Source organism: Mus caroli, unplaced genomic scaffold, assembly GCF_978045245.1.
Source record: "Mus caroli unplaced genomic scaffold, Mus_caroli_1 scaffold_3, whole genome shotgun sequence".
In the NCBI taxonomy this organism is placed as follows: domain Eukaryota; kingdom Metazoa; phylum Chordata; class Mammalia; order Rodentia; family Muridae; genus Mus; species Mus caroli.
In genome coordinates this window covers 134,314,894-134,386,634 of record NW_028227258.1, presented here as the reverse complement: position 1 = coordinate 134,386,634, position 71,741 = coordinate 134,314,894, and the positions used below count along the sequence as shown (strand labels likewise).

The window sequence follows — 71,741 nt, the reverse complement described above, 5'->3', positions numbered from 1 at the left end:
TGGCAGCTCTCTTGGGACTTTACTGCTGTGAACAGATACCATGACCAAGGCAACTCTTATAAAGGACAACATTTAATGTGACTGGCTTACAGGTTCAGAGGTTCAGTGTACTATCATCATGGTGGGGAAACATGGTGGCAAGCAGGCAGACATGGCACTGAAGCTGGAGAAGGAGTCAAGAGTTCTATATCTTTATCTTCAGGAAGCAGGAAGTGAACTGGCTTGAACTACTGAGATCTCAAAGCCACACTAGTCATGTGCCTATTTAAAAAAAAAAAAAGCCACACCTACTTCAAGGCCACACTTCCTAATAGTGCCACATCTCATGGGCCCATGGGGGCCATTTTCTTTCAAACCACCACAGCAGGCAGACTCTCTTGTAGTCTAGGATAGCCTTAAGCCTCACAATGTATCTGAGGATGACCCTGAATTCATGATCTTCCTGCCTCTACTCCCCTTGTGCTGGGGTTTCTGGTCTCCGGCACTATGCCAGTTCATTTGGTATGGAGAATTCAACCCAGTGCCTCATGCATGCTTTGTAAACACTTTATCATAGAGTACCAGCAGCTTCTTTTTTATTGCTGTTATAAATATGGCTTTAGAAATAAGGACAGAAGGGATCCGTCCCATAATCAGCTTCTAAACGCTGACACCATTGCATACACTAGCAAGATTTTGCTGAAAGGACCCAAATATAGCTGTCTCTTGTGAGACGATGCCGGGGCCTAGCAAACACAGGAGTGGATGTTCACAGTCAGCTATTGGATGTATCACAGGGCTCCCAATGGAGAAGCTAGAGAAAGTACCCAAGGAGCTAAAGGGATCTGCAACCCTATTGTTGGAACAACATGATGTACTAACCAGAACCCCGGAGCTCTTGTCTCTAGCTGCATATGTATCGAAAGATGGCCTAGTCGGCCATCAATGGAAAGAGAGGCCCATTGGACTTGCAAACTTTATATGCCCCAATATAGGGGAATGCCAGGGCCAATAGAATGGGAAGGGGTGGGTAGGGAAGTGGGGGGCGCTATGGGGGACTTTTGGGATAGCATTGGAAATGTAATTGAGGAAAATATGTAATAAAAATATTAAAAATCAAAAAAAAAAGAAATAAGGACAGAAACTAGACACATCTGTGTATGTGTGAGGATAATACACGGGTACAGGTACACATACCTGCTCATGCCCTCATGGATGTCAGAAGTCAATGTTGAGTGCCTTATGTCTTACTATATTACTCTATACCTTAGACAGGGATTCTTCCCAGACCTGAAATTGACTAGTCTAGCTGCTCAACAAGGCCCCTGAAACCTGTGTCTCTCCATTGCCCAGTGCTGGGGACAGAGATGTTTGCCACCGTCCGGGCTTTTGCATGAGATTTTGGGAGCCTAATGCTTGCACAGAGCGCTTTACTCGTGAGTCTTGTCTCCAGCTCAATGAGATACATTTATTGGTGTTTCTGTCTCTGTTTACATGGTAAAGGGCTTTTACAGTTATGGATTCCTTAGTAGTCTGATGCTGTTGAAAATCCATTAATTTATACTTTATATTTTCATGAAGTTTATTATTAAATAGATAAATCAGTAAGAGTGTCATAAATAGCTTGGGAAAACTAATTGAAAAGCTTCAGTTAGCTGGTTAAAATTTTAGTTTGCTGGTCCTGTGGTATTCTGTACACTGGACTCTGAATTTCATGAGAGTTTGAATTGATGGAGCCCTTTACTTTGTTCACACGTAACACGACATAATGCAAAGCGCATTGTTGCTAGAATTTCTATACAGTGTGACGTCAGATGACAAACTTGTTAAAGAGGAAGCAGGCAGGGATATCGCTTAGTCAATCATGCTTTCCTGGCATGTCCAAGCCCTCGGTTTGATTCCCATCATCACAGAAAGTAATTTCAGCGCTTGGGATGTGGAGGCAAGAAGATTAGTTCAAGGTCATCTTCACTTACTTAACAACTTTGTGATCAGCCCGATGCCTGACGCTCTGCTTCAAAAGTATGTGTAGGAGGACTTGGGCCTCAGCACACACAAGGCTTCCCCTTGCACTGCCCCTGGTGATGGACAGTGGGTTATGTGTAGGAAGGATGTATCCACCACCAGGATGCAGCTCTGATGGCAAGCACAGGCTCGAATCTGGCAGATTAGAGCAGCTACTTGAACCTGGAGCTGTTTACTTTACCAGGGCGGGTGTCTAGTATTGATAACCACATCAACCTACTAAAAGGGTTGTGAGTTCAGACACTGTGATGTGGTCAGTGGGCGGTACTCGGAACCTGGGAGCGTAGGGTCCTTGTTTCCTCTGGAAGCATTTATGAGCAGGAACAGGTGGTTATGGAGGACACATGATGTCACAGAAACAGAACCATTCTCAACACCACCCAGAACTCACTTACCCTGGGCTGACTGTCCTTTACACAGTCTTTAAAAGCTGACCTACTCCATTTCATGACACCCCCTTCCTGGGCCCCACAGTGTATTCGGTGACATGTTTACTGGACTGAGTGATTCCACTTCAAATCAACTTAAGGGTTTTGTCACACCCTTTGAGCTACTGAAGATCCTCTGGGGAATTACAAAACTAGGGCTAAGATTTCCTTTAAAATATTAACAAAAAAAGTAAATAAATAAAGTATCTCTTCTTGAGTCAGAATCTCGATATCATCTATCAGAAAGTGGGCTTTATACAGAGGCTGTAAATAGAGTGTGCTCAGCCCCTCCCCCTCCTCTCGATTTTAGTCCTTCACCTTTCTCAGTCCTCCCTAAATTAACGCTGGAAATAAAAAGCTGCAACTGGAGCCCGAAACAATTGTCCTACTGTGTAGATAGGAACTTCTGGGAGAAAGAACAGGACCTGAGTCAGCAAAAAAGTACCGTGGGGAATCAGGTGTAGCTCTAGGGGTGGGCTGGGCTGAGGAGAAAGCAGGCCAGCTGTGGTTTGTGGAGATGCTGGACTTCGGTGAGAAAGGATACTGGTGTGTTAAACCCAGTTCATCCTCCTGACGTCCACAGGGAGTCAGCTTCACGGAACCCATCCTCAGCCCATCCTCATAGGATGCGTCTAACATAACCACCAGGTCTTTCATAGACGTCAACAGCCCTTACCTGACATAGTATCCTCACCACCTTGACTCCGAGTTTCTCCAGCAAGTGCCATTCTCACCCCTGGGCTGTTGTTAGTTATCTAGGAGAGTCTGAGGGAACTCTTACCTGTTTCAACTCTGGTACATCTGTTTGTATTCTTTTGTTAAATAAATATTTGTGTAGCTCTTCCCAGAAGCCATATATTGTGATGAACCCTGATGATAAAGAGAACAAAAGTGACACAGTCTGAGTTTGTGACGCTTGGGCTGCCGGGAAGGGAGATTAAGAACAAATAATAAACTATGTCACTCTAAATGACCACTGCAGAGGGAACATGAGGTTGGCAAGACAGGGGCATGAGATAAGGGGTGACCAGAGGGAACAGCAGGGAAGTCTCACAGCAGGGTTGGGCTCTGAGGCCTTGTAGGCATGGCATTGTCAGACTATGGGCTCCAACTGAAAGAATGAAAGGCCCGAGGAAGAATGGAAGTAGAGGTTGGAAGACCCAGAGATGGCTAACGACTATCTTCCTGTTTCTGTCAGTTCACAAACTGTATTATTTTGGGTGTTGTTGTTGTTGGTGGTGGTGGTGGTGGTGGCGTGTATGTTCAAGTGTGTGTGGATAGGCCAGGGATCAACTTGAATGCCATTCCTTAAGAGCCAGATCTTCTTTCTTGAGACAGTTTCTCACTGGCCGGGAGCTCACCAGTTAGCTGATCATTCTGGCTGGGCACATGGTTCTACGGATCTGCCTGCCCCCAGCTCTGGGATTGCAAGCACATCCCACCATACATGTTTTATATAAGGTCAACGTCAGCACGTCATCCACAGAGCACCTTCCCAGCTCCCACCTGCTGTTATTCTGACCATTCCTTTCAAGTCCTAATGGCCAAGCCTGAGAAGCTGTCCTCCAATAAGAACACTGCTTTCACTGGGCAGTGTGGCACACGCCTTTAATCCTAGTACTTGGGAGGCAGAGGCAGGCGGATTTCTGAATTGGAGGCCAGCCTTGTCTACAGAGTGAGTTCCAGGACAGCTAGGGCTACACAGAAAAACCTTGTCTTGAAAACAAAAACAAAAACAAAAACAAAACAAAAAACCCCAAAATACCAAAAAAAAAAAAAAAAGAAAAAGAAAAAAAAGAATACCCCTTTCTCAGAAGCCATCTTCCAATAAGAAATCCCTTTCTCAGTTGCCTGAAATGGTGGGACATCCCTGTAGTGACATTTCTTGGCATCCTCCTTGAAGTCTCACAGCAGAGTACATCTCTTATTCCTGACACCTGATAATCATTCCAGCTTGTCATCTCCCTGCATGCCTGGCCGGTCAGCCAACGGAAGCTCTTCACCTTTCTGTGCAAAGGTATCATGTTTTTTCCTGGGAAGTGTTTTTCTTCCCTCAAGTTCTTCTAGAGAACATTTCCAGCTCCTTGTCAAGGAAGAAAGGATCCTGCGTCCCTCCCAGAGATAAAGCTACACTCCACATATTACCACCTTGTGGGCATCCTAATCCCTTTAGGCATAAGTGTTTTATGATCCAGTGAGACTCAGTAAATCCCACACTGAGGGGAACCAGAACCACAATGTCTGCTTTGAAGCAGTTTAACTCAATGGCCTCTGAGCCAAGGACTGGTGGGAGACGCAACTTCTCAAAGAAGTCTATGTGATTGTTTCCTCATGCTTTCCTGGAGTTTGGCAATAAACCCTGGCTCAGGTATTCTCTTTGGGTTTTTGTAGCTTGATCTGAAGGAAGGGAAAATGGAGAGCTCTGCCTTCAGATTTCCTGAAGACCTGGAGTGTCCAAGCCAACCTCTCTGAATGCCTGAAAAACAGCTCGAGTCTTCAGAATCAGCTCTTTTGGTGCTCATTTGCCCAGAGAGCTGGCTGTAAATACCACTCTTTTTAACTATCTCACAAAAAAGGGATCATGACCGGGCAGTCAAAGCTGGCAGGGTGATTGTGCAGGGTACCAAATTTAAGACAAATATTTTATTATACCTATCTATATCTATATCTATATCTATATGTGTGTGATTATTATTATTATTTTATTTTTTTTAAATTTTTAATATTTTATTACATATTTTCCTCAATTACATTTCCAATGCTATCCCAAAAGTCCCCCATAGCGCCCCCCACTTCCCTACCCACCCATTCCCATTCTTTTGGCCCTGGCATTCCCCTATATTGGGGCATATAAAGTTTGCAAGTCCAATGGGCCTCTCTTTCCATTGATGGCCGACTAGGTCATCTTTCAATACATATGCAGCTAGAGACAAGAGCTCCGGGGTTCTGGTTAGTACATCATGTTGTTCCAACAATAGGGTTGCAGATCCCTTTAGCTCCTTGGGTACTTTCTCTAGCTTCTCCATTGGGAGCCCTGTGATACATCCAATAGCTGACTGTGAACATCCACTCCTGTGTTTGCTAGGCCCCGGCATCGTCTCACAAGAGACAGCTATATTTGGGTCCTTTCAGCAAAATCTTGCTAGTGTATGCAATGGTGTCAGCGTTTAGAAGCTGATTATGGGACGGATCCCTGGATACAGCAGTCTCTAAATGGTCCATCCTTTCATCACAGCTACGAACTTTGTCTCTGTAACTCCTTCCCTGGGTGTTTTGTTCCCAATTCTAAGAAGGTGCACAGTGTCCACACTTTGGTCTTCATTCTTCTTGAGTTTCATGCGTTTATCAAATTGTATCTTTTATCTTGGGTATCCTAAGTTTTGGGCTAATATCCACTTATCAATGAATACATATTGTGTGAGTTCTTTTGTGATTGTGTTACTTCACTCAAGATGATGCCCTCCAGGTCCATCCATTTGGCTAGGAATTTCATAAATTCATTCTTTTTAATAGCTGAGTAGTACTCCATTGTGTAAATGTACCATAATTTCTGTATCCATTCCTCTGTTGAGGGACATCTGGGTTCTTTCCAGCTTCTGGCTATTATAAATAGGGCTGCTATGAACATAGTGGAGCATGTGTCCTTTTTACCGGTTGGGACATCTTCTGGATATATGCCCAGGAGAGGTATTGCTGGATCCTCTGGTAGTACTATGTCCAATTTTCTGAGGAACCGCCAGACTGATTTCCAGAGTGGTTGTACAAGCTTGCAATCCCACCAACAATGGAGGAGTGTTCCTCTTTCTCCACATCCTCGCCAGCATCTGCTGTCACCTGAATTTTTGATCTTAGCCATTCTGACTGGTGTGAGGTGGAATCTCAGGGTTGTTTTGATTTGCATTTCCCTGATGATTAAGGATGTTGAACATTTTTTCAGGTGCTTCTCTGCCATTCGGTATTCCTCAGGTGAGAATTCTTTGTTCAGTTCTGAGCCCCATTTTTTAATGGGGTTATTTGACTTTCTGGAGTCCACCTTCTTGAGTTCTTTATATATATTGGATATTAGTCCCTTATCTGATTTAGGATAGGTGAAGATCCTTTCCCAATCTGTTGGTGGTTTTTTTGTCTTATTGATGGTGTCTTTAGCCTTGCAGAAGCTTTGTAGTTTCATGAGGTCCCACTTGTCAATTCTCGATCTTACAGCACAAGCCATTACTGTTCTATTCAGGAATTTTTCCCCTGTGCCCATATCTTCAAGGCTTTTCCCCACTTTCTCCTCTATAAGTTTCAGTGTCTCTGGTTTTATGTGAAGTTCCTTGATCCACTTAGACTTGACCTTAGTACAAGGAGATAGGAATGGATCGATTCGCATTCTTCTACATGTTAACAACCAGTTGTGCCAGCACCATTTGTTGAAAATGCTGTCTTTCTTCCACTGGATGTTTTTAGCTCCCTTGTCGAAGATCAAGTGACCGTAGGTGTGTGGGTTCATTTCTGGGTCTTCAATTCTATTCCATTGGTCTATTTGTCTGTCACTATACCAGTACCATGCAGTTTTTATCACAATTGCTCTGTAGTAGAGCTTTAGGTCCGGCATGGTGATTCCACCAGAGGTTCTTTTATCCTTGAGAAGAGTTTTTGCTATCCTAGGTTTTTTGTTATTCCAGATGAATTTGCAGATTGCACTTTCTAATTCGTTGAAGAATTGAGTTGGAATTTTGATGGGGATTGCATTGAATCTGTAGATTGCTTTTGGCAAGATAGCCATTTTTACAATGTTGATCCTGCCAATCCATGAGCATGGGAGATCTTTCCATCTTCTGAGATCTTCTATAATTTCTTTCTTCAGAGACTTGAAGTTTTTATTATACAGATCTTTCACTTCCTTAGTTAGAGTCATGCCAAGATATTTTATATTATTTGTGACTATTGAGAAGGGTGTTGTTTCCCTAATTTCTTTCTCAGCCTGTTTATTCTTTGTGTAGAGAAAGGCCATTGATTTGTTTGAGTTAATTTTATATCCAGCTACTTCACCGAAGCTGTTTATCAGGCTTAGGAGTTCTCTGGTGGAATTTTTAGGGTCACTTATATATACTATCATATCATCTGCAAAGAGTGATATTTTGACTTCATCTTTTCCAATTTGTATCCCTTTGATCTCCTTTTGTTGTCAAATTGCTCTGGCTAGGACTTCAAGTACAATATTGAATAGGTATGGAGAAAGTGGACAGCCTTGTCTAGTCCCTGATTTTAGAGGGATTGCTTCAAGCTTCTGACCATTTACTTTGATGTTGGCTACTGGTTTGCTGTAGATTGCTTTTATCATGTTTAGGTATGGGCCTTGAATTCCTGATCTTTCCAAGACTTTTATCATGAATGGGTGTTGGATCTTGTCAAATGCTTTTTCCGCATCTAACAAGATGACCATGTGGTTTTTTCTTTGAGTTTGTTTATATACTGGATTACGTTGATGGATTTCCATATATTGAACCATCCCTGCATCCCTGGGATGAAACCTACTTGGTCAGGATGGATGATTGTTTTGATGTGTTCTTGGATTCGGTTAGCAAGAACTTTATTGAGGATTTTTGCATCAATATTCATAAGGGATATTGGTCTGAAGTTTTCTATCTTTGTTGGGTCTTTTTGTGGTTTAGGTATCAGAGTAATTGTGGCTTCATAGAATGAGTTGGGTAGAGTACCTTCTGTTTCTATTTTGTGGAATAGTTTGTGAAGAACTGGGATTAGATCTTCTTTGAAGGTCTGATAGAACTCTGCACTAAACCCATCTGGTCCTGGGCTTTTTTTAGTTGGGAGACTATTAATGACTGCTTCTATTTCTTTGGGGGATATAGGGCTGTTTAGATCATTAACCTGATCTTGATTCAACTTTGGTACCTGGTATCTGTCTAGGAACTTCTCCATTTCATCCAGGTTCTCCAGTTTTGTTGAGTATAGCCTTTGGTAGAAGGATCTGATGGTGTTTTGGATGTCTTCAGGATCTGTTGTTATGTCTCCTTTTTCATTTCTGATTTTGTTAATTAGGATGCTTTCCCTGTGCCCTCTAGTGAGTCTGGCTAAGGGTTTATCTATCTTGTTGATTTTCTCAAAGAACCAGCTCCTTGATTGGTTGATTCTTTGAATAGTTTTTCTTGTTTCCACTTGGTTGATTTCGCCCCTGAGTTTGATTATTTCCTGCCGTCTACTCCTCTTGGGTGAATTTGCTTCCTTTTGTTCTAGTGCTTTTAGGTATGTTGTCAAGCTGCTAATGTGTGCTCTCTCTAGTTTCCTTTTGGAGGCACTCAGAGCTATGAGTTTTCCTCTTAGAAATGCTTTCATTGCGTCCCATAAGTTTGGGTATGTTGTGGCTTCATTTTCATTGAACTCTAAAAAGTCCTTAATTTCTGTCTTTATTCCTTCCTTGACCAAGGTATCATTGAGAAGAGTGTTGTTCAGTTTCCACGTGAAGGTTGGCTTTCTATTATTTATTTTGTTATTGAAGATCAGCCTTAGTCCATGGTGATCTGATAGGATGCATGGGACAATTTCAATATTTTTGTATCTGTTGAGGCCTGTTTTGTGACCAATTATGTGGTCAATTTTGGAGAAGGTACCATGAGGTGCTGAGAAGAAGGTATATCCTTTTGTTTTAGGATAGAATGTTCTGTAGATATCTGCCAGATCCATTTGATTCATAATTTCTCTTAGTTTCTCTGTGTCCCTGTTTAGTTTCTGTTTCCATGATCTGTCCATTGGTGAAAGTGGTGTGTTGAAGTCTCCCACTATTATTGTATGAGGTGCAATGTGTGCTTTGAGATTTACTAAAGTTTCTTTAATGAATGTGGCTGCCTTTGTATTTGGAGCATAGATATTCAGGATTGATAGTTCCTCTTGGAGGATTTTACCTTTGATGAGTATGAAGTGTCCCTCCCTGTCTTTTTTAATGACTTTGCGTTGGAAGTCAATCTTATCAGATATTAGAATGGCTACTCCAGCTTGTTTCTTCATACCATTTGCTTGGAAAATTGTTTTCCAGCCTTTCATTCTGAGGTAGTGTCTATCTTTTTCTCTGAGATGAGTTTCCTGTAAGCAGCCAAATGTTGGGTCTTGTTTGTGTAGCCACTTTGTTAGTCTATGTCTTTTTATCGGGGACTTGAGTCCATTGATATTAAGAGATATTAAGGAAAAGTAATTGTTGTTTCCTGTTATTTTTGTTGTTAAAGTTGGCATTCTGTTCTTGTGGCTGTCTTCTTTTAGGTTTGTTGAGGGATTACCTTCTTGTTGTTTCTAGGGCGTGGTTCCTGTCCTTGTATTGGTTTGTTTCTATTATTATCCTTTGAAGGGCTGGATTCGTGGAGAGATAATTGTGAATTTGGTTTTGTTGTGGTATACTTTGGTTTCTCCATCTATGTTAATTGAGATTTTGGCTGGGTATAGTAGCCTGGGCTGGAATTTGTGTTCTTTTAGTGTCTGTATAACATCCGTCCAGGATCTTCTGGCTTTCATAGTCTCTGGTGAAAAATCTGGTGTAATTCTGATAGGCTTGCCTTTATATGTTACTTGGCCTTTTTCTCTTACTGCTTTTAGTATTCTATCTTTATTTAGAGCATTTGTTGTTCTGATTATTATGTGTCGGGAGGTATTTCTTTTCTGGTCCAGTCTATTTGGAGTTCTGTAGGCTTCTTGTATGTTCATGGGCATCTCTTTCTTTAGATTTGGGAAGTTTTCTTCTATAATTTTGTTGAAGATGTTTGCTGGTCCTTTGAGTTGAAAATCTTCATTCTCATCCACTCCTATTATCCGTAGGTTTGGTCTTCTCATTGTGTCCTGTATTTCTTGGATGTTTTGAGTTAGGATCTTTTTGCATTTTACATTTTCCTTGATTGTTGTGCCGATGTTCTCTATGGAATCTTCTGCACCTGAGATTCTCTCTTCCATCTCTTGTATTCTGTTGCTGATGCTGGTATCTATGGTTCCAGATTTCTTTCCTAGGGTTTCTATCTCCAGTGTTGCCTCATTTTGGGCTTTCTTTATTGTGTCTACTTCCCTTTTTAGGTCTAGTATGGTTTTGTTCATTTCCATCATCTGTTTGGATGTGTTTTTCTGTTTTTCATTAAGGACTTCTACCTGTTTGATTAGGTTATCCTGTTTTTCTTTAAGGATTTGAAACTCTTTAGCTGTGTTCTCCTGCAATTCTTTAAGGGATTTTTGTGCTTCCTCTTTAATGTCTTCTACCTGTTTACCAGTGTTCCTTTGTATTTCTTTAAGTGTGTTATTAAAGTCCTTCTTGAAGTCCTCTACCATCATCAGGAGATATGCTTTTAGATCCGTGTCTAGCTTTTCCGGTGTGTTGGGGTGCCCTGGACTGGGCGAAGTGGGAGTGCTGGGTTCTGATGATGGTGAGTGGTCTTGGTTTCTGTTAGTAAGATTATTAAGTTTACCTTTCGCCATCTGGTAATCTCTGGGGTTAGTTGTTGTAGTTGTCACTGTTTAAAGATTGGAGCAGAAGCTGTGTTCCACTCACCAGCAGTCTCAAAATCCTGTGGCGGGGGTCGTGGTTAGCTGGCAGTACTCCGGTGCTGGTCCAGCTGGAAGAGGCCTGTGGTCCTACTCAGGCCGGTTTTCTGCTTCCCTAACTAATGCAGTCTCAGGTCCCGCGCGCAATTGGATTGGAGCAGAAGCTGTGTTCCACTCTCCAGAAGTCTTAAGATCCTGTGGCGGGTGTTGTGGGTAGCTGGCGAGTGTCAGCCGACCCTGCGCCCTGGCTACCCCGGTGCTTTTCTGACCGGAAGAGGCTTGTGGCCCTATGTAGGCCGGATTTCTCTCTCCCCAACCAGAGCAGTCTCAGGTCCCGCGTGATTGGACTGGAGCAGAAGCTGTGTTCCACTCACCAGCAGTCTCAAAATCCTGTGGCGGGGGTCGTGGGTAGCTGGCGGGTGTCAGCAGACCCTGTGCTCTAGCTACCCTGGTGCTGATCCGGCCGGATGAGACCTGTGGCCCTACTCTGGCCGGTTTCTGCTTCCCTAACTAATGCAGTCTCAGGTCCCGCGCGCAATTGGATTGGAGCAGAAGCTGTGTTCCACTCTCCAGAAGTCTTAAGATCCTGTGGCGGGTGTTGTGGGTAGCTCTATTATTATTTTATTATTATTACTTGAGACAAGGACTTATGTAGCTCAGGCTGGCTTCCAACTCACTATGTGGTCACCTATGACTTTGAACTTGTGACTTTCCTCCCTTACCCACTGAGTGCTGGGATTTCAGGTAGGCACCATCATTCCTGCGTTATGTGGTGCTGGAAATTCTGGGAGGTGAACTCAGGACATCATGCATGTGTGCATACTACACGAGTACTCTACACTTGGAGCTGTACCTCAGCCCGTTGCAGCTCTTTACCTTTTTTTTTCCTGGTGGCCATTTGAGGAGGGAGTGCAGAAAGAAGCCTACAGGGCTTACCAAAGACCTGCCCTTTAAAGCTTATTGAAACCTATTTCCACCGTGGGAAAATTGGTTGAAGAGCTTTCTCCATTGGGATTTCCTGTGGTCAGAACAATTTGAATGGCAGTGTTCAATGACTAGGTCAGAAAGTATCTCCAGAGAGCTGCTATACGTTCTCGGGGGGTGGGGATGAGAGCAGCAGGAACAGACCCTTACCAATTATCCTGCTCCTTAGTTTCCAGCGCTCTACCTTTCCCTGTAGAATATCTCTAGCTGTGGGACCTTAAAAAGATTTTGGTTCTCCTCATACTTATCTGTTAGGTTGTTTCTTCTTCTTCTTCTTCCAGAATGTTGAGTCCTCCCGGTGAAGTCTTACAGTCATTTCCCTTGAACCTGTAAGGACCTGGCTAACTGTGTGATGCAGGGAAAACCAACCCTTTGTGTAGTGTCTGGCTGCCTGAGAGATAAAGCTGCTCTTCCAGTTAAGGTCCTGGAAGACATCAGTAGGCTCCTTGTGTTTCAGGCGGTTTAAGTATTCAAGTGAGATTAGTGGTGAGGGGATTGCTGAAGAGGGGAGAGGGAGACCAGGAAAAGAGAAAAGAGGGGGAAGAGAGGGGAGAGAAGGGAAAGAGGGAAGAGAGAAGTGGAGAGCAAGGAAAGAAAGGTGGAGGGAAGGGAAGGAATAAGAAAAGGAAAGTCTAGGTTCTAGGGAATTGCAGTCTCCTGCAATAAAAAATTAGTGTGCTTGGATACTTAAGTGGTTTTGTTCTGTTTTAGACAATGTCTGGGGTAGCCTAGGCTGACCTTAAACTCCCTTTATATAGTCCAGGCTGGCCGTGAACTCCAATCCCCATGCCTATGCAAGACTGGAATTCTAAGCACAAGGGACCATGCCCTGCTGTAAAGCAGTGTTTAGAAGCTAAGACTGATTCAGAAACAAATGTGTAGGCTATATTTATTTTTCAGCAGCAGCAGCAGACTGAAACTCCCTTAAAGTCTTTTGGGGCCAGGCTTTTAAAATAAAAAGCACTGCTCTATCTAATGAAGCCATCTCCTGATCGCACTAGTTTTAGTCTTACATATGGCGCCTGTGTTGAGCTTTCTAAGTAATTAATAGAAAGAAACTCCAATCTATTGTCTGTGTTCGTGTGTACAGAAGCATGCATATCTTTAACAGGTGCGTGTGCACAAGCTGCTTTTGGTCATGGTGTTTACCACAGTAATAGAATTCCCAACTAGGGCAACTGTTATTTCCAGACCTAAGATCATGACGCTCAACAGCTAACTCAGACTCTTGAGTCACTTTTCTGGCAATGTCCCTGGGGAATCTCTCTGATTTAAAGATATTTCCTAGTTTCTGTCTGCCCCCAACATTGTTTTTAATGCACCACAGACAGTCAGACAGACTTTATAACATATGCGGCTGTTCTGCTGGTCTGTATTGAACTTGAAACTCATTTTGGTGCTAAGCATTTTACCTATATATTTCATAAATAATTTTGATGGTTGATGGATTTGTAATCAACTAAAAGACACGCCTTTGTGTGGGTCCATGAGGGTATTTATAAGACTGACTAACAGAGGGGCAAGACACTCTGACAGACTGGGCAGTCCTCTCCAGTGGTAGCCTAGATATGAGGGGGTCTGAGGAGGAAACAATGCTACTTTTGCCTGTCCACCTTCACTCCCTGCTGGGAAGTGCATCTATTCCTTGCAGGAAAGCATCACTGTGTGTGATGGTTTGTATCTGCTCCGCCCAGAGAGTGGCACTATTAAAAGGTTGAAATAGGTGTGTCATTGTGGGTGTGGGCTTAACACCCTCATCCTAGCTGCCTGGAAGCCAGTATTCTGCTAGCAGACTTCAGGTGAAGATGTAGAACTCTCAGTTCTTCCTGGACTATGCCTGCCAGGATGCTGCCCTGCTCCCACCTTGATGATAGTGGACTGATCCTCTGAACCTGTAAGCCAGCCCCAACTAAATGTTGTCCTTATAAGAGTTGCCTTGGTCATGGTGTCTGTTCACAGCAGTAAAACTCTAACTGAGACAGTGTGTGTGGAGCTGGAGCTGGTGGTGGGGGAGTGTGCATGATGTGTGCATGCCTTGCTATGAGTGTAGAGGCCTGAAGACAACTTTCAGGATCCAAGAGATGGAACTCCAGTCACCTGAGCAATGGCCCTTTCCCTGCTGAGCCATCTCTGTGGTCCAACACCCACTCATCTTCAAATGAGTTCCGTAGAAGATTCTCCAGTTTACCTGGAGACTACTTACTTACCTGTCTTCTCCTCTCTGCCTCCATCTCCCTTTCTAGCCACCATCCCACACTGACCCACCACAACCTCTCTTTGGTTGTTCTTAGAAACCTTTCTTGCCCATTCTGGTCCACAGCAGTTCGTCCCCTGCTTTTCCACTTAGTATTGAACTAGTCAGCCTTGTGGTGCCACTTATCTGGTCGAAGGCGTATGTCTTATCTGTCCAATTAGATTCAGAGCTCTTAAGAGCAAGCACTGTTATCTTTTGTTTTGCATTTCACTATTTCTTAGAATTGTATCTGATACAGTGAGCTTAGCACGAAGCTTTCTTTACACATGGTCGTCGCTGGTCAAAGGATGTCTGTTGACTGACTGCTAATTAAACAGCAGAGAATATATTTTGTTTGGCTGCTTTTTAGGGGATTTTTGTCTTTTTTCCTTGTGCGTGAATTGTACATGGCACTGTGTCCATTGGATATTCTCATGGAAGCTCATGTTGTACAACGAGAATGTCCCAACACTGTCCTCTTTCCTTTCCTTCACTGTTAGTCCCTCTCTGTTCCCACTAGAGGATTTCTTCCTTCTGCTTTGTAATTTTTATTTCTTCTTTTCTAATTTTTTTCTATGTTTTGAGATGGTATCTCACTGTGTAGCATTAACTTGCCTGGAACTCACCATGTAGACCAGGCTGGCCTCAAACTCAGTGATCTGCCCTCTTCTGCCTCTCAGGTATTCAAGTTGTACACCACCAGAGTGAGTATGTGCCTGTATAATTCTAGGAGCTGCACATGAAAGAGAACTGTCTTGTCTTTCCGAAACTAGTTTAATTCACTTAGTGTGATTATAACTTCTCTAATGCATCTCTGTGTGAATGATTTCATTACTTATTAAGATCTCCATAGATGTACGTATGTATTCACATTTTCTTTGTCTATCTTGTTGGACACCTGAGCTAGAGAACATGTCTTTTTAAGACCTTTTTGCTAGTTAAAGAATTACAGTTTACCCTGAAAGCACTAGTGAACTTCTCTACACAGAAGTTTTCAAGAGTCAGTTCTGCTGACTTTGGCTGGAAGGGAGGCCCACCTCAGCTCTTGAAGGAAGCCTCACATGTAATAGAAACAAAACAAAACAAAACAAAACCACATCGCTATACTTTCAGTTTCTCATTGGAAGGACCGAGGGAGTCTAGATGTCTGCAGGGGTGGTACACACTACACTCTCACATGCCCCCTCTTTCTTTCGAAGTGTCCTGCTTCTGTTTCTCTTCAGAGGTGCCATTTTTTTCATGGTGGTCAGAGCCCTACTTCAGACTAATTGCCCTTTCTTTCTTACTCTTATCCAGGGCACACTGTTCAGCTTAGAGCTTAGGGTTTGTTGCTCATTTCTGGGTGATTTTGTTGGTTTGTTTTGTTTTCTAGACGGGTCTGAAACCAGCCTGTGACAACGAGCAGGAACGCAGCCACGTAATCTTTGCAGAGTGCTTTCCAGTCTCTCACCAGTTGCCTGTGCAACAGTCTTGCTCCTGTGCACTGCTTATCTTCTGAGTCTCCAGATGGAGGAAGGGGCACTCGGGTTAAGTAGCCTGCTGAAGATGTAATCGTATATACTAATAGTGCTCCAGTACGAATGCTCCCCAACTCCCAAGTGAAAAATTCTCTCCCTCATTCCTTGCTGACTTCAGAAGAAGGCAGAGTCCCAGCTCTGCACCCCCAGCACTGTGCCGGAGCTGCTGTTTTGCAGGATGGTGGAAATATTTGGTTTGTGATTTTCATGTGCCAGGAGCTCAAAACCCTTTCACAGAACAGAACTGATTGAAGATGTTTACAGTGATGCAGAGGATAGAGCAGACCCCTGAGGCACAGGGGGATCTACCAAGCGGCAGCTCAGCTTTCTAGACACAGCAGTCACAGAAGTGGAGACTTCAGTTAAAAGCTCAGACCTGGGGCCAGTCAGATGGCTCAGGAAGCAAAGACACTTGCTGCCAAGCCTAAGGTCCTTGCATGTGTCCATTCACAGGATCCAAATGATACAAGGGACAACTCCTGCAAGTTGTTCTTTGACTTCCACAAGTGCCCCCTACCTCCCAGCAAACAAACACATAAAAATAAAAGTAATTAAAGAAATAGAAACAAGCTGGGCAGTGTCGGTGGTTGCCTTTAATCCCAGAACTCAGGAGGCAGAGAGGCAGGTGGATCTCTGAGTTTAAGACCAGAGCTACATAGTGAAATCCTATTCCAAAAAGCAAAGTAAAACAAAACAAAACAAAAACAAAAACACAACAACAAACAAACAGAAAAACCAAAGCCAAAAAGTAGAAACTAACAATATGTGGTGAGACCGATGGCTCAGCCAGCGAATCCACTGCTGTGCAAGTCTGATGATCACAGTTCAATCCCCAGAACCTACATGAAAAGGCAGACGAGAAGTGACTCCACAGAGCTGACCTCTCACCCCCACACATGTGCTGTGGAGCACACATGCCTGTACATGCACGCACATACACACTTTATAAAGTTTTTAAAAACTTTTAAAGGCACCAAAGCTATCCCTCACTGAGCATCTTTTAGGCAATAAGATTTCCACCTTGCTGGTGAGAATTTTATGCGTCGAGAGAAGGAGAGATATAAGCAGTCTGATGGGGTGAGGTAGCGTGTACTGGTGAGCGGTCCCTTCCCACTCTCTCTCTCTGCTTCTAGATGCCAACTGCCAGAGATGTTACTACTGGACTTAGTGAATGATTCAGAGCCTCAGAGTTTACTCTTCTAAATGAGCCATTAGATAGATCTTCTTTGGCCACAGCAGAAGGAAGCATCTGTCCTCTGAGCAGGCCTCTTGTACAGAGGCCTTGGTTTTCTTAGTAGTAGATGGGTTGCACCTGGAGGAATCAGCTATGCATAAAATTGACTCTCCCCCAAGGTAACTGCCACTTCTGCTCATGTGCTTCCCATTCCCAGTTGTTCCGTCCATCCCTGAATGTGGAGCAGGAATACAGAACTCCAACAGAAGCAGCAAGGAAGACACAGTCTAAGGCTCTTACTAGTGGCTAAGCTGTGGTGCACATCGCTTTCAGGCCACTCAGTGGGGATCACTCTGGCCAGGCTTTTTTTTCTTTTTTCTTTCCTGGGACTCGGGAAGCTAGGTGGATAGCTACTTTTCAGACATGGTTTTATTCTAAGGTGGAGGGGGAGAGAGTTTGCAAAGCCTGTGTGTGACTCTGGGCTAACCCCCAGCACAGCAAAACCAAACTGAAGCAAGCACCAGGACCAACAGAAGTGTGTTTCGAAGGAAGGGCTGTCGGCCTTGCCTCGCAGGTTTTAGCAAGTTGTATGTGTTTGGAAGAACCAATTCTTATTTGAAGTCTCAGTTTTGGAGGTAAGACCTTTTGCCTACATGAGGTAAATATGGTCACGGTGATCCTCAGAACTGGTGAGGAGGAGGCCTTTATTCTTGCTGTGTTCAACTCTCGTGTGCATGCAGCCAAACCTTTAGAAATACGGTCACTGGTCACTGTTCATATATCAATTAATGTTGGAATAATTTTGCAATCTGAATATTGATTTTTTTTAGTTAGCTAATATTTTTCTTCTACTGTATTATTTAGGACCACTAAATTAGAAAGGCTTTTTCAACCTCAGGAGATACAAAATCAAATTTTTAAAAAGTCAGTTTGAAAATGATGCCCCAAAGCAAGGAGAAAGGAGCCACAGAACCCCAGACTGGAGCCAACAGAATGAAACTAGAGAACACAGTCATAGAATGATGCCATAGAATGGGCCCCGGAACAGCATCACATTGCATAACCACAGAGTGTAATAGAAGGCAGCCTTGGCTATGTAGTGAAATGGAGGTTTCTATGGGCTATGTAAGAAACTGTCTCAACAAATAAACAAATAAACAAACAAACAGGCTAAACAAACCCAAGCAAACTAACAAGGATGTTTTTCCTTTTTCAAGGAGTGCCTTTGAACTACAAGGGAGGAGTGGGCACTCATGGGAGAGTGCTAAGTTCCTGTACACCAACAGCTGGCACGTTCCCTTTCTTGCTTCAGTTTGTAAAATCATCCTACCTCAGAGGGACCCAGGGTTATTAGTATTAATTAGTTGGCTTTCAGCACTAATAGCAGAAAAATAATAGGAGGCATCTATCAGATACAGTCAATGTGAGAAGCTAGGGCTGGTGTCTCATGACGTTGATGACAGCACTGGGGGTACAGGCAGGCCGATCTCTGTGAGTTAGAGAGAGACCCTGGGGTGTGTGGGGGAGGAGACATAGGACAGGGTCGAGGGACAAACACCCTGTGATAGAACTAGGCAGGTGGAGCTAATCTGGAATTCTAGCACTGGAGAGATGGAGGCAAGGGCAGTTAGAGGGTAGCTTTGGCAACATAGAGAGTTCAAAGACAGCCTGGGCTATGTGAGACCATCTCAAGAAACACAGTAAAAAAATAAAGAAACACCAGACCTCAGACCCCAAACCCCAAACAAAGGAAAACAAAAACAAAATATTTTCAAGCATGGTAGTCAGCACACCTGACTAAGTGTGATAGATAACACTTGGGAGGCGGCAGCAGAAGCAGGAAGATCCCTGCAGGTTGCAGGCCAGCATGGTACAGATTGTGAGCTGCAGATCAGCCACGGCTGTAGACTGTAGAGCCAGAGTCTGTCTCAAACAACAACACAAATGCAAACACAAACACACACACACACACTGATCCAGACCTCACATTATATTATAAAAGAAATTATATATGACTTATAAATCTGAATTTGAGGGCTGGGGTGATAACTCAATGGGTAAAAGCATTTGCCACACACCTGAAGACCTGAGTTCAAAACTCAGAACACATGTAAAAAGTCAGATATACTGGCTGTAGTGGCACATACCTTTAATTCCAACACCCAGGAGGCAGAGGCCAGAGGATCTGTGAGTTCCAGGCCGTTGTGGTCTATAGAGTGATTCCAGGGTAGTCCTTGCTAGACAGTGAGACTGTCTAAAGAACATCATAGGCAGGGATGTGGTTCTGTAATTCTAATACTCCTACAAGAAAGACTGGAACTGAAGACAGGAGTGCCATAGGCCCCCTGGCCCTGAGTGCCCAGCACAGAACGCAGTGGAAACAATAGAAACCGGGCTCCAACAAGGTGTGGAGTTACAGCCCACCATGCATGGAAGGTCAAAGTAGAGTCTTTTATCAACCTGTGACTGAGAGCAGTCCTTTGCACCAAAGAACTCTTGACGACAAAGCTCAGGGGTACAGTGTATATAAAGGTAAAAACCACAGTGACATCATTGTCAGAGGTAGGTCAGGAGAACCTGGCAATATTTGGTTTGGCTATATACCCAGCAGTTATTTTGGTTATGCATCTGGTTGTGATCAGGTTCATGGAAAGTCCTGAATGTGATTACCAAGACAGATGTGACAACAGGTCAGGAGGTTGAGGGACACAAGCAGAGTCAGGGTAAGATCAGGACAAGATAGATTAACCCTATTCTTGTCAAGAACCGACTTCTGAAAGTTGTCCTCTTATGTCCACACATTTGTTATAACACAGTGTGCTCCCTGACTCCTTCATGTAAACACACACACACACACACAACCCAAACTCACAAAACCAAAACCTAAATGCAAAAAGAATTCAATTCTAGAACTTAATATAGAGAAATGGTCTTGTTACTTGGAAGTAGAAACCTATTCAACAGAACACATGTAAAAGAAATGCTAACCAAGGATGAGATTGGCATGTGGGACTTCAGCAAAATGAATAGGTTTTATCATCAAGAGACAACGTTGAGATTAAAAGGACAAAGCAAAAACAGGAAGGAATGCATTTTTAAGTCACAGAACTCACCAAGGACTTGTGGTCAGAGTACTTAAAGAACCACTAATCAATAAGGAAAGGACAGAAGACTTTAGCAAGTAGGTTAAGCTGCCTGGGCAGCCAGTGAGTCCAGGAATCTATCAATCTACCTGCTTCTGCTTCCCCTGCACTGTGACTAAGTGTGGTATGTTTTTCAAATGGATTCTGAAGCTCAAACTCAGATCTTCATGCTTGCAGGACAAGCAGCCAAGCATTTGCTGTTTGAGGCATCTCCTCAACCCTTGCACTTAGGTTTGATTGCCTAAAGTAAGTCAAAGCTGCTTCATTCATCCAAAAAGGCAAGAGTAGAACATACCACACACTGAAGGAGAAGAAACACAAAAATCACTACAGAGTGTCTAGCACAGGTCGTCCCTAATTAAAGAGCAGGTATTGTAGAAGAAAGGGATACAGTTGCAATGAAGGAGTAACAGAAGGCAGAATGTGGGAGTTTGGGGTTGTAGTTCAATCAGAGATGGACAAACATAGGCCAGTGGAAGAAGATGAAGCTAAAAGACATGGAAGAGTTCACTAATACAATACTTTAAGATGAATCCTTTTTGGATTATAAAATGCGATGAACGTTGGTGTGAGTATTGCCCTGTGTTTTCAGTGAAAGGGTTCAGATAAAATGAAAAGTCAGGGCTGATGGGATGGCTCAGTGGGTAAAGGTAATTGTGGCCAAGACTGAGAACTTGAATTTGATTTTTACATCCTCAGGTAGAAGGAGACACCACAAAGGAAGACTCAAGATTAATTTTGGAGAACATCAGTATTTAGGGGTAGGGTGCTAGTGGTTTTTGTTTTGTTTTGTTTTGTTTTTGTTTTTTCTACTTGACACAAGCTAGAGTCATCCTTTGGAAGAAGGAACTTCAATTGAAAAATATGTTCCCACCAGATTAACTTGTGGTCAAGTCTGTACTTCGTTGTTTAAATTAGAGATTGTTGTGAAAGGGCCCAGCCCACTCCTGAGCTGGTGATCCTGGATGCTACAGGAAATCAGGCTGAGCAAGCCATGAGGAGCAAGCCAGTAGGCAGCAGCCCTCCATGGTCTCTGCATCACAGAGGGAAGGACATTTGCATTGGCAAATAAGGTAACAAGGGACCTTGGGTAATGCCATTTTAGTTCAGAAGTGGGGTTAGAGGCCCGAAAGATTGTGGGCAGGGTAGTTCAACATCTAGGAAGTGGTGTGGAGAGATACAGTTAGGATAGAAGTGGAGTTCCCAAGTATCTCGGCTCCCCACCACGTTTAAAGCTTGTAAGACCTCAGTTTAGACTTCTCTATTAAGGAAGTCGGTAAATTTTCTTTTTTTTAAAAATGAGTTTGAGTTAGTGATCTACCATTAAATTAAATTATTTTGAGGCAGAGACTCACAAAGCCTAGGTTAGTAGCTAAGGATGAATTTGAATTCCTAATCCTCCTGCCTCTGCCTCCCTAGTGTGATTACAGACATACACTACCACACACAGTGTATGTAGTGCTGAGGATCGAACTGGGGATCTTGTTGGTTTAAATGAAAGTAGCCCCCAAGGGCTTGAGAGAGCCCCAACTTGGAACTTCCCACTGGGCCTTAGGGAATGTACCCGAGTCCTCCTCCCTGCACAACCAATTAGTGTAGCGGTCACCAGGACCACCAGTCATTACCTGCCTAGTTGCTGTTGCTATAATCTACCCTCAAAAATTGTATAAAAAAGCTTATGAGAGAATGAGAAGGGATTGCCTCTCCTCTGGGTGCCGGATGACTCCAGTTTGCTAGAACAATAAACCTCTTGCTTTTTGCATCAAACTCCAAACTCTGTTCTCGAGTCTCAGTTGGTGGTCTCCCAGTAGCTAAGGCTGACTTTGAGTCTTACAGACTCATGGGGAGTGGCATTATTTGAAAGGATTAGGACTTGTGGCCTGGTTGGAGTAGATGTGGTCTTATTAGAGGAAGTGTGCCACTGGAGGTGGGTTTTGATGTTCAAAAGCTCAAGTCAGGCCCTCCCCCAACCCTTTCTTCCTGCTGCCTGCCAATCCAGCTGTAGAACTCTTAACTCCTTCTCCAGCACCTTGACTGCCTGTATACTACCATGCTTCCCACCATGATGGCAATGGACTAAACTTCTGGACTGTAAGCCAACCCCAATGAAATATTGTCCTTTCTAAGAGTTACTGTGGTCATTGTGTCTCTTCACAGCAATGGAAGCCCAAGACAGGCCTTGTGTATACTAAGCACAAGAGTGATTACCAACTAGCCACATTCTTAGTGCCTCTTCTGTTTTACAGTGACACTGTGAGCCCTGTACCTACACTTCACAGTAGGACTTTCTAGACTCTGACTCTAGCTAGTTTCTTGACAGTGCCAGGCTGGGTGCTGACAAGGAAGGTGTTCAGAATAGAGCTGAATCCAGCCTTTCCCTGAAGTTGTTGTGTGAGTAGCAAAAATGTTGCAATAGAGTGAACTGCAGCCTCTGAACTCCTTACACTGTTGTTGTTGTTGTTGTTTGAGATATAATTATGGGCAGCATGCAAGTTGGATTATTTAGTTCTTTTCCTCAAGTGGAATTGTTTTAGAAGCACAATGTTATTGTCACCAACAAAAGAATCATATCTTTGATTTTTGTTGTTGTTGTGGTTTTTAAATTTTTAATTTATTTACTGTATACCCCACTCACTGTCCCTCCTCCTGCTCATCCCCTTTCACAATCTGTCCCCCATCCCCTTCTCTTCTGAGAGGGTGGAGTTTCCCCAATATATCCCACCCTCACCCCCATCCCCACACATTAAGTCTCTGCAGGGCTAGGCACATTCTCTCCAACTGAGGCCAGACAGGGCACCCCAGCTAGAAGAACATATCTCACTGACAAGCAACAGCTTTTGGGATAGCCCCTGCTTCAGTTGTTTGGGAGTTACATAAAGACCAAGCTGCACATCTGGTACATAAGTGCCAGGGAAGGGGGCTGCTAGGTTCAGCCTGCATAGGGTCTTTAGTTTAGTTAGTTTAGTCTCTGAGAGCCCCAAGGATCCAGGTTAGTTGACTCTGTTAGTCTTCCTGTGGAGTTCTTATTTCCTTCAGGGTCTGCAATTCTTCTCCTAACTATTCCATAAGAGTCCCTAAGCTCCATCCACTATTTGGCTGTGGGTCTCTGCATCCATCAGAGTCAGCTGCTACGTGTATCCTCTCAGAGGACAGCCATGCAAGCATAACAGACTATCATTAATAGTGTCAGGGGTTGGTGCTTGACCATGGGATGGGTCTCAAGTTGGGTAGGTTATGGGTTGTCTATTCCCTCAGTCTCTGCTCCATCTTCCTTCCTTCCCTGCATTTCTTATAGAGAGGATACATTTTGGGTTTGAAGTTTTCTGAGTGGTAGGTATCCCTATTGCTCCACTGGGGTTCCAGGAGGTGGCCTCTTCAGGTTACGTATCTGCAATGCTGTGAGTCACAGCTAAGATTACCCCCATTGATTCTTGGGATCCTCCCCTGTCCCGGGTCTCTATTATGTCCTCAAAATGCCCTCCACAACCCCACCCCATTATTTGCAGTTTTCTATTTATTCTCATGGCCATCTGTCCATCTCTCCTGTCCCTCCCCATACCTGATCCTGAATTCCTCATCTCCCTTCCCATCCCCTGTCCCACCTCCCTCCATCTGCCTCCTATGACAATTTTATTCCCCCTTCTAAGTGAGATTCAAGTATCTTTGCTTGTGCCTTCCTTCTTGTTTAGCATCTTTGGGTCTGTGGAGTGTAGCGTGGGTATCCTGTATTTTATGGTTAATATCTACTTATAAGTAAGTGCATACCATGCATGCCCTTTTGGGTCTGCGTTGCCATACTCAGGATGATATTCTCAAGTTCCATCCATTTGCCTGAAAATTTCATGATATCTTTGTTTTTAATAGCTTAATAGTATTCCACTGGGTAGATATACCACATTTTCGTTATACATTCTTCTGTTAAGGAACATCTAGGTTGTCTCCAGTTTCTGGCTATTATGAATAAAGCTACTATGAACATAGTTGAGCAAGGGTCTTTCTGTGATGGTGGAGCCTCTTTTGGGTATATGCCCAGAAGTGGTATAGCTGGGTCTTGAGGTAGAACTTTCCCAGTTTTCTGAGAAACCACCAAATTGATTTCCAAAGTGGTTGTACAAATTTGTACTTCCACCAACAATGGAGGAGTGTTCCCCTTGCTCCACATCCCTGCCAACATGCCCTATCACTTAAGATTTTGACCTTAGCAGTTCTGACTGGTGTAAGATGAAATGCCAGAGTTGTTTTGATTTGTATTTTCCTGATGACTAAGGACTATGAACATTAAGTGCTTCTTGGCCATTAGAGATGCCTTTTGTTGAGAATTCTGTTTAACTCTGTACCTCATTTTTAATTGGGTTATTGGCGCTGTTCATGTCTAACTTCTTTCGTTCACTATGAAATTTGGATATTAGCCTTCTAGTCATATGTAGGGCTGGTGAGGATCCTTTCTCAAATCTGTAGGTTGCCATTTTTTTTCTTATAGACCGTGTCCTCTGCCTTACCGAAGCCTTTCAGTTTCATGAAGTCCCATGTATCAGTTTTTTATCTTACAGCCTGAGCCACTGGTGTTCTCTTCAGGAAGTTGTCTCCTATACCAATGCATTAAAGGCTATTCTCCACTTTCTCTTCTATTAGATTGAGTGTATCCAGTTTTATGTTGGGGTCTTTGATCCACTGGGACTTGAGTTTTGTGAAGGGTGATAGCTATGGATCTATTTGCATTTTCTACGTGCAGACATTCTGTTAGTCCAGTACAATTTGTTGATTCTTTCATGTTTTCATTGAATGGTTTTTGCTTTCTTTGTAAAAAAAAAAAAAAAAAAATCAAGTGTCCATAGGTATGTGGGTTTATTTCTGGGTTTTCGAATCAATTCCATTGATCAACTTGTATGTTCTTACACCAATACTATGCAGTTATTATTATTATTATTATTATGTATTTTTTTATTTACATTTCAAATGCTATCCCAAAAGTCCCCCATACCCTCCCTCCCCCCTCCCCACCCACTCCTACTTCTTGGCCCTAGCGTTCCCCCGTACTGAGGCATATAAAGTTTGTAAGACCAAGGGGCCTCTCTTCCCAATGATGGCTGACTAGGCCATCTTCTGATACATATGCAGCTAGAAACATGAGCTCCGGGGATACTGGTTAGTTCATATTTTTGTTCCACCTATAGGGTTGCAGACCCCTTTCGCTCTTTGGGTACTTTCTCTAGCTCCTCCTTTGGGGGCCCTATGTTCCATCCAATAGCTGACTGTGAGCATCCACTTCTGTGTTTGCCAGGCCCTGGCATAGCCTCACAAGAGACAGCTATATCAGGGTCCTTTCAGCAAAATCTTGCTTACTATTTCTCTGTAGTATAGCTTGGGATCAGGGATGGTGATACCTCCAGAAGTTCTTTTTTGTTCAGGATTGTTTGAGCTATCCTGGGTTTTTTGGTTTTCCATATGAAATTGAAAATTGCTCTGTCAATTCCTGTAAAGAATCATGTTGGAATTTTGATCGGAATTGCATTGAATCTGTAAATTACTTTTGATAAGATGACCATGTTCACTATGATTAACATAGTGATCCATAAGTATGGAAGATCCTTTCATCTTCTGGTATCTTCAATTTCTTTTTTCAGCAACTTGAAATTCTTGTCATGTAGGTCTTTCACTTGCTTGGTTAGAGTTATATCTAGATATATTGTATTATTTGTGGCTATTGTAAAGGTGTAGTTTCCCTAATTTCCTTCTCTGCCTGTTTATCATTTGTATAAAGGAGGGCTACTGGTTTCTTTGAGTTAATTTTGTATCCAGCCGCTTTGCTGAAGGTGTTTACCAGCTGTAGTAGTTCTCTGGTAGAATCTCGGGGTTGCCTATATGTGCTATCATATCATCCACAAATAGCAATACTTTGACTTCTTCCTTTCGAATTTGTATCCTCTTGATTTCCTTTAGCTCTCTTATTGCTCTGGCTGGAACTTCAAGTACTATACTATATTGAATAAATAGGGAGAATGTGGGCAACCTTGTCTTGTCTCTGATTTTATTGGAATTGCTTTAAGCTTCTCTCCATTTAAGCTTGATGTTAGGTACTGACTTGCTGTATGTTGCTTTGATTATGTTTAGGAATGTGCTTTGTATACCTGATCTTTCTAATACTTCTAAAATTAAGAGATGTTGAATTTTATCAAAGACGTTTTCAGCATCTAATGAGATAATCATGTGATTTTTATTTTCTTGCAGTTTGTTTTTTTTGGTGGATTACGTTGATGGATTTTCGTATATTGAATCATTCCTTTATTGCTGGGATGAAGCCTACTTTATCTTAATGGATGATGTCTTTGATGAGATCCTGGATTCATTTTGTGAGTATTTTATTGTGAATTTTTACATCAATGTTCATAACAGAAATCGGTCTGAAATTCTCTTTCTTTGTTGAATCTTTGTGTGGTTTAAATATCAAGGAGACTGTAGCCTCATATAATGAGTTTGGCAGTGTTCCTTCTGTTTCTATTTTGTAGAACGGTTTGATGAGTATTGGTATTAGCTCTTCTTTGAAAGTTTGATAGAATTATGAACTAAAATCATCTGACCCTTGGGAGACTTTTGATGACTGCTTCTATTTCCTTAGAGGTTATAGGCATGTTTAAATAGTTTACTTGATCTTGATTTAACTTTGGTAAGTGGTATCCGTCTAGATAATCATACATTTCATTAAGATTTTCAGATTTTTGTGAAGTGCAAGCTTTTGAAATAAGACTTAATGATTCTTTGAATTTCCTCAGTGTCTGTTGTGATGTTTTCCTTTTCACTTCTGATTTCTAAAATTTGGATGCTGACTCTTTCTCTTTTGATTAGTTTGGCTAAGGGTTCATCAATCTTGTTTATTTTCTCAAAGAACCAGCTCTTGGTTTCCTTGAGTCTTTGTATTGTTTTCTTTGTCTTTAACTGATTGGTTTCAGTCCTGATTTTGATTATTTCCTGCCTTCTACTCCTCTTAGGTGTGCTTGTTTTTCTTTTTCTAGAGCATTCAGGTGTACTTTTTAATTGTTTGTACAAGAACTTTCTAATTTCTTTATAGAGGCATTTAGTGCTACGAGCTACCCTCTTAGCACTATTTTCATTGTGTCCTATAAATTTGGGTATGTTGTACCTTTGTTTTCATTGAATTCTAGAAAGCCTTTCATTTCTTTATTTCTTCCCTGACCCAGAGATCATTGAGTAGAGAGTTGTTCAATTTCCATTAGTGTGCATGCTTTCTAAAGGTTTTTCCCTTGTTGTTGAAGTCCAGCTTTAATCCATGGTAGCCTGATAAGATACAAAGCATTATTTTAATTTTTTGTATCTGTTGAGGCTTGCTTTGTGACTGACTATATGGAAAACTTTGGAGAAGGGTCTATGAGATGCAGAGAAGGTATATTCTTTTGTGTTTGGGTAAAATAGTCAATAGATGTCTGTTAGATTCATTTGATTTGAAATGTTTCACTATTTCTCTGTTATTTTTGTCTGAATAATCTGTCCATACATGAAACTGGGGTGTTGAAGTCTCCCACAATCAATGTGTTGGGTTTGATGTGGGATTTCAGCTGTAGCAATGTTTCTTTTACAAATGTGGGTGCTCTTGTGTTTGGGGCATACATGTTCAGAATTGTGATATCATCTTGGTAGTTTTTTTCTTTGATGATTATGAAGTGTCCTTTCCTGCCTCTTTTAATTAATTTTGGTTTAAAGTCTATTTTATTAGATATTAGAATGGCTACTTCAGCTTGGTCCTTAGGTCTGTTTGCTTGGAAAACGTTTTTCCAGCCCTTTACTGTGAAGTAATGTCTATCTTTGTTGCTGAGGTATGTTTCTTGTGTGCAACACAATGATGCATCCTGTTTTTACATTCATTCTGTTAGACTGTGTCTTTTTATTGGGGAAATGAGTCCATTAAGGTTGAGAGATATTAATGACCAGTAATTGTTCTTTCCTGTTATTTTGATGTTAGTGTGTGTGTGTGTGTGTGTTTCCAATGTTTTTGCTGGTGTGGAGTTACTTATTTCTTGTGTTTTCTTGGATTTAGTTGTCTTCCTTGGGCTGGAGTTTTCCTTCTACTATTTTCTGTAGGGCCAGATTTGTAGATATATAGTGTTTAAATTTGGATTTGTCTTGAAATATCTTATTTCCTTGATCTATGGTGATTGAAAGTTTTGCTGGGTATAATAATCTAGGTTGGCATCTGTGTTTTTTTTTTTTTTTTTTTTTTTGGGACAGGTTGTAAGATATTTGTCCAGGCCCTTGTAGCCTTAGAGTCTATGTTGAGAAGTCAGATTTAATTCTGATAAGTCTTACTTTGTATGTTACTTGGCCTTTTACCCTGTGGCTTTTAATATTCTTTTTGTTCTGTAGATTTTTGTTTGTTTGTTTGTTTGTTTTGATTATCATGTGGCTGGAGGATTTTCTTCTCTGGTCCAGTCTGATTGGTGTTCTATAAGCTTCTTGTATGTCATATGCATCTCTTCCTTTAGGTTGGGAAAGTTTTATTTTCTATGATTTTGTTGAAAATATTTTCTGGGTCTTGGATCTAGGACTCATCACCTTCTTTTATTACTATTATTCTTATGTTAGGTCTTTTCATGATATCCCAGATTTCCTAGATGTTTTCTGTCAGGAATTTTTTACATTTAACATTTTCTTTGACTGACATATTAAATTCTTCTATTGTGCCTTCTATACCTGAGATCTCTCTTCCATCTCCTATATTCTGATGGTGATAATTGCATCTGATTTTTCCTGTTCTTTTCCCTAAGTTTTCCATCTCCAGAATTCCCTCTGTTTGTGTTTGTGTTTTCTTTATCGCTCCTATTTCCACTCTCAGGTCTTGCACAGTTTTATTTATTTTCTTTCCCTGTGTATTTTCCTGTATATCATTATATCTTTAAGGGATTTATTTGTTTCCTCTTTAAAGACATCTACCTGTTTGATTGTATTTTTCTGTATTTCTTTAAGTGATTTGTTCATTTCCTCCTTACAGGTCTTTATTATCTTTATAAGATTTAATTTAAGGTGTGCTTCCATTGTGTTAGTGATGTGTTTATAAAAAGATAAAGAGAGGGGGAATATGTTCTATGGAGGTGTGGTGAGGTATGGGGGAAGGGGGTGCCTCAGCAGGCCTATTCTGGCTGAGGCATCGCTTCTCCCAAGGGACCAGCCTCATGATGGTATAGTATAGAATAGAATTTATTAAGGGCATGGGGAGGGGAGTTAAGAGGGTAGTAGAGGCAGAGAAAGGCAGAGAGAGTGAGAATAGAGAAGTAGAGGAATAGAGACTGGCCATAAGCATGGGGAGAGAGAGGGGAAAGGGAATGGGGAGAGGGCAGGAGCAGGAAGGGAAGAGCAAGTCTTGCAAGAGAGGAGCAAGAAAGCAAGCATGGGGCAAGCAGCATCTTATATAGTGCAGGCATACCTGGCTGTTGCCAGGTAACTGTAGGGTGGAGCTTAGACAGAATGCTAACAGTTAAGATATCCAGGGCTTGGTATATTAGGGTAGTAGCTGTGCTCTGAAGGTGTCATATTGCCCTGCCTATTGTGTTCTTTCTAGGACCTTTAGCCATCTGGATGGCTTTGGTTTCTGTATGTTCTTGTTGTAGTAGGTATTGGGAGGGGCCAATAACCTTGATGGTCTTGGTGTGGCCAATTTCTGATGGTTATCCTTCGGCTTTATGATTCCAAATTAGGATTCGCAGTTCTGATGTATGTGGCAGAGAGGCGGCAGGAGAATGGAGGTCCACCGGGGATTGCTGACTGCTCAGGGCAACTGGGTATTAAGGGTAAAAGTCTCCATCTTTCTACTGTAGTCAGGAAGGCAGGAGACCTAGAAAATCTGTTCACACACACTGCCTGCAGTAGACTTATTTGTGTTTGGATCAAGTCCCAGTTGGCATCAGACATAACAACAAGCCCCCCTTTCTCCTTTGTGAGCTATCAACCGGGATCAATTTGTGAGTTGTAAATACCCAAATTCTCTTTAAAAGATTCGCCTGAAGTTGCCCTAGGGCCAAAGGATGAGAAATTGCTTAGAATTCCTTCTAGGTTGAAATCTAACTTTCAAAAGGAGCAGGAAGCAGCCTGGCCATCATAAATTACCAGGAAGCAAGTGTTCAGAGGGGGCCAGGCTTGATATTAATAGAGGCTGAGTTTTATTCTTGCAGCAGGAAAGACCTTTCAGTGTGTTGGGCACAGACAGCTTTCAAATCCTGAGACTGGAGAATGTTCTTGTTTTATGTACTTCAGCATGTTGCTTCCTCTAATTGGGAGCTAGTTGCATTCAAATGGCCCAATTATGTGCACTGTTTGTAAGCACTACACATGTAAGGCCACCCAGTGTACTTTTTGTTTATATGTCAAAGCCTTTGGCTAATTCAGCTTTTATTCAATGGAAATAAAAATGTAGCCTGTCAAAGAATAGATTTTGGACCCTGCTCAAAAAGTTCATTTCTTTTATCTTTTATTTATTTTTCTCCTCCTCCTCCTCTCCCTCCTCCTCCTCCACCTCCTCTCCCCTCCCCCTCCCCCTCTCCCTCCTCCTCCTCTTCCTTTTCCTCTTTCTCCTCTGGCCTCTCCTCATCTCCCTCTTCTTTTTTATTTTCTTTGAGATAGTTAAGGTTTTATTGCTGTGAAGAGACAATGACAAAGCCAACTCTTATAAAGGAAAACATTCAATTGGGGCTGGCTTCTGGTTTCATAGGTTCAGTCCATTATTATCATGGTGGGGATGTACAGGTAGATATAGTGCTGGAGGAGGAGCTGAGAGTTCTACATCTTGATCTGAAGGCTGTCAGAAGGAAACCTCTTCTGTACTCAGTGGAGCTTGAGCATAGAACCTCAAACCCAACCCCTTCAGTGACACTTCATCCAACAAGGCCACACCTATTCCAACAAGGCCATACCTCCTAATAGTGTCACTTCCCATGAGCCAAGCATATTCAAATCACCACAGAGTTTTTCACTTTATAGACCAGACTGACCTCATACTCATGATCCTCCTGCTTCAGCCCCTGGGTGCCAAGGTTATAGACATGCCACACAACCTCCTCTGCAGATGTTTTCTTAATAGTATCACTCATTAGACAGGAAGAGGCAGAGGCTTGGGGACAGAGAGTTGGCTCCTGAGTCTCCCTCTATGCCTTCAAGTGATGACATTGTGTAAACGAATCTCTGTGAGGGGCCCAGGCTGAGGATTTAGCTAGCATTTAACTGATATACAGGTATTATAGCTATGCAACTATTACATCAAGTTTGTTGGCCTAAAAGAACAATTGTTTTTATCATGCCACCAGATTCAGTGGATCAAATACCCACACAGGTCTCAGCTGGGCAAATCTTTGTCTTCTTGGGGCCATCATGGATATCATTCGGGAGTGTGCAGCTAGCAGATGAGCTGTGCTGAAGGGAGCAATACAACTTCAGTCAGAGCCACAGATGAATTTGTCTGATGTCTGGGGTGCCTGGCTATTTCCTGACAGTGTGGCAGTCTCTATAGCTGTTATGTTCCAAAGGAACTGGAAAGTTCTGATCTAATCTTGGAAGTTAGAGTCCTCTGTCTGTATCTACTAACTAATCTTGGTGTTTCATTTAGAGACCATTTCCCCATTCTGTTTAACAGCTTTACAGCAGTCACTCACTTCAGCAGGTACATATTTAATGTCTGGGGGGGGGGGGTATAGGTCAACTGGCTGAGTGCTTGCATACCACACGCAATACTCTAAACTACATTCCTACCTTGCATAAATGAGGCATGGTCTACATACCTGTAATCCTAGCATTCAGGAGACAGAAGCAAAAAGGTCAAAAGTTCAAGTTCATTCTCACCTACACAGTATGTTTGAGGCCAGCCTGAGGTACATGAGACTCTGCGTCAAAGTAACTTGATAAATAAGCAAATAAGTAAATAAACAAAAATGATGCTGAGGTTATAAAAGCTTATTTTAGACATTTATGAAGTGTGATTACATTTATACACATTTTAAAAAATGATAAAGTTATAAAAATTGGGAATAGGTAAAAGGTTCCCAGAAATTTCCAAGGATTAAGGGTGGAAAGCAAATGTGCGAGACCACAAAGGGCAAAGGAGGGATCCTGAGCAGGGCAGACATGGTCGTCATCTTGACTACCAATGTCTAAGACCTGTTTGTGAATTTGTACTATGGTTTTTGCAAGATTGGCAGAAATTTGGTAGCGATTACACAGGATCTCTTCCTGTGTGACTTCCTTTTTTTTTTTTTTTGAGACAGGGTTTCTCTCTACCGCCCTGGCTGTCCTGGAACTCACTCTGTAGACCAGGCTGGCCTCAAACTCGGAAATCTGCCTGCCTCTGCCTCCCAAGTGCTGGGATTAAAGGTGTGTGCCACCATGCCCTGCTCCTGTGTGACTTCTTACAACTGTATCTGAAACAATCAAAGACAACCCTGCATAAACATCATTTATCAAGTATTTGAATATGCTGTAATGGAAGTGGCTAAGCATGCTGACTGAGATTCATTTTTTTGCTGCTGTGATTAAATGTCCCAACAAAAATCAACTTGGGAGAAAACATTATGTTAAATCACAGCTCCACCAGAGCAGGAAGTTGAGGCTGGCAGGAGCTTAAACTAGCTAATCAGATCTGTAGTCAAGAGCAGAGACAAACCTATGGATGCATAATTAGTACTCAGCACACCTGCTCTATTCTTACATAGCTAAAAACTCAAACCTAGGGAATGATGCCACCCACAGTGGACTGGGTCTTTCCACATCGATCAATGTAATAGACACAATCTCCCACAGACATGCTCACAGCCAAACTCTTACTGAGACTCTCTTCCCAGGTGGTTCTAAATTGTTACATTGACAATTAAAGCTAATCACCACACAAATGTAGCAGGTCTTTAGTATAACTTAGAGCTCTTAGTGAATTGCCATCTTACCAATCTCTATTACCAATTATGCATAGTTTTCTACTATATTCGTGTATTGTTTCACATGGTATTGGGAGAGAATCCAAAGCAGTCTATCTTTGTGCCCTGTGCAGCCAAATGACTGTAAGGAGAACCAATGGATTAAAACAAAACAAAACAAAACAAAAAACACCATAGCAATTGAAAGTGAAAGGAGCCTCAGGAGATGAATGAGCCCAGGTCCTTTATTCCTATGAAGAAACTGAGTCACAAGTGCATACTTTGCTCTTGGACCTCATGATGTTGCACTTGGGCTGCCCATATGGATAAAAGGAAACAGAGCTTAATGGCTCTCTTCCAAATAGCCATGTTCCAGAACACACCTGCTGGGTCTCCGCCTAAGCTTAGTGAGCACACAGTTATTCATACCATGGATGACACCATCCATCTATCTTAGAAGCCAGTGTTTGCCCCACAGGTTCTCAGAGGTTGCTGACAAGTGTCCCCCGATTTCACCCACCTCAGCGTGTCTTTGCTCCTTGACCTTTAAGGCTCCTGGTGCCAGAGTGTCTGCAGACAGAGGATCAAAGACCCTCGGAGAAGTAAGCCATGCTTAAACAAGAGGAAGACAGTCACTGGGTGAATTATTAGGTAAAGCCAGCTAGATACCCCAGAGCCCTTCCTCATCTGGAAAATGCCTGAACTATATCCCAAGAATAAACTTCAAGCCTCAAGACCTAAACACAGGATGAGTCAGAGGCAGAGCTAATATTAAAAGCTCATAACTGCCTGTTGCTCCAGACACTCACGCTATCTGCCCTTCAAAAGGTTTGATGTGCCTGACACAGAGGACACGATCAATATCTTTGAAGTGGAGGAAAGAATGAGGTTTGTAATGAGAGATAGAAATGGGAGATAAAGGAGGATATAAAGAAAAAAAGAGTTGGATACACAAGTTGTAGAATGAAATCTCAATCCTGTTTCAGTTTCCTGGCAGGCATGGCAGCAAGAGTGACACACTGGACGTCACAGTTCTCATGTTGTAAGAGAACCCAGTCTCTTGAAGCGCTATGTTTTTTTCTTTATATTTCTCTCTGGGAGAATTGAGTCCAGTGGGAAATCTTGAATACCGAAGCATCTTTATATTTTGAGGCCATCTGCGGCTTATTCTTCAGTTCATAGTCAAAGTGCTTTTTGTAACCACGATGCCCCTCCCGAGTGCTGGCTGGGTAGTTTACTTAAAGAGGATAAATCCATTTTGGTTCTCATTCTCTGTCTGCTTGCAACTGCCCTTTCTTTACAATCCCTAGCCAGGCCCCACTGTTCAGGCTCAACCTCAGAGCATTCTTGGAATATTTCTTGAGCCCTCTCTGGTTACCCAGCCCCTTCCCTCCCTTGTCTTACAGAGCTAGTCACTAGGATATTTCTGCAATCCACTACACTCGGCAGGGCATATAACCCTCGTCCACGTTATCTCAGGCGCCTCCTAAGAGTCCCTTGACAAATAAAGTAACTTGAGTCAAATAAAATCTTTGTTGATTGATTGCCCTGAGCAAGGTGCTCTGAGCCCTGAGCTTGCTGTGCCACTCTCTGCGGGAGCTCCCTCCTGTTCAGGCTGCTGGCTGCAAAAAACAAAACAAAGCCAAAACCAAATCCACCACCACCAACAACAACAACACCAGCGTTCTTTTCTATCTGTGGCCAAGTTCCATATTTGTCTTCTTCTTGTTGCCTAGGTCTGTGATAGCATCCACTTCTCTGTCTGAAGTCATAATTCCATTGAGCTTATCTTTTTCATGAAATTTGCCAAGCAAAGCATGCGAGGGCTTAACGTTTTACACTAGCACATGTATTTTAAGTTCCAGGATTCTGGACATGACAGCTAATCTTGGCTCCTTTGTTTCATGTGTGGGAAAACAGAAACTCCCCAAAGGCAAAAGGGGTTGGTTTTCAGGCCGTTTATTGGTGTGTAACTTGTTCAAACTTCTTTATCGGTTATCTTCTGAATCATTTGTGTTTTGTGGGCTGGAGATCTTTTTTAGAAAATTATTTATTTGTGCGTGTGTGTGTGTGTGTACACAAGCTTGCACATGCCACAGCATGCGTGGAGTTCATAGGATAAGAGGTGTTTCCCAGGGATGGTGTTCGCAAGCGTAATGGGAAAAGGCCTTACCTACTGAGCATCCTGCTGGCCCCTGAGCTGGGAGATTTGCTTTTCCAAGTCATCATGCCATATTAAGAACATACAGTCTGGTACCCTGTGCATTCTTTATCAATAATAAATTATGAGATAATTGAAATCAGTTGTCATCATTACCTTATATTCTCCTCCAGTATGAAAGGAATTGATTACTTAATAAACCAGGGTTGCTTTTTAAAAAAATGCTAGCCACTTGGGTATTTTAAGGCAGAGTTGTTAATAGGTAAGCCGCTTTTCATTACTCAACATCAGTCTTATTAGAACAGAATCATTTCAAATACCTTTCCTCACCTGCCAACTCCCACAATGCTTTTCACCTGCCAAGTCCCACAATGCTTTTCACCTGCTAAGTACCACAATGCTTTTTCACTGCTTTAACACTGTGAGCTTTAGAAGTTTGAAGGAATTGATACTATAACTGTAGAAGACACTGTAGAGTAAAGATCTACCTATGAGGAAGAATCCTCTCTTCATGGGATGCCAAAGGAGCAATGGGAGTCTTGTTTATAAGAAGGTTTATAGAAGAGAAAATCGGGGGAGGGGGGTTGTTTGAGCTTCTACAAACTGGAGATGGGTGAAGTGTTCAGAACAAAGCAGGGGTCATCCTGGAAAAATACTGGCAGCTTTGATCTTTCTCCTTGTCTAGAGCAAGGGGAAAGGGTAGTCTTCAATGAGTCTGCTCTGTGTACTTTAGTTAAACAACACTTTCAACATGTGTGAACAAGCATGAGGGGTTGTTCAGATGGCAAAAAATACAAGCCTTGAATTTTGTGATTTTTTTTTTTACACCCATGTAAAAATAAATTCCCTTTCCCTATCGAGTTAACTGTGGACATCATAACTACTTAAGGGGAGTGACCAGAGACTATAAGGATGACAATTTGGCAGAAAAAAAAACAACCTCAGTAATATGGGCATTTTATGTAAAGTTCTGTCTCTGTAGGTTTTTTTAGTGCTTCCTGGCCTTATAACAACTAGAGCTTTTAATACATCTTGGGGATAGTGACTCATTTAAAGAAGACACTTCCCCTCCCCAGGAGAATGGGGGCGAGGTGGAGGGAGAAGACGAGGGTTTTGAGCCATCCAGAGGATAGGTATACATGACTTTCCCAGAGAGCATATCTGTCTTTGCATGGTTCCCACGAGTAATTGTGGAATAACTCCCTGGAACCCAGATTAGAGGGGCCACCTGGTACTGCTCAATTGTTGGACAGTGGTCTGGCATGATTGGGACAGTCCTTGTAGTGTGTCATCCATCAAGGCGGCTAGGAAATGACATTATAAAAGGGATTTATTGTCAGCTGGTTTTTTTGAAATATATATTAAAGTGTCAAGGAGCTGTGATACTCAGTCTTAGTTGTAGTCAGTGTTTGGTGGCTTCTGCTAACTCCCAGGAGGACCTGTGTGAGGAGAACAAAGAAAATCGACAAAAGCTCTAACTGAGACTGTCCTTCATAGCCATCGTGCAGTCCCTACTGGGGCATGACAAGGAACAGGCACTGGGTTACAGGAAGCAGCCACCCAGCCAGTGAGCAGAGGTATAGAACACAGAAGCCTGTTCTCCAAACCTTGGTACCGGCCAGAGGTAGGGCCCTGTGGTGCAGCCTCTTGATGTGTTGGCCAGAGCACTTAAAGCCTTGCCTTGGTTCAGGGCTGAACCAGTTGGCTGGAATCCAGGTCAGCCTATGCCACTGGGGAGGCTGGGAGCAGCACTGCAATTGGCACGTTGTCCAAGATCACTGGGCTAGGCTGCAGCCTAGCTCAGGGTTCCTGTTCACCAGGCCTGTGAGCTTTCTCTGGCCCGTGCTGGTGCCTTAAGGACATCTTTTTGTCAATGCTGCAAGAGGATCTCTGTTTTGGGGGTGGTCACTCAGGAGGCTCATTTCCCCAAGTTTCATAACCAGGCAGATTTTCACATTTAAATTTCTGGGTCTACCCCACAAGGAGAATATCTACAAACTCACAGAGCTTCTTAGGAAAGTGTTGTCATCTACTCAAACCTGTGTCCCAGGACAAGGCCTTTATAGCTGCTCCCGCTGCTTTGAAACAGTCTTTCTAAGAAGGAAAAGGAAGAGGAAGAGGAGGAGGAGGAGGAAGAGGAAGGGGAGGAAGAGGAGGAAGAAGAAGAGGAGTAGTAGTAGTAGGAGGAGGAGGAGGAGGAGGAGGAAGGGAGCTGAAGAAAGTCACAGGAAAGTTCTATTTCTCTCGAGGACCACACAAGTTCGTAGCTGACTCCCCATGCCTTCTAGTGCTTATGTGAGTGTATGGGTGCTGGGGAGAGTAGACCCTTCCATGGAGATGCCAGCAAGTTGAACAGGGACTGGTAGAGTTCTGTTTCTTTGGTCTGCTAATACCCTCTCTGCCCAGGTGAATAGGCCTTTCTGTGCATGTCTCCAGAAAAGTCACGGCATCAGAGTCATAAGACATTTGTTTCAGTCAGAAAAGGGCAGATGTAGCTCTGCCTAGGGATTGGCAGTTGGACACTGAAGCAAGGTTTAAATCCTCCTCCTTCCCCTTGGACCAGCCACAAGACAGTCAATAAATAGTAGTGAACCCCGACCTAGGTCTAGGGAGAGTCTTCTACCATTCACTTCCCAGACTCCCCTCTCCTGTTCTCTCTCCAGACTCTCCCCTCTCATTCTTCCCTCCCCCTTCCCTCGAGTTCTCTTTTATCCCCCCTCCCAACCCCCAATCCCTGTTACCCTCTCTTCCAAGGTGCTCTAGCCAAGGATATTAACAAAGAGGCAGGAGCTGAGCTAGGCAGGCCCTTCCTCTGCAGATTCTGGGACTTGCTATGGCTGGTAGGCTTCTCTACTGTTGTGATTTTTTTTTTCTTCCTTCATGGAACTGTCATTTTTGCTTCATTGCATTGCAAGAAAATGATGTCATACTGTGGGGGCCCTGGTCCATTTCCCAGCTTCTAACCTAAGTCTCCTGACCTTTCTCATCTGCCTGCTCTTGGAGAAAATGAAACACATTGAAGCATACAGGTCAGCAAACCTCAGGAAGGCCTCTGCGCCTCCAGGATGGGCTAACTTCTGTAGGTATGTTAATGACCCCCACACAGCCTTATCTGGTTGTCACATGGCAAGGACCCCCTGCCTGAAAAATGGGGGAGGGAATGGGCTTCGGGTTGTGCCTGCAGTTTCCTGGCAGAAGCCTTTCTTCCCTTATGGTGGCTTTAATTACTAGTGTCGGTGTTCAGTGTAATTCTGGCTCCTCCCACGGTTTTTGCTCTTTGTACTAAAGTCTGTCCGAAAACTTAAATCTTACATGCTGCACTTGTGTCTTCTTGTCTGAGGACCGGTGAGCCCTCAGCATGAGTGACATTATGGAATTACTTCCTGGCATGTCAAAGGCTGAAACTGCCCCGTCCAGAAGGACTCTGTTCTTTCAGGATTGTGGAGAGCCAGGCTTGGACTGGATCGATGCTCTGGTGTAAGTTTTCCTCTGCCAGGAAACCAGTGCTTGCACATCATTTGCATACAGCCAATGAGAGCCATCTACTGTTCAGAGGAGGTTTTGGAGATTGTATGACGACATCCTGGAAAAATCTCAGCTGGGGAAAGGCGACTTTTCCCCCCTCTCCCTAAGCCCCATCTTAAATAGTTTCCTTCCCACAGCCCATATGTCCACATTCAAAGTAAGAAACCCAGCCCATTCTCCTGCCCCGGCCCCTGTCCCTAGCTCAGGAATCTCGACAGCCACACAAAACTGGAAATTGGCTGTTTAAAACGAAGGTGCCATATTCGTTCCAGTCTGTAAACTAGACATTTTTTGGCACACAGTGCTGAAGAATTAACCCTTTGATTTCTCCCAGACAAGGGCACAGTAAAATGCCTGTTCTTTTCTTTGTGACCAGAATGGCAAACACCAACCTGTTGCAGTTCTTAACTTTGTGAATAGGGTTCTGGTTAACCTAAGGCGTACACGATTGTGCTATTTCACATAATTCCTCGAAAACTGGATAATGTTCAGGTTTCTGAAACTGTACACATTTCCCCCAGATTTTCTTCCCTCAGTCCTAGAAAGCAACTATTGGACTGTCCATGTCTTTGAGGGTGTGGTAGCAGCCAGAGATCTGGCTTGTTGGTAAAATGTCTGAGGGTCACCTTAAATTATTTCAGCACAGAGTGGGACACAAATAAGAAAGCAAGATGTAGGTGCATGAATAAGCAGGGTGCCCCCATACTGAGGGGAGAGCTTAAATGTTATTAACTTGGACATTTTACTAAGGAGTCCCTACGTGTGCAATCACCAGACCACGGCTAGAAATCTTATCATTCCACTACGGGGCAGATAACAGTGTGGTGATTGAAGACCCGGGGCCTGGGAGACTTGCACTGGATTGCTAGATAGCAATGTTTCGGCCCTGTGCCCTTGAAGAAGTCACGAAGCCTCTCACAATCACAGATATCACATCTGCAACATGAAGGTGTTTATGTCTTATGTCTGAAGTGTTATGTCTGAAATGTTTACTCCGAATGTGTCCGTTTTCAGATAAGTGGGATCCATACTGACTGATGTTTGAAGACATGTACTAAATGTGTGGAATGAAGCCCGAAGCCTTGAACTCTGACATGATGCGCCTGTGTGATGTGTACAGGTGTGCGTGCACCACACTGCATGCGTGAAGTCAGAGGACCGAGTTGTGGAGTCGGTTCTCTCACTCCCCATCAAATGGGTTCAACAGAACTGATCACAGACCTGGCTGTTTAGAGTCCAAGCTGCCAATCCTGGCGGGACAGTTCCCTGAGACCTCACGACTCTCAGTTTGTACAGTTTCCCAGGCATGCTGATGGTCCTACGCTTGGTCAATGACTCAAACCCACCGCACTGAGCTGTGGAGAGCCACGGACACAAGGCCAGGACTAGAGACTCTAGGAAGCACCTCTCTGACGCATCTAAGAAAGATGTCGCTATTGTAGTCAGCCCACTGCCACATGGAGTGTCTTCCTGAGAATCAGCATATAACGGCTACACAGCTCTCAGGAATTTGAGAACTCGGCCTCACATGTATCCAAGGTTCCTTCTAACTACAAACTGGTTTTTGTTTGTTTGTAAGGTTGAATTTTTTTTTGTATTGTACCTTTAAAAAATACTTATGTGTCTGTGTCAGTGGGCAGTCAGAACAGTACACATGTGGAAGACAGTAGACTGCATGTGGTTCTCTCCTTCCACCATGTGGGGCCCAGGGATTGAGGTCAAGTTTTCAGGCATGGTACAAGTCTCTTTACTGGCTGAGCTGTCTTGCAGGTCTTCTGATTGAATTTTTAAGACAGGGTCTCATCACACTCCAGTCTAACCTCAAATTCACTATGTGGGGGAGATGGCCTTAAACTCCTGATCCTCCTGCCTCTACCTGCAATGTACCAGAATCTCAGGTGTCGCCCTCACACCCAGTTTTATGGAGGGCCAGGGATCAAACCCATGCCTCACCCATGCTATATGCAAACTATTCTATTAATGAAGGGACAACCTTAGTTCTTAAGTAGATATTAGATCAAAAACAATAATGAGAAGAGAGATACCCCATGGAGGATAATGTTCCCAACACAGGTCACAGGTCCATGTTTTAACTGTGTCGTGAAAATTTAGAGTCGCGTTTGGTGGTAGCAATAAAGAAAAACTGAGAGAAATGTCCCCTAATTTATGTCATATGGGAGTGCCTTCAAACAAAATGCCCCTCACAGAACAAGAAAAATAAAAACAAACCATTCACTGGCTATAAGTGTATATTGTTAATTTTCATATTTCTATGGCAACAACAGTATTTCAATTTCTACATCATAATATGGGCATTTTTAAATGTCAATGAAAGGACCAAAATGTACAATCATTTCCATTTTATTTCACAAGAACCCAGAAGGTAGGAAGTTTAAAGAACAAAATTGCTTTGTAAATATTTCAAAATAATGACCACAAATAAGGCCAATTTAAGGGGAACACAGCTTCAAATTTATTGTGGATTCTTTGGACCCTAGGGAGGGGGGGAAAAGAAAAATATTTATTTGTACAGTTTATCAAGTGCCGCTTCTGACATTTAATTTAGCTGTTTTTAGTGTCCCAGAAACCACTGAGGGATAGCCCAAATAACAGCATCATGGAAGCACTGAAGGATTTAAGAGCCATCAACAGAGAGAGCCATATTGTGGTGGCAGTGGTGAAGGGGGTGTCAAAAGGTATAAAAAAGAAATACGTGTGCAATAAAGACTCTGGCAGGAACACAGCATAGGCAGGACATTCATTGCCTTTGGAGCAGGGGCTGTGAGGAAGTGGGGATCTTGGCACTGAATATTTCTCCTGGTCATTTGCTGTTTGTGTTGTCTGGATTGTCTTGGTTTAGGGCTTCTCAAAAACTAATAGGAGATTAAAGGGAACTCTTGGAACTCTTGAATTGGGAGCCAAGAACTGAGATTTGACTAGAAGTGAGGGAAGGAATCGAGCATTTCTCAAGCACTTTTCCAGGGCCACACTGGCCTCTTTTGCTCTCCTTAGAAATGATGTTATTCCTCAATGGAAGAGGAGAGCGCTCCCTCTACTTTCCAAAGGAGGAAAGCTGAGGCACAGACATGGTGGTGGTGGGGGGGGGGTGGAGGTGGAGTTGATTCTGATTTGCTTAAAGCAGCCCAGATGGGAAGGGTTAGAGGAACAATTAAATCTTAGTCTGCCTGGGGTCAAGGTGCCAATGAAGGGCTAGGGAGCTGGCTCAGTGGGTAATAATCCTTGCTCTGCAACCATGAGGGCCTGAGTTCAAATCCCCAACATCCATGTAAAGTGTCAGCCAAGGCTGCATGTGTCTGTAGCCTGGCATTGTGGAGTGGAGACTAATGGATCCTAGGGCTTGCAGGCCTCCAAGCCTAGCTAAAGCAGGTAACTTCCCGTTCAGTGAGAAATAGACACATAAAATGATCTCTGTTCTATCCACAAGCACGAGCTCACGTGCGAGTGTGTGCATGCATGCTTGCACACAAAGACATAGATACACACAAACAAACACACAGACACATGAACACACAAACCCACATGCATACATACATGCATGCACTACAAACACACACACACACACACACACATTCACACACACACATGCACACAGACATGCCTGTGTATTCATTCCCACCCATACACAATAGCACAGAGCATTGTTTTCTCCACGCAGCTTTTATAATGCCAAAGCAGCTCTGCAGACAACCACTGCTCCTTGGTTAGAAATCCCAACTCACTTTCCACTTACAGTCCTTCCTGGAGATTTTTCTTGATTGCATGGCCATAGTAATTTCTCTGTAATAGGCAAATTGCGCATAGACTGAAAATATGATTGATGTAGGCTTAAGTGAGATGTTAGCTATAGCTGAGAATACATCAAAATGAAATTTTATATTGCAGCCTGCTCTCCTTTTGACCCTGTACTCCTGGCGTCGCTTCTTGCCCCCTTTTTTGTTTTGACAACCACCCTTAAATACTCTACTTTATCTTATAAATGAGGTATATTGTTTATCCTCCTTTCTCTCTTGCTTAAAGTAGATTGTCTTTTTTATTTGTGAAGTGCTTGAAGGAAGGACAAGCACATTTTTCTGCAAGGAGCCGGATGATGCATATTTGAGGTTTAACTGGTCACATAATCTCTGTCTCTGATGCTCAGCTCTGTCACCACAGAGGGAGAGCAGCCTCAGGCTCAGGATGGTTGTCTTGTAACAGGACTTTGTCTGTGAAAACAGAAATTGGTGTATGATGGAATGTACAAGTGTCATGAGATGTGGATTCTTCTCCTCAGACCATTTAAAAGCTAGATCTTTTTGTTGAGCAGTGTGCCAAAGTTACAAAAATTAAGAGCATGTCTTGGATTTTGTAATAATGAGCACACACAAGCAGAAATGGATACACTGGACCCCAATGACTGGGGTCGACCTCTCTTTTCCTGTCCAGTGTTCTAATATTTGATAAAATATACCTTTACATTTTAAAGGGAAGTTGAAAATTGAATATTTATTTAGATTTATTTAGTGTACATGTGGAGGTGCACACACACATGCCACTATGTGTATGGAGAGGCCAGAGGACAACTTCTGGGAGTTGGTTCTCTCCTATCAAGTGGGTCTTGGGGATTGAACTCAGGGCAATAGTGTTGGCATCTATCTTTACCTAATAAACCTTCTCTCTGGCCTAGAAATCAGATTTGAGTGTTAACTTTCTTTAACAGAATCAAAAACAACAACAAAAACAACAACTACTACTGCTGCTGCTATTCTTAGCTTTAGATCCCTAATTTCCCAAAAGGCCGTTAGTTAGCTTTGGCACATGGGCTACAGTTTGTCAACTCCTGGTTTAGAAAATAGTGCCCAGAATATGGTAGGTGCACAAGAAATGGAATGTACTGTGATTGTCCCAGTGATAAACCTAATATCCCCATGTGGTTCCTCCTAGTTTCGCCAGTCATAGGAGAACAATAGCCAACATAGCAGGCACTCCACACTGCCCTCCAGATCTGAATGGCAGGCAGAACCCTGAAAGCCTGCGTGAGCTGGAAGTGACCTCTCACACATCCCTTGGGCTGAGGAGACCTGCAATGAACTGTTCTGCACAGAAACCTTTGCACCATTAAATGGTTTGAATGTCTAGTTCATGTCCATCCAGAACACTGACAGTACGTATATGTGTTTTGGCGGGGTTATGGTGTGGCAAGCCTGTGAATTCAGTATTGAAGGTAGAAGCAATTTCTCATCATATTTGAGGCTACCCCAGGCTACATTCTGTGTAAAAAGCTTGATTCTGGCCTCCATAACAAGACTGTCTCAGCCACAGCGAATCAATTATTTTACATTTTAGGCAGAATTGTTTAGGGGTTAGAGAGATAGCTTAGTTGGTAAGTGCTTGCTTACAATCATGAGCACACCTGTTCAATCTCTATAACTCACACGGAGACAAAAAGCTGTGTACAGTGGTACTTGGTCACAGGTAGATCCCTACAGCTACCAGCCAGCTGGCCTGCACTACTTGGTGAATTCCAGGATAGTGAAAGACCCTGTCTCATGAAACAACATATAAGTATGTAGGAATGACACCTACAGATGCTCTTTGGTCTCTACATACATGCACACGCATGCATCTGCACACGTATGAACACGCATGCACATGAAGACACAGACATAAACACATGCTCACAGAGAAAGAGTTGTTTGCAGCCCTCTGGGAGATTTGTTTCATCTCGACTGTATATTGCTTTGTACTACAGCTGTTTAATCTTCCGCCCATTTTAATTATTTCCTTGACATCACTGGTATTACTACCATTCTCTTTGGAAAAGGAAAGATGGTATAAGAAACACTGATGTGAAAATTCAACTTAAAAAGGCATAAAAATGATGATCCTTTTGACAATATGCCTCGAGGTTATTTTCCCTAAGTCTTTAGTTTACAGTTTTCTGCCTAACGTGCCAAGGGAGGGCATCAGGGCACATATTTCTTCCTTAAAAGGAAAAAAGATATTAAGGATTATCCAGAGTTAGATTTTTGCTCAAAGTCCAACAAGTGTAGCAAGATAAACTGTGTTATTTGCATTGATGTGCGCATGAATATTAATCTGATAACTTTCTAATATTTTTATTTCTTTATAAAACAACTGTAGACAGGCATAGCCATGCAGATCTTAGCACTTGGGAGGTAGAGGCAGGAGGGTTAAGGAGTTCAAGATCAGCCTCAACTGCAAGGCCAGTGAGAAACCTTGTCTTAAAAGCTGACATTCCTGAGGATGACAGCTGATGTCTTCTGAGCTTCTTTCACACGTGCAAGCAGATAGACATGTACAGAAATACAATAAAGTGATTTTTAAAAACCATAGGTTTGCTGACCAACTGGTGAGGAATAATTAGAAGGAGCCACTTGTCCTGTGGTATTGCCATTTTTTAAGACTTTGAGAAGACATACAGTCAAGAAAGATGGAAGTCATTGTCAATAAATCTTGCCCATTTGCTTGGGTGTTTTCTTGAACTTCTGTTGATGGTGTTTTACTCTGTGACTTCCTTCCTTCCTTCCTTCTTTCCCCATCACCCCCCCTTTCCTCCTCCCTTTGATCAAGCTTTTGCTATAAGTCCCAGGCTGGCCTCAAAACTGTAGTCCATGTTGTCTCAGCCCTCAAGTTCTGAGATTGTAGCATATACCACTACATACAACTTGAAATGTTTCAAAAATATTTTATGCCCATGGGTGCTTTGCCTGCATGCATACACCATGTGTTGAGAATGCCTGTGGAGACCAGACATGGCCATTGGAACCCCTGACACTGGAGGTACAGACAGTTGCGAGCTGCCATGTTGGTGCTGGGAATAAAACCTGGGTACCTGGAATGACAGCCAATGGTCTTAATTACTGAGGAATCTCTGTAGCCCCCAACTTGAAGTATTTAATATGTATCCATCCCTTGGCACTCCAGAGGATTGGTTCTAAGGTTGCCCTTAGATGCAAAAATCTATGATACTCAAGTCCCCAAAATAAGACAACAGTACTTCTCCCAGATTTTTGATGTGTGGTTGATTGAACACAAGAGTTGAAGCTCATGTCAGATTAGGGTCAGCTCTATTATTTGTAAGATCAATGGGTTGTCAATAATATTTTCAGAACTAAGGTCCAGATGAGAAAAATCAATAGAAGAGATTATTCTTCAATTGACAATCTCTCAAAGTAGGATCCTATTAAAAATTAGTTTTTTAAACTAGATATTATCCTAGGAGTGAGAAATCAGTTCTGAATCAGAGTTGAATTGTCATGGCCTCTGCCATCAAAGTTTGAAGTCTACCAGGACGCAAACCATGAAGGAGATGTTAACACATCACTGGGCACCTGTATGGAGTGCAGAGTTAGCCGGGAGTGAACCAAGCACAGGTCTGCTTGGTTCAGAGATGGCAGGAAGGAAAAGCAACTCACAAACTCAGCCCTAAATGGAAGAACTGTTGCATCCCTTTCCACTCAAGTCTAGGGAACATCAGAGAAGAGGGGATGGGAAGCTCGGAAGAGGCAAATGTCAGAGAGCACTGGGCAACAGTGTCTTCTGCACATGACAGGACTGAGGCACTCCTGAACTCACAGCAGCTGTGGTTGCCTAAGACCAAGCCAGACACAAGATTCAGCCAGTCAACATTTCAGCATGGATGAGAGGTGCTCACAAGGCCCCACCCCTAGCTGAGGAACCACTGGTAGTTGAAGGCTACAGGGGGAGGGAGAGTCGGTTTTCTTCAAAGGTGTTGCCTATGGTAGATTACCCAAGCTCCACTGAATAGCCCAGTATCCAAGTGTATACAGGCTTTACTAAATAGACTGAGGGAGGAGGAGGGAGAAAGGGAGGAGAAATGAAATTGGGAGGGGGCCTGGGAGGAAGTAGAGGGGGGAGTAGAGAGTTTATATGATATGATATATGTGTGTATTATTAACATATAAAATTTAAAAAGAAAAAAAAATCTCTCAAAACTTGTAGAGAGATTAGCAGAGCCAACCTCTGCCTCCAAGAAACGCTCAGCTTCCGAGAAGAGCTGGATGCATCAGACCATCAGAACTGAGGTCTGGATGGCAACCTGAGCATGAAGGGATGTCATAGAGGGATGCTGTCTTAGTCAGTGCTCTGCTGCTGCCAAGAGACACCCTGACCACAGCAACTCTTATGAAAGAAAGCATTGATTTGGCACTGGCCTACAGTTTCGGAGGTTTGGTGCATTCCCACCATGGCAAGAAGCTTGGTGGCATGCAGGCAAACATGGTGCTGGAGAAGGAGCTGACAGTTCGACACCCCAATCCACTGGCATTAGGAAGAGAGAGACTCTGAGCTTGGAATGTTTTTGTTTTTGTTTTCTTGAAACCTCAAAGGCTACCCTGAGTGACATAACTTTTTCCAAAAAGACCACACCTTCTAATCCTTTCTGATAGTGCCACTCACTTGTATTCAACTCTATGAGCCTTATGGGAGCCATTCACATTCAAACCTCCCCTTCACAGATAAAAAGCCAGGGAGTGATAAAAGCGGAGTGGATCTTGATACAGTTCTTCCTAGGACCCAGCTTAAGGATACATCCTAGCATGGGCGAAGGCAGAGTGCAAAACCTAACCTAGCAATCAGTGCTGAGAAGAGGTGGCAGGGGAGAACCTTTAGATTGTAGCTGTCAGGATTTGGTAGCTGATCTGAGTTACAAAGGATCTTGGAGAGTGTCTGATCTCTGGCCAAACCCAGAGTCACCTGAAAGGAGTTCCCACTAGAGCCTCATCAGCACCTTGAAGATCAATTGATGTGCCTGTGAACACCTAGGGGAAGTATCCAGGAAACAGACTATTGTGTGGCTCATTAGAATCGGAAGAGTTCTAAAACTGGAGGTGTGAAGCTGAACACCTGAGGTGCTGCGGAACCTGCATCCTAAGGGGTGACCCTAATAAAGGAGATGAGACTGGGAGGAACCATGGGCTGGCGCAAGACATTAAGATGACATGCTCTGTGCAGGAAGCAGTCAAGGAACATGCATGTTGGCAGGGATCCATGGCATTTGGCCACCTTTGAGTCCTTAGCTGAGTTCTTTGTCATGGAAGAAGGGAAGCACAGATGTAATTGTGGTGGTGAGTATTGAAAATATTACAGATCTAGAATCACCCAGCAGAGAGCGGTCTGAGCGTGTCGGCAAGGGAATTTCCAGATTGGATTAACTGAGATGAGAAGACCCACCCTCCGTGTGGGGAGTATCGCTTCATGGGCAGTAGTCCTGCACTGAATAAAAAGGACAGCGAGAGCTGAGCAGCGACATTTGTCTCTCTGCTTCCTGATGGCAGGCAGTGAGGCCAACCACCTCACACTGCTGCTGTGACTTGCCCTTCATACCCTCAGACTGTGAGCCCAAATAAACCTTCCTTCCAAAGGCGCTTTTGTCAGGCACTCTGTCAAAGAACAGGAAAAGAAATGGATACATAAATCATTATGCATACTGGCCAAAATTAAAGCCCTTATAGACCTTGGAACTGTGAGTTCAAGGGCAAGGCACCATTTGTATTGACTATATAAGTCTGGAGTATTTCAGGACTCCTTTGGCTAGATGTGCCGGCCTCTGCTTTATCTTTGGTATGCACAATGGCTTTTTATTTATGATGAGATATTTGACACTGAGGGTTTTACCCTGTTAAGAACATGACTCGTTAAATTCAGTCATTCAGTTTCATCTCTCATGCTTCTTTTGCATCTGTGTGTACCTTCTGTATCTCCATGGTAACTGTTGCTGAGTCCTCTGGGTTCTATCTTCTGAATACTCACTCTATGATGCTTAATCCTGGTTGCCAACTTGACTGGATTAAAAGCCATCAGGAAAATTGACATATTACAGTTCGGAGCATGACCAGAAGAGTATTTGTAAAAGAGAATTGGCATATGGACCAGTGAATCTAGGGGCTGGAGGTGGACAGAACTATCCAATGGGTTGGGGGTGTAGATGAAACAAAGAGGTGTTGAGGGAGAGAAGCCTCTGCGCAAGCCCCGCCCTTCTAATAGCTGCTCTCATTGCTGCTGCTGCAATCCAGATGTTTGAGCCACTTTCCTGCCTTGAGGGTTTAGGAAGTTTACAAACTACACAAAGTTTACAAAGTGTACGAAGTTTACAAAGGGAATCCACAGCAGGGAAAGCCTTCCCTGCCACTTCAGTGGGGTGAATATTCAACAGAGTCTACGTCCCTTTAGTCTAGGTTAGTCAGTAGAGCAAGGACGAGTTCTGTCTCTCCCTCTCCCTCTTGCTTTACTGTAACTTACAGTAAGTGGGTACCGAGACGTGACTGTGAATGATGAATATCTGAAGGAATACTTTGAGTTTATGAACGTGGACATTTAAGAGGAGGCAGTCTTCAGAAGGTAACTAGAGGATGCTCTTGTCATAAAGGCTCTGACTGTAGTCCACCCCTGAGGCCACAGCCTTTTTCTACTTATGACTTTACTCTACAGCATAAGAGGGGAAAGGGATACCAGATTTATTTTTTTTGTTTTACAGTGTAGGTATTTTAGGGAGCAGTACTGGGCCTTTACAGCTTAAAATATTATACACATGTGCACACTGCATGTACACACGGACGTACGCATGCACACACACAAACACACACATATTTATGGCTCATAAACACAAAGTATTACTTTAGATATGTATGTATGCATGTATGTATGTATATATGTGTGTGTGCATTATATATATGTGTGTGTATATATGTATATATATGTGTGTGTGTATATGTATATGTATATGTGTGTGTGTATCTGTCTGCATCTTGGTGCTGGAGTTACAGGTAATCGTGAACTGCCTGGTGTGGGTGGTGGGAACCAAACTCAGGTTCTCTGGAAGAGGTGGAACTAAAGGTGTCTGCTATTCCCACTCTCTGGCCTTTATTTTTAGTTTTTAAAGACAACATTCAACTATATAGCACAGATTGACTCAAATTCAAGATCTCCCTGCATCAGAATCTTGCTTATTGGATTACAAGAATGTATCACGTGGTTGGCAGAATATTATCTCTATATGCACGTGCATGTAAATGGAAATCCAGGTTCCACATATGAAAGAAACCATGTGGCTTCTCTCTTTGTGGCTCTGGCTTTCTTTGCCTGGCATAATGACAGTCAGTTCTCTCCATTCTTGCAACAGCTATGGCGTTGTTTTTCTTTACAGTCTGATAAAATTCCATTGTGTACATGTACCATGTTTTCTTCATCCATGCATCTGTTGATGGTCATCTGGGCTGATTTATAACTTGCCAAAAGTGGATAGGACAGCGGTAAGCATGTGTGGGTATCTCTCTGTTGACTCCAGACTGTTCAGATTTACACCAGGGAGTGGTTCAGCTGGACCTTATGGAGTCTCTGGTTTAAACCGGGAAGACTCTATGCTGATTTTCATAGTGGCTGCCCTAGTTTATACCCTCACAGCGGTCCGAGGTTCCTCTTTTCCCACATCCTCACCAGTGCATTCGGCTGCTGTTGTCTGATCATAGCCACTATTAGTGGCGTGAGATGTAATCTCAGCAGCAGTCTAAATTTACATTTCCCTGATGGCTAAGGATGCTGTGTTCGTCTTTAAATAGTTATCACATACCTATTGTTTCTTTTGGAGGCCGTCAATTCAGCTCATGGTCCCACTTATTGATTACATAAGTTTTTTGGTATTTACTGTCTATATTTCTTTCTATATTCGAGACTGCTTGGTGAATAGTGGGCAAAAGTTCTTTTGCTATTCCACAGGCTGTCTCTTCCTTCTGATGATTATGTAGGGAAAATATTTTAAAATTTTTGCTCCTCCTCCTCCTCTCGTTTTTCAAATAAACTGGAGATGTGTCCCTTATGTATTCAATAATATAGTGGAAAGTTGTTTTCTGAGAGAGCCAACATGAAAATTTTTGTCAGTTTCATATGACAGATTGAATATTGGGTAAGGTTTGCTCTAAAGTGGTTGAAGTCAACAAATAAATAAAAAGAAAGAGAGATCTGAGGATCTGTGAGTTGACATGTGCTTGTCATGTGACTAATGCTCCTAGCATGTACTGTGTCATGGGCTGACATTGTACCTCAGCAATATGATGTAAGTTTGAAACACAACAGTGACTTCAAAGAGGGAAAGAGATGCACATTCCTTCACAAACAAAACAAACAAAACCTCCCCCTTTTCTACTCGCTTTCACGTGATGTTCCCTTCTGAGGTCTCAGAAGATTGTGCCTGACTAATGTGTCAGAAGAAATGCAATTTGTATTTCATAGTCACAGATGGTGAGAGATCTGGACTGATCCCTGGAGGCTGCCTGTCCAGAACCCTGAGTCCTAAAGACGAGCCAGCACACTGCATAGATGATTGATGTGTGCTTACAGAGCAACACATCCCACAGTCTGTCCCACATCCTCCAGCCCGCCAGCAGGGGAAGAGTCCTCATGCCCAGAATCCTATTCTCACCCTGATTATGTCTCTAGTTTTCTCCCTCTGTAGCTATAGTGAATGGATGCAGGCATCCCAGGACAGCTCCAGGTTTCAATACAAGGTAAAGCAATAAGCCCACACTGGTACCTTCTGACTGGAATTGGATCCCCAACCCCACCCCTTTTCATCTCCATTATAATCACCAGGGAATCTAAGTGTAGCTATAGTGTTCCTTGCATTCCTTCACAGTTCTAGAGAATTGGAGCTCTGAGTTTTTAAATCAAAATTCTACCTTGTGATATAAGTGCATTACATGCACACTTGGGTGTGTTGATGGGTGCACACACACACACATGCATGTGCAGAGAGGAACATTTGCTAGTATGTATGAGAGGTAAGGAGGCCTATCTATGGAAGCCAGAGGTAAGGCGCTGGGTGTCTACCTCACTTACTTTCTATCAGCTTGCCAATTCAGCCAGGCTGGCATGCCAGTGGACTGCAGGAATCTGTCTCCTGCCCAGTGACCAGTGGGCACAGGTGTGTATTGTACCGCTTACAGGGGTGGTGGGGATTAGGACTCAGCTTCTTACGTTGACATGGCAGTACAGTATTGACTAAGCCATCTCCGAATTCCCCAAGTTATTTTAATGAAGCAAAGAAACAAAAAAAAAGCCTATTTTAAATATTTTTTTCTTCCCTTCCTTGTCCTTCTTTCTTTTACCTCCCCTGCTTCCCGTCCTTCCATCCTTCCTTCTGTTCAGAATTGAATCCCGGACCTCACACACGATGAGCAAGCACTGTACCGGTTACGGCCCCAGGCTTCTAGTCAGACTTTTTCAAAAGTTAAAGCAGGGTTTCACTAAGTTGTGCAGGCTGGCCTTGAACTCATTCTGTAGCCTTGAACTGTCTTCCTGCCCCTCCAAGCTACCCTGCCCTGCCCCGCTCTCACCCACACCGCCCCCCCCCCTCCATATAGCTGTCACTTGCTTATTTTCAGTGTGTTTAGTATCTATCCAAACATGTATTTATTAATAATATTTTAGGCTATGATTTGGAAGACAGGAAAAATGAGCCCTCCTGGACATTTCCTGATAAAAGGTGAGACTGGGCCTGGCAAGTGGACACAGGCTATAGCTTAAGATGGTTTCTAACGGGAAACCTGAGCAAATATAGCAGCCTCCAGTGCCCACACCAGAGTTCACTACGAGAACCATACTCATCAACTTTGCCCTTGTAAGCTGCTGTTGTCCTTGGCATGTTCTGTTGATTTGGTGGTATGAGCACCTTAAGAACACAGACTGGTCACCAGTGGAAAGCCTCAGAAAGGCTGTCATCCAGGAGCCAGAGAGCGAGAGAAGCATGCCTCAGCAAGGTGGCAGGAGTGACAACACCCTACCTAAGAGGGTCAGTGGCCTACATTCCAGACTCTGCAAGGGTTCATGGGGCCACCTCAGTGTCCTTGTCTGTGAAATGGACACATGAACTTCTGAGTATTGAGCAATAAGAAAAACACATGCAGCTGGTCAGTACTTAAAGATAACTAGTACCTGTAGCTAGTAACTAGAAAACAATACCTGCAGCTATTTAGTAACTAACGATAGCTAGTACCTGTAGCTAGTACCTGCAGCTAGCTAGTAACTAGCTAACAATACCTGCAGATAGCTAGTACCTGCAGATAGCTAGTAACTAGATAACAATACCTGTAGCTAGTTAGTAACTGCAGCTAGCTAGTAACTAACTATAGCTAGTACCTGTAGCTAGTGACTGCAGCTAGCTAGTAACTAACTATAGCTAATACCTGTAGCTAGTAACTAGCTAACAATACCTGCAGCTAGATATTAACTAGCTAACAATACCTGCAGATAGCTAGTAACCACAAATACTACCTATAGCTAGCTAGTACCTGTAGCTAGTACCTGCTGCTAGCTAGTAACTAGCTAACAATACCTGCAGATAGCTAGTAACCACAGCTACTACCTGTAGCTAGCTAGTACTTGCAGCTAACTAGTATCTGAAATTAGTACTTGCAGCTAGCTTTCAACTATAGCTAGTACCTGCAACTAACTAGCAGCTACAGCTAATACTTGAAGGTAGTGATTATAGCTTGTAATTAGTTGGTAAACAATAGCTACTGTTACTCTCCTTTGACCAGTCTTCATGCTGCTGCTCTCTCACAGAACTTGAGATTGCAGAAGTGGTAATACCTACATTGTATGATTCTCTGTCTCTGTCTCTGTCTCTGTCTCTGTCTCTGTCTCTGTCTCTGTCTCTGTCTCTGTCTCTGTGTGTTTGTCCTCTCTCTCTCTCTTTCTTTCTCTCTCTCCTTCCTTTCTCTCTGTCCTTCCTTCCTTCCTTCCTTCCTTCCTTCCTTCCTTCCTTCCTTCCTTCCTTCCTTCCTTCCCTCCTCCTCCTCCTCCTCCTCCTCCTCCTCCTCCTCCTCCTCCTCCTCCTCCTCCTCCTCCTCCTCCTCCTCCTCCTTCTTCTTCTTCTTCTTCTTCTTCTTCTTCTTCTCCTTCCTCTCTCTCTCTCTCTCTCTCTCTCTCTCTCTCTCTCTCTCTCTCTCTCTCTCTCTCAGTATGTGTGTGTGTTTGTGTGTTTGTCTTTTCTCTCCCTTTCTCTCCATCTCTTTCCTCTCTTCTCTCTCCTCTCTCTGTCTCTTTCCTCCCCATCCTCACTATGGCGTGCTCACGTGCGTGTGCGTGTATGAGTGTGTGTGTATGTGTGTGTATGAGTGTGTGTGTGTGAGCACGCCATGCATGTGCAAGTAAGTGTGTGCATGCACATGTGGAGGGCAGAGGCTTAAGTAGCTAGCATCCTCTATCTCTGCCCACCTTACCCTTTGAGAGAGTCTCTCCTTGGATCTGGAGCTCTGTGCTTTAGCTCAACTGGTGGCCCGTGAGCCCCAGGGATCTGCCTGTCTCTGTGTAAGCACTTTACCCTCTGAGCTACCTCCCCAGCCTCTGGGATTATTCTTCTAGAATCTGAAGACAACACAGTAGACTGCAAGAGGGAGAAATATAGTGGACTCTAATTCTTACAAGAGCCTGCCTCAAGTCAACCCTACTCTATCTGCCTAAGGGGATACAGTTCCCGGTATTCCTCCAGAGATCTTACTGGAGTTCAGCCTGAGGCCTCAGGCCCTTATACAAGAGTTATAGATGAAACCCCTCACCCGTGTCCCTGTAAGCATTAAACTCATCGAACCAAGAAAAGAACTGAAGACATGAAAGCACAAGGCAGGCTAACTGGAAGAGGAGGGAGTTTGTGGGTGGGGACAAGAGGTAATGGGTGAATATGATCAAAGTGGATTTTACACAATATGAACACGTCACAGTAGAACCCATTATGGTGTGTAAGTACTATATAAGTACAAAAAAAAAGTAAAAATAGATTCAGATGAATCCATTTCAAAGCACATTTACAGAAGCTGGGTGTAGTGAACCGTACCTGTTATTCCATCCCAGTACATCAGAGGCAGACGCAGGGGAATTGCCAGCCCCATCTACATTGTGAGACTGTCTCAAAATACCTCCCTAACCCATTTATATTTGCAGAGAATTAATGATTTCAAGACATGCGCCATTACATGCCAGCTCATTTGTCTCCTACTATAGGAAAGAGCTGCCCATTAATAAATATTTTGCTCAAGTGTCTTTAAATTGCACTTGAAGGTTTTACTGGCATCTTTTCTGTGAGGAAAACATCTCCATTCATTAGACAAAGTAAAACCATCAACTCACGAGACAAAGGGGGGGTGGGGTGTTTTCCTTCCCCTTTTCATTAAAAAAGCCACAAAACATAACAAAAAATAATGAAAGAAAAATAAAAGGAGACACTCCGTCTGGATGGGGGGGGGAGGAGCAGATGCAGGGAACTGCTGCAGGGTGTCAGAAATCCTTGTCCTTATTGTCTTATAGCTCCATTACTGAATGGATACAGAATGCTGATAACTGCTGTGTTTCTGGTTCGGTTGTCCTATGTAAGTTGTGTGTTGGGGGCTGCGTGGGCCTGCATGGGGCATCCTGTTTTTGCAGTCCTTGGCACATAGCCCCCTGGAGACAGAAAGGCTGCGTGTCAGCAAGGTCTTCATGGATTCTGAGAGTCATCACATGCTCCTCCCCTCCTCCTGCAAGAATGTTTCAGTGTGACTAGGTTAGGATTGCCCTGCCCTTTCTCTGTGTGACCTATATAACAAGATGACCTCAACTGTACTGAAGACAGTTGGGGATGGGTGTGGGTGAGGGTGGGGGTGGGGGGTGGAATGCCCTAGGGAGTGCCTGGCAGAAAACAGGAACTTACAGGACAAAATCCGTGAGGAACACAGCACTGGGTGTGACAGCTAGGGGGGACAGGCAGCCAGCTACCTCCACTTCCTCCATCTTCCTTCCGACCGTCGCTGTTTTCTTTACCTTTCTCTGTTTTCCAAATGTAATTATTATTTCTTGGAGAATTGTGCACATGTTTACAATGCATTTTGATCATGGTTTTCTCTTTTTGAAAAACAAATCCTCCTGACCCTCAAATTTCATGATAGTTCTGTTTTCCTGGAAGAATATTGATTTTTCAAAATGACACTTCAGATTACTGTTTGTAACGGTTATCAGTGTTTTATTTGAAAGAGAAAAAAAAAAAAGTACCAGCCAGGAGCATGCTTTATAATATGGATCAGAGTTTAAAGGAAAATTCAGGGCATTATTATTAGGAAAAGAAAACCAAAAGAAAAAAGAGAGACATTACTTTCATTATGTAGAGAATCTAGCAACACAGGCCAGTGAGGTGGTCAGTGGGTAAGGGGGTTCGATACCAAGACCAGGCCATTCCTGGGATGTGCATGCTAGGAGAGATCCAACGCCTGAAAAATATCCTCTGGCTCTGAGGAGCAGGGCCATATGAGCTAATATAGACCTTCAGGTCCTGTTGTGTCAGTCCCCCAAGATGGCTAATGAAACTCGATCTGCCATGTCAAGTCATCCAAAGATGCACTCAAGGGAAATGACCTTAGTAAATTTATCTAGATGTTTACCTAAATTGGTGCTACATTATAGGAAGATAGGGAAATGGGGAATCTGTCCAGAAATGCCAGGAAGAAGAGATGCTTTTGTAGAGAAATAAGATGTAAGAGCCTGGGGACTAAGCTCAGTTGTAGAGTGCTTGCTTAACATGCATGAAACCACAGGTTCAGTTCGACGCACCTCATAAAGCAGGTATGGCGCTTCACACTTGAAATCCCAGTATTTGAAGGTAGAGGCAGGAAGGCCACAAGTTCAAGGTTAACCTTAATTGCATTGCAAGTTCAAGGCTAGCCTGGGTTATGTCATACCTTGTCTTTAAAGCAGGGAAGGGGTAGAGGGAGGAAATAAACAAGTTATAATGTCAATTTGTTGACTTCCATGGTCGGTCATTAGAATTTCCCAGGATGTGTATCATAAATGTACATTGTCTATGTTCTTCCTCAAGATACTGACATTGCAGGGCTCAGGTGGGGGTTCAGAAATTTGTTTTAATAAGAACCCAGAAGCCAGGCAAGTCAGAGCCTGTTTGTAATCCAGGCATGTTAGAGCCTGCCTGCAATCCCAGCACCTTGAAGGTAAAGGCAGAAGAGGAAACCAGCGTCATCCTCAGCTATGCCGTGAGTTTGAGGCCAGCCTGGGCTACATGAGACACTATCTCAAAACAAACAACAAATGGCTTAACAACCTGCCTGAGTGTGTCTACTGGCAGTCTTCTCCCCTGAGAAGCATATTGCAGTGGTGGGCCCTGTGGGCTGAGGAGCTCTGCTGGAGCATCCACAGAGGAACTTCTTCTACCTTGGACCCCAGTGACTCTCAACCTTCCTACTGCTGTGACCCTTTAATACAGCTCCTCAGGTTGTGGAGACCCACAACCACAACATCATTTTCATTACTACGTCATAACTGTAACATGGATGCTGTTATGAATCATAATGTATATTTCTGTGTTTTCTGATGGGCTTACGTGCAAAAGGGTTCTTTGACCCCCTCAAAGGGATCAAGATCCACAGGGATTTCACTTCTGCTTCCTGTTCATTTTTTCTGTCTCTCCAAGATTTCAGATAGGCTCCTGCAATAAACAGTCTCTGGAACTCACTGACCAAACTCCACATGCAGTTTTTCCTTCCTTTTTCCCTGCCCTCCATCTGTACTAAATGTAGATGTTACAGACATCAGAGGGTGGCCATATACCTATGAATTCCCCATGGTGGCCAGCACCTTACTGGTTCTCTTAGCCATGGGCTCCTCATAACAAAGAACTCTAGAAAATGTGGACTGGTTGCTACCTGGGAGGAGTGTCAAGCTCTAAATTTCCAGCTGCCCTGGCAGTGTCGGGAGGGGAGGGAATGTGGGTTGGCTTCCCTCTGCTTGGCAGGCCTCCCTGTAAAATCAGCGCTGTTCCTAGGAATGTACAGGATTTCCTTTGCAGACTTATGTAGGAGCTGAAGAGGACAGGACTGACCACAAAAGGCATCAAGAGTGCCAACTTCCTGTGCTCCAGCTTGGCTGGTTGGGGTGGATAGAACTGAACTGGAAGAAAGGAAGCTGTCCAACACTAACTACCTAGGTTCACTTGACTGCATAGATAGGAATCTGCATCACAGAAGCTGAGTTCGAAGTGGGACCTTCTCTGTCTAAAGAAGGCTCTTTAAGAAGCGGAGGATGGACATCAACCACACCTGGAAGAGTTAGGAGCTGGGGCTCTTCCACCTTCAATTCTGTGGCAATGGGCTGGGCCTAGGGCCAGCAGACCAGCAGTAGTAACAGGAAGGGGCAGGGCAGGCTTGCTCAGAAGGTGCTCTGGGTTCAGAATTGGGTTCTGCCTCTTAGATGTGTGACTTGAGACAAGTTAAATTCTCCCCTCCATCCCCCCAGTTTATTCAAGACTGGGTCTTAGGTAACTCACACTGGACTTGAGATTTGCTATAAAGTCAAGGATGACTTTGAACCCCTGATATTCTTGCTTCTGCCTCCCAAGAGCTGAGATCACAGATGGGTACCAACCATATCTGTCTTGTGTGGTGCTTGGGATCAAATGCAGAGCTTTGTGCTTACCAGGTCAGCACTGTACCAGCACCCCAGCCCTTAAAGGAACTGGTTAGGGGGAACATACAAGTTGTAAGATGCAAGCTTAGCTCCACACAGTCCAAAGTCGGCTAGGACCACTTGTTAGCACTATTATTAGCTCTCTCGATAAAGCTAAAAAGTTTGCTTGGTTTGGAATATACAGACTACTCCATCATGGCCCAAACAGACATACATTGTTTAATAGCAGCAAAGCCACCTTTTGGGACTCATTGTTAGATGCCAAATTAAAGCATCTGTATTTGACTAATATTTAAAGCATAAAGGGTATTTGCACAACCAGTTTCCACAAAACTTTTGATATGATAAAGTTTGATACAGTAAAATAAAGCAAACGATTAACTATCCTAACACCAAGGAAAATTGGAAAGGAACATGCTAAAGCACGATTTAATTGTTGGTTTGTGCCTGGCAAGATGTTCAGCAGTCAGGAGCCTGGCGCTTGGAAGGCACTTAGATTCTGTTCCCTGCACCCAAGTGACAGCTCACAACCATCAGCAACTCCAATTACAAGGAGCTCACACCCTCTTTGGTCTCCATGGGCACTGCATGAACTCTACGGCCATACTTGCAGGCAAAACACCCATACATACAAATTAAAAATGAAAAAAATATATGGAGAGGCACACCTATAATTCAGCATGTGGGAGGCTGGGATTGCTAAGAGTTCAAGGCCATCCTAGGCTACATAGTGAGTTCCAGCTTAGCTTAGGCTACAAAAAGAGACTTCTCAAAATGAAACAAATAAACTATTTTTTTTAAGGCTTGAAATTTGAGCTTTGTTTAACATACATTTTCCCAGGAGAAAAACCAACACTGCTCTTATAACCAATGCAGAACAGGGTGGGGCACACATCTTTTTTTTTTTTTTTTTCAATTACTGATTTCGCTCAGACTTGTGGTTAGTTCCCAGGATAAGACTGGATCAGCCAGCACTCCATCATCTGGAGGTCCCACCCCTTCCTGGGGAGCTCTTGGTGGTTAATGATGGCTGGAGTAATGAGAGATGTTTTCTTCAGTGGTGTAGCCACTGGTTAACTGCCCATGTGCTAGTAAATGTCCCTTCAACCATGATTCAGTGAAAACTTCAGTGAAACCCATCAGGCCAAGTGAGGTTATGCATGCATATACACATGTCCAAACACACACTTACATACACACACATACTCATACATACCACACACACACACATACCACACATACACATGTGCACACACTCTCTCACACGCACACCACACACACATTCATGTACACACACACACACACATCCACTTACACATCCACATCACCCATCCACACTGCATATACTTTCTCGCACACACATCCGCACTACATCACACACAAAAGTAGAAGGGGAACTAGTTATGGAAAAGGGGGTTCAGTGGATGAGCAAAGGAGGGAAGAGAAGGTACCGTGACATGAGTGTGATCTAATACATTATAAATATGTGTGAAATTGTCAGTTAATTTAAAAATGTTTTAAAAGAAATTAAAATACCAAAGAGGTAGGAATAGGTACCATTGCTATATTCCCACACACAGGTTTAAGATTCTAGGCTGAAAGAAAAACTGGCAAGTGGTGCCTACTGCAAAACCAGTTGTTCCCTCTACATACGTCCATACATGCATCCAAAGTCAATCACTGAGTACCTGGAACATTCTGGACACTGGTTACCATGGCAGGACATAGAGGAGACTGAGGGAGAACACTTAGGGAGTCCCTACAGCCAGCCCCTCCCTTCACCATATAGCCAGTCCCTCCCTTCGCTGTTCAGGACCTAGCAAGCCCAGCCTTTCTTTGTTGAGACTTACATTTATGTATCCGGTCTGCATCAGTCTTGCAAAAAGCTTGATGAACACTGCCAGGGACACACAGAATAGGATGAGGCTCAGGCACAGGTCCAGGACCTGAAGGGTCAGGTGGTACTCTTCATAGTGGAGCGGGTCCACACAGACGGACGGGAACTTCGTGTACGGAAAAGGAAAGGTAACCGCGTAACCAAGGTAATTGGTCCCCGCAACCCCTGAGAAAGAGTAGAAGCAATATGGACCAAGGAGGGCAGATTGCAAGGCTACTGTGAAATGAAGTGGACATCCCAGAATGCTCAGAATTACGAAGGTGAACACGGCTTCCCACTGAAAACAAGCAGAAACGAACTGTTACCTGGAGAAAGAGTGACGGTCATTAACTCCCTCTATGTGGCAGAGAGATACATGCGCACAGCTTTCAGTTCTTTTTTTTTTTTTTTTTTCTACTTTCAAGACAGGGTCTCCTGAAGTCCAGGCAATGTTTTCTATGTTGCTAAGGTTGACCTTGAACTCTTGATCTTTCCTGCTTCTACCTCCCAAGTGCCACACTGGATTATCCCACCCTACCCCCATCCCAGTACCACCATTCAAAATGTACACTCCGGGCCTTCTGAATGCCAGGCCCACACTACCTTGGACCTCTATTCCTTGTCCTCTCAGCCTTCCTTTCAGGTCCTGTTTCCCTTGCTGCCAATCTATGCTGCAAGAGCACATCATGTCTGCCAACCTGAGCTAAAATGAAATCAATTCAGTAACGTTTTATTTCTTATCTTATGCAAAGTGCCAGTTCATGTTGGGAAAACCAAAATGAATGGAGCCAGTCCCTTCTCTAGGACTTGCTACTCAGAATATCATCTCTGGTTGGTTAGCATTGTACAAGGTTAGGAGTCTCTCAGAAAGGTTGCCTTTCACCTTGTTCAGACCTTCTCAATCAAACCATGGCAGCCGGAGCTGACCTCCCCTCTTCAGCCTTTGCTATGGAAAACAGGCCTATGGTCAGATGCTGTGCTCTTTCTGTAGCTTGGAAAAAGCCAGCTCAGCACTATTAGAAACAGGATCGCTTGGACCTTTCATCTTTTCCCAGTCTGTGAGGGCTGGGAAGGAGACCTCAGAGTTGAAATGTGAACTGCATTGAGACTGGAGGTGTAGTTCAGTGGGTAAAGGGTTTGCCTATGTACTTAAGTTCACTCCATAGCGCGCACACACACACACACACACTCATGCACACTTGGAAACATGAAGTATTCATGGGCACATGGAATATTGAAAGCAGCAACGCCTATACTTCATTACTCCAACATGATTAAATTCATGAGTATGGACACTGACCCCAAACACTACTCATGAACTTAGAGAAATTATTTGGAGTAAGAACTCAATAAAAAAATTATACATTTTAAACATAGTTTACAGAATTGAGCAAGATGGTATACACCTGTAATCCTAGTACTTGGGAGGTAGAGAAAGGAAAATTAGAAATTTGAGATCATGATCAGCTATATACTAAGTTCAAGGACAAGCTGAGATCTGTGAAATCCAGGCTTGAGATCCATCACACACACACACACACACACACACACACACACTGCCTGCAGACATTTTTGTATTTACCAAGTATCTCTGGGTCCACTCTCTGTGAGCCAGCAGCACAAGTGATCCAGCTGTGACAGCCTGTGAAAAGAAAATTGGAAAAAAAAAAATAACATCCACAATCGAAGGGACCTCTGCTAAGAGTTCAATCTGTCTCACAGCTTGACAACTTTATCACAAGCTGGAAGGCAGGGCAAAGGGTGAAATGGATTTACGGCTCTGATCCCCTCTTCATCTGTGAAAGGAGCTGTGTTGACAGGGAGGAAAAGAAGCCATTAGAGTCATCAGGACATGAGTCACACCAACTTATTTTCCATTCTCTCTGTTGACTTTGCCGTCACTGGCACCACCTCCGCTACTGTCAGGTCACGACAGTTAAATCTTGGCTTCATAGACCTCGCCCTAGGCTTTGTGTGGTGGTTTGAATGAAACATGGCCGTGTAGGCTCATGCATCTGAACACTCGGTTCCAAGTTGGTGGCAATGCTTGGGAAGAGCATGGAGTCTTTAGGACTTGGAGCCTTGAGGAGGTTGGATGTTAAAGTGGAGGATAGGCTCTGCTGTGTTATCGTCTTCCCCACTTCCTGCTTGCTCCCTCTGCTTGCTGCTTCCTGTGTGAAGGTAGAAATGTAAAGAACCATCTGCCCCCTCCTCCTTCCTTTCCTGCCATCATAGACTTGAACCTTCTGGAGCCATAGCCAGAAAAAAACTCTTTTTTGTTTGTTTTTTGTTTTTTGTTTTTCGAGACAGGGTTTCTCTGTATAGCCCTGGCTGTCCTGGAACTCACTCTGTGGACCAGGCTGGCCTCAAACTCAGAAATCCGCCTGTCTCTGCCTCCCAAGTGCTGGGATTAAGGGCGTGCGCCACCACTGCCCAGCAGAAAAAAACTCTTAAGTTGCTTTTGGTTATGCTATATATTTTTTTATCACAGCAACAGAAAAGTGTGAGTGAGTGTGTGTGTGTGTGTGTGTGTGTGTGTGTGTGTGTGGTATGCGTGTTTACATACACCAAAGCATGAATTTTGAAGGCCAGATAAAAAGTCAGGGATGAACATAAAATTATATCTATATCCTATCTACATCTATCTATATAATTTTATGTATCTTTAATATCTCTCTCTCTCTCTCTCTCTGTGTGTGTGTATGTGTGTAGGTCAGATAAATTGATAGCACTGGCTGTTTCTTACCATGTGGGGCCTTAGGGACTGAATTCAGACTCAGGCTTAGCTACAAACATCTTTGCTCACTGAGACATGTTTACATCTTTCCAACAAATTTATAAAGCTGCAAACGGGACAAACTGGAATGGAGATCTGTCCTCAAGCCCAGAAACCATTCCTAGCCATGGTCTGATCTTTTGCAGCTTGCTTTTTTTTTTTTTTAATTGTTCTGCCTTTAACTACCAATGGGGTGCAGGCACACGACCTCTGTATCCTAAATAATAAAGACAGTCATTAGAATGGCAAGGCATTTAGTATTCTGGGTGCAGTGCCATCCTCTTGTATGAAGGCATTTTCTCTATAGTTCCCATTCAAAGAAAAATACTCAAAGTGCAGAACAAGAAATGGTTAATGAGAGAGGGAATGGTGTATCCAGAACTTTGCAGTAGATAATGGAAAAAGAATCTCTGAGCTCATCTTGGATTCATCACGAGGTCTGAAGATGGAGCTGTTTGAGGTTATTGAGACTAGAAATCACTGATCCTCAAACCACAGAATCCTTACCCGCCCCCCCCCCATTCAAAGCATGAATTCTGAGGTCTAGTTAGAGAAGGAAGTCAGGAAGAGATGAGCCTAAAATTAGATACTAGGTATAGACTGATTTAAAAATAACAGTTTTTATTTTGACAGAGGACTGAATGTGATGGTCTGCCCAGCATTCATCTGTTAATGTAAGGAAAGAAATCAGAGCCTCACCCATGTGATTTAGTGGGATGTTGGTAGCAAAGCTCCAAGTTTAGGGCATTTATTGTTTTGAAACTTGGATCTAGAGAAACCGGGAGAGGGAAACAGGGAAACGCCCTCTCACGCATGGCTCCTGTTGCTGAGCCCAAGATGACAGACTGTGGCTCTACTATGAAAGTCCTGTGGATAAAAACAGAAGCATCTGCAGTCAAAAGAGGTTCCTGGCTTGATTCTGCAAGAGAAACCTTTCCAAGGGATGCTAAGGAGGCAGAGCCGTGCTAATAGCCGAACTAACGGGAGAATTACGAAGAGCAGAGAAATGGAGTCCGGGGTTGTCTAAGCGTCTAGGTTGGCCTGTGTCTGGCCTGTCATCAGTCACAGGAGCTCAGAAGCAGGAGATTGCTGCTGCTGTTTTGCTGGTGAAGTTCTGGAAGATAGCTGACATTATGGGATGCGGAGATTCTAGCTTGCCTTGAGTGTGGTGTTGGCTGGGGTTTCTTTCCTTTTGAAAATTGAAAAGCCCTACAGAGCTGCAGTTTCCTGTTATTTTGGTCCTAGCAGCCAACTTGAATTTTGCCTTGTTTACACACAGCTCTGAAAAGGCTCTTTCACTGAGCAGTAGCCTGGGATGCTGGCTGCTCCATAACTTGTTAAATTCACCTGGCTGATGGGATGGGGCTGCCCAAGCAGAGCACATCTATCCTCCTTGATGCCCGCTGCTCTCTTCTATTTTTAGATAAGGAGCGGGAAAGAATTAAAATGGGAGAGATTTGAAAGTGGAGAAGAGACCTCGAGAGGAAAAGAAAAGGAGGAAAGAGTGGGGCGTCTGGGAAGTGGAGGGCTAGAGAAGCCTTATGGTTATGGGAAGGGCGGGGAGGAGAGGTGCCAGGTGGTAGTAGAGAGTGCCCCACCTCCACCCCGTCGCCATGCTATTGGCTTGCTTTCCCGGGAACGGCTAACACTTTCATAGCTTGGTAGTTGTGAGCCCTTTTTCTAGAAGTTTAAACTGCCAAAGTACAGCATGCAGTTCCCAGAAGCAGATGAATGGAAGGAAGGAATAGAAATGGAAACTTTAGTGGCATTTATTGTGGCATTAATGAAAAGAGGATATAGCTTAGTCATTTACAAGATCTATGTAGAGTCGAGAGGATCGGAAGTTCAATGTCATCTTTCGTTACACAGAATGTTTGAGGCCAGCCTGGGCTACATGAGACCCTGCATTAGTTTCTATTTCTGTTATAACATATCCCGATGAAGCAGCTTAAGGGATAAAGGATTTATTTGGGCTTATAATTCCAGGGAGATACTATCCACTGTGGATGAGAAACATAGCAGCAGGCAGAGAAGTCATGAGGCAGGAGCAGCAGGCCGGCCATTCACACTGCATCTCTACTTGTGAAGGAGATAGTGGGCAGCAAATAGGACTGAGCTATATATAAGGCCTCAAAGTCTGTCCTCAGTGACTGGCTTTTTTTAAGACCAGGTTTCACATCCCATCCCATAACCTTCTCTAATTCCTCCCATTAGCTGAGGACCAAGTGTTCAAACCCATGCGCCTATGAGGGATACTATCTATCGAAACTAGAGTCTCAAACATGAAGTTAAAGAAACTGTCACAGAGCTACTCTCCTGCTTTTCAAATGAGGCTACGAGGCTGTAAGAGATCAATACAAGCAGCACATAATAACTGCATGAGCCCTGATTCCAGCGCTCAATGGGATTTGCAATAATGGACACATACAAAAGTCTCCATTGAAGAGGCTGAGGAGAGAAGGCTCAGCAGTAAAGAGTGCATGTGTGACTCTCACAGAGGACCTGAGTTCAGTTCCCGGCACCCATGGTCTGAGGCCCTGCCCTCTTTTGGCCTCTGAGATACCAGCAATTGTGATCCTGCCCCTCCCCCACACCGCCCCCTCTCCCTGTCTCCTGCCCTCCCTCCCTCTCTGCCTCTGTCTCCGATGCATACATGTTAAACACAAAACAATAAATTTACCAAATCAAATAAAAATAGACAAGAGAGAGTGTTTGACACACAAGAAGAGTTTAGTTACTACGTTCAGGAGGAAGACAGACAAAACTTCAGGACAAATAGAGCCTGGGACAAGTCTGAAGGGTGGCTTTGATTTTCATGGCAATGACAGGTGAAGGCAGGCTCAGCTGAAGACCTGCATCTGCTGAGGTGAAGTTATACTGTGCTTGGGGCCCAGACAAGAGGGATCCCAGACCTGCAGCAGGGTGGTGGTGGTGGTTGGGGGTGGGGAGAAGGGAGGTAGGTGGGTCTTGGTAGAGAAAAGCAGAAAATCAGACTCCAAAGCTGTGTTATGCCAGGATGAAGAGGACCTCAAAATCTCAGTCAGTACATATTGGGTTTATCTGGGGACAGCCAAGTAATGCTGGTGGCTTTTGAAAAGGAAGCAGCTAATCTGACTCACAAGAATGTTGACCTGGGGGACAGATGTTGTATGCAAGCTGAACTACAATGGGTATGGTCTCAGGGTCCCTGCAGGACCCTGTTCTTTAGACTTTAAACTCCACTCATGGTAAACAGTACATCTTGAATCTTGGTTTAATCACAAACCTTTTTATTTAGTTGTTTTAAAATTTTTTTAAATTTATTTTGAGACAGGTCTTGTTAGCAGTGATATCAGGGTCAGAGCCCAGACCCTTGCAGCCTTAAGGCATCTCATCAGCTACCCATCCTCACAGTGGGAAGAAGAACTGAGAGGTCCATCCCCCTCTGCCAAGTTCATCTCCAGGGTCTCAGTAGAAGGTTTAGATTTAATCAGAGAGCCAGAGGTAGGCAGGCGTAGGTGAGCAGTCTTGGTCAAGGTGTGTTCCTGCCCATTGTTGTCCCAGCTCCAGACTCCTCTGCCAGGGTGTCTGAGATTCCTGGAGATACTTCAGTTCTTAGAGGTCATTGTTTCAATGGTCTCATGATCAAAAGGAGGGTCACACGGTCTCCATAGAGCATCTGCATTCCTTCTGGGGCAGTTATAACTCATGTGACCCAGGTCAGCCTCCAGCTCAGCCAGGGTGACTTAGACCTTTAGATCCTCCTGCTTCCATCTCCCAGGTACCGAAATTTTGTACCCCCAGGCCCAGTTCATGTGGTGATGGAGATCTAACCTAGGGTTTCATGCATGATAATTGTTGCTAAGTAACTGAGCTACATTCTGAGTCCCATCCATCTAATATTGTGTCTAATAGATTCAGTACCAGAGCTTTATTATGTGATAAACTCTACTAATCTCTTCTATTGTACTCTGTTCGTTAAAACTGCTGTTAGCTACCCTGTATATTGGTGTTGTTATCTTCGAGCACACAGGTCCTCTACAGTTTGGCCTTCATGCTTGCCTAGATATAACATCTTAGTAGGATCGGAGAAGGTACACAGCAGAAGAGAAAATTGAGCACTGGGACAAGCGTTAGGAAAATCTGAGGACCCATGGCAGGTGATTTAAAGAGGACTGGTTTAGGTCATTACTCCACAGCACAGGCTTAGAGCTGACAGCATGGCATTCTCTAGTATTATCAAAGGTTTTAGTGCCAAAGCCTCCACCATGACAGGACCAGCAAACTAAACTAGGTCACCTGTCCTCCAAAGGTGACATAAAATGACAGTAGAGAGAACTAAGGAAATGTGGCCATGCTGAAAGGAGGAACAAGGAAGCACCCTCCAAGTCACCTTCAGGACCCAACATGACGTTTATCTTCAGGCAGAGGACAAGAGGTCAGGATAGCTAAGCAGTGTGGGACAAGACGCACACCCACTCATGATAGATGCATCGTTGTCTAGATTCAAGTCCATCTGTTGAGGTGGTCTCACAAGTTGTCAGAAGCCATCTTAATGGACACAAGTTCCTTCCCTGATGGCACCAGTTGTGCCTTTCCCCCACTTGGCATGAGATTCCTGGGGAAATTCCAGTTCCTTGGGGCCCATTGTTTCAATAGCCCAATGGCCAAAGGGAGGGGCACACCAATCTGTCTTTAGAATACCTTCCTTCCTGCCAAAGCTGGTAAAGTGGGAGTCGCCTGACAGGCACTGCTGAGCCCCAGCTAAACCCAGCCCTGACCCTGATGACCTTGCTGTCCACAGATCCTCCAGCACTGGCCCTGCCGTCTATAGATCCGAACACTGACCATGTGTCCATAGATCCCCAGGGCTGACCCTGCTACCTATATAATGCTACCTAGCATTAACCCTCCCATCTTAGATCCTCAGTGAGTTGCATAAACAGTCTTTAAAGAGGCTACTTTAATGGAAAGAATTGAGTCAAAGGTCATTCTTGCTTTGAAATTGATTTCCCAACACAAAGAAAAGGAAGTTGGAGAAGGAAAAATTGGTTTGGATGACGAGATGACTAATTGGTTTTTAGACGAGCTGACTATAAAAAAGCTTAGACTATTTGAGTGGAAAGCTAACCACTGACAAAGATCAACTTGACCAGACTCTGCACTTCCTTGTAAAATCTTAGTAGGGTGCCTATGAGATGGCGCAGCAGGTGATGGCACTTGTGAGCAAGCTGAGGCCTAAGATTGATTCCACATGGTGGAAGGAGAGAACGGGCTACTGAATGTTGTTCTCTGACCTCCAAGGTACACAGGGGCACACGTGCGCATTCATACACACAATAAATGGATTGAATAAATAAAACATAACCGAGAGCTTCAGCGAGCAGCCCATCTTCAGCGCCAGTGATGTTTAGTGATTCTTACCATGTACTTCTCTGTATTCTTCAGCATCACCCTGAAGACCAGGTCTGATCACCTCATTTGCTCTCAGCATTTCCTACCCACTGCCCTACACCATGCTCCTTGACCTGAATTATCTCTTATGCTCTAATATCTGAACGTGAACCTTGTCCTATGCCATCTCCTCTCTCCATTCTGCAATAGACCAAATAAGATCTGCTTCCAGTATTGTATTCACTGACAAACATTGGTTTTTCTTTGATGCTGTCTGGTGGATGGAAGTCCCTAGACTGCTAAGCCATTTCTATAGCAGTTGAGAAGTCTGGCATGCAGGGCTCAAATGGAATCCTGATACTGCATTACTGAGTATTACCGGGAGCCAGGTTTGGCTTGTTTCTGGCCAAGACCCTGGACTCTCTAGGTCTGGATCCTGTGATCAAACTCATGGGACTCAGTGTCTTCATCTGAGATGGCTCCACAGGCCTTGGATTAATAGGGCTCTTAAGCTACTATGGCCTGCTGGCTTCATGCTTTCTAGCAGCTGATGCCTTTAAATAAATAACCTTGCTTAGACATCCTAGAAAAATTGTGTGCCATGTGGGTTTCAGAACAGAATTAGGAGAGTCTGTGGACCAAACCTTAGACCTGACTTAGTAAGTCTTGAATAAAAACCTTTGAACAAATACAAGGGATTGTATCATCTGTAAGAAAACTTCTCTTATAAGTCTCATAAGAAATCCGGAGTTGTTTGTGAAGGAAAAGGGAATCGGACTGAACTATACCAGCCACCTTTTCACTAGAGGAAGATGCACCTCAGGAGCAAGCAAGGACGTGATTGGTAGGGGTGGTGCGGACTGAGGCAGAGGCCTTTTGGAGCTGACCTTCAGCAGACAAAACTGGCTTGGTAAGAAACTCAAGAGGAAAAAAGGTATTATTCTAAATTTAAACATGAAAGAACTGAACAGTCTGCTGCTTTCCTTTTTTGGGAAGATTTCTCCCCCATAGATGGCAGCCTCACCTGTACTCCTTGTAACCTTATCAGATTTGAACTCTACAACACACTCTCCATCACCAGAATTCAGGGCCCAGGAGTCATCTACTCTAGTCAACAATATTCATCAAATGCTACTTTGTCAATCTCTAGCAGGCAGCTCTCTTTGTTGCATGCTCTGGGGATAGAGTAAAAAAGAAAGGAGAAACTGAACCCCTGTCCTTGTATAATGCATATTAAATAGTTAAATTATATAGTAATGTAGATGTGAGGGGGGCTATAGGGTTGGGAGCGGCAGATTGGGGGCAGGGGTTACAATTTTAAAGAGTTTTGTTTGTTTTCACATTTACTTTATTTATTTGTGTGGGGCTGGGGAGTGGGCTGAGGATACCACAGCTCAGGTGTGGAGGTCAAGGATCTCCAATGGGGATTGGTTCTCACCGTGGGTTCCAGGGATTGAACTCAGATCTTCAGGCTTGGGACAAGCACCTTTAGCTGCTGGCTCATCTTGCTGGCCTCCAAGGGACTGCAATTTTGAAGAGGGTCAAGAGGGAAGGCATGGGTGAGAAAGTGACATTTAGTTGAGAATTGATGAGAGGAGTCGGGTGTGTAGCTCAGTCCACTCACAGCATGAAGCCCTTGGCTGGACCTCCAGCACCACAGAGACTGAGTGTGTTGTTTGCTTCCGATCCCAACACTGGGAAGTTGGGAGTTGAAAGATCAGAAGCTCATAGAGAGTTTTAGAACAGCCTGAGGTACCTAAGACACTGCCTTAAAAAAAAAAAGAGGTTTGGAAGTCAGCCAAACACAGGAAGAGTTTAGACAGAGCCCTCAGAGCAAAGGCCTAGGGAGGAACATGCCTTGGCATTCTGAATGGCAGCCATGAATGTGAAGGCACAGACATAAGGGCAAGCTGGCTGGCAATGAGACCCAAGAGGCAGCACTGTGGGTATCAGGGGAGCTGAGCAGGGCTCCTAGCAAGTGATTCAGGGCAGAGAGTTTGCACAGAGCACAGGGTAAAGGTTTGGTGTTTGCTAGCAATCGAGCACAAAGCTCTTGCCATCAGTCAATGCCTTCATCCTCACCAAGCATCTTAGGGTTGGGCAGTTGTCCCCAGACCACAGGAAAGAGCAAGAAAGAACTAGCTGGCTGAGGCTCCTGCCTCACTCCACACAGTAAGAGCATCGATGTCAGAACTACTTCCCTCTGCCTATAGTTCTAACTCTGAGCCTGCCCCAGACGGAACTCTGTCCAGCTCAGGTAGCCACTCAGTAGTGGCAGGATACACACTCAGTTAATTACTCTTGGCCTATGCCTAACATATACATTCAGCCTACATCTAACATACATCAAATATATATATAAAATCTTAGTCAAAACTAAGTTCACTGTGAGGATGCTAGTTTGTAAGGAATGGACAGCTACATAAAAATCAATGCATCACTGTGTAACCCAGGCTGGGCTCCAGCTCATAGCTACATAATAACCAAACCCTCCCTGTGTAGCCCAGGCTGGACTCCAACTCACAGCTACATAATAACCAAACCCTCCATGAGTAGCCCAGGCTGGACTCCAGCTCACAGTTACATAATAATCAAAGCTTCAGTGTGTAACTCAGGCTGGACTCCAGCTCACAGCTACATAATCAAAGCTTCACTGTGTAACCCAGGCTGGACTCCAGCTCACAGCTACAAAGTAATCAAAGCCTCCCTGTGTAGCCCAGGCTGGAATCCAACTCACAGTTACATAATAATCAAACCCTCCCTGTGTAACCCAGGCTAGGCTCCAGCTCACAGCTACATAATAATCAAAGCCCCACTGTGTAGCCCAGGCTGGCCTCCAGTTCTCAATCTAGCCTCAGTGTTCCAGGTGCTGGGGTTACAGGTCTTTACCACTGTACCCATGAGAATTTCCCAAACATTTCATCGTTGTATACATGACATACAAATACAAATGAAACAATATTAAGAAAACATATATACTTAAAATGCAACTAACAGAAATTCCTGCTCTAAGTTCAGGACTATGATTTTCGGCAGAATATAGACTTCTTTGAATTACTGGAAAACTCTTAACTGATATATTATTTTATTTCCCTTTTCTTTTCACTTGCATTTATGCCAACCTGTTTAATGAAATAGATCCTACCAAAGCCCCGTTCCAGATGGGACAGGCAATCCAAACGCTCCATCCTGTGTACCAAAGCTTGCAGGAAAAGACAGGGAAGAAGGCAATGGCTCCTGAGAAGATGCTGAGGCCCCCCAGAGTAACCAGGGTCCTGCCAGCAGCCTGGTAGAAGCCCTTCATCTTCCTCTGCGGCTTGACTCTTTGCTCTGAGATATTTGTTACCAAAACACAAGGCCAGGCCAGGCCTCTATAAACACAAGTTTCTTAGAGACTGTAGCTGGGATGACGGTGAACATGGGAAACAAGATCCCGCAGACAATATTCACTCTGTTCCACCAAGGTTAGTGGAAGGAGTGAACTCTGAATGTGGGTTAGACTCTAACTCCGACTTCTTCAGAGAGAAGCGAGGGCGGGAGTTTTCTCATTCTGGAGTGGCTGCCTTGATTCCTTCATTTGCCCTGTCTCAGGGAGTAACCACTTCCTGGCTTAATCAGACTCAAAGGCTCACTGACTGAGCTAATTGTT

The 71,741-nt window shown here is 43.6% G+C and overlaps 1 protein-coding gene and 1 non-coding gene across 4 annotated transcripts; one reads left to right on the top strand and one right to left on the bottom strand.

The window, feature by feature from the left end:
* Positions 1 to 36,406: 36,406 nt before the first annotated feature.
* Tmem212 (transmembrane protein 212) lies at positions 36,407 to 71,452 on the bottom strand. Of its 3 annotated transcripts, none has more exons than XM_085835353.1 (4): positions 71,238 to 71,452; positions 61,526 to 61,585; positions 59,918 to 60,241; positions 36,407 to 36,502 (listed from the first exon to the last, which is right to left on the bottom strand). In XM_085835353.1, exons 1-4 carry the CDS (start codon positions 71,394 to 71,396, stop codon positions 36,425 to 36,427), a joined length of 621 nt encoding a protein of 206 aa, XP_085691479.1. In that variant the 5' UTR covers positions 71,397 to 71,452; the 3' UTR covers positions 36,407 to 36,424. The 3 variants fall into 3 exon arrangements, with proteins under 3 accessions (XP_085691479.1, XP_085691480.1, XP_021014833.1); XM_085835354.1 differs by having other exon boundaries at positions 71,215 to 71,388; XM_021159174.2 differs by lacking the exon at positions 36,407 to 36,502 and adding an exon at positions 40,905 to 41,082 and having other exon boundaries at positions 71,238 to 71,450.
* LOC115030803 (small nucleolar RNA SNORA81) lies at positions 42,896 to 43,056 on the top strand. Its single transcript, XR_003836376.1, has one exon. It is a non-coding gene; the product is annotated as a small nucleolar RNA SNORA81 (small nucleolar RNA).
* Positions 71,453 to 71,741: the final 289 nt, after the last annotated feature.

What these genes read in the sequence shown, in the direction of transcription:
- Tmem212 (XM_085835353.1), bottom strand. Translation starts at nt 71,396, where the DNA reads ATGAAGGGCTTCTACCAGGCTGCTGGCAGGACCCTGGTTACTCTGGGG. An exon ending in AGTGGACCCAGAGATACTTG is followed by an intron (nt 60,242 to 61,525) that starts GTAAATACAAAA and finishes GCTTGTTTTCAG; the next exon opens with TGGGAAGCCGTGTTCACCTT. An exon ending in TGCAGACCGGATACATAAAT is followed by an intron (nt 36,503 to 59,917) that starts GTAAGTCTCAAC and finishes CTCCTCACACAG; the next exon opens with GTCCTCCTGGGAGTTAGCAG.